The 70,490-nt window shown below is 42.4% G+C and overlaps 7 protein-coding genes and 1 non-coding gene across 42 annotated transcripts in view; 3 read left to right on the plus strand and 5 right to left on the minus strand.

The window, feature by feature from the left end:
• Positions 5,414–8,924, minus strand: LOC110431247. Of its 22 annotated transcripts, none has more exons than XR_002448652.1 (6): positions 7,376–8,924; positions 7,086–7,164; positions 6,245–6,412; positions 6,122–6,154; positions 5,810–5,893; positions 5,414–5,705 (listed from the first exon to the last, which is right to left on the minus strand). XR_002448652.1 is itself a non-coding variant. In XM_021450118.1 (5 exons), exons 2-5 carry the CDS (start codon positions 7,523–7,525, stop codon positions 5,791–5,793), a joined length of 363 nt encoding a protein of 120 aa, XP_021305793.1. In that variant the 5' UTR covers positions 8,368–8,924; the 3' UTR covers positions 5,414–5,790. The 22 variants fall into 22 exon arrangements, 4 of the variants coding, with proteins under 4 accessions (XP_021305793.1, XP_021305792.1, XP_021305791.1 ...); XR_002448654.1 differs by having other exon boundaries at positions 5,810–5,896; XR_002448656.1 differs by lacking the exon at positions 6,245–6,412 and having other exon boundaries at positions 5,810–5,896.
• Positions 13,887–20,238, minus strand: LOC110431229. Of its 13 annotated transcripts, none has more exons than XM_021450027.1 (5): positions 20,081–20,238; positions 19,677–19,837; positions 16,168–16,239; positions 15,298–15,384; positions 13,887–14,626 (listed from the first exon to the last, which is right to left on the minus strand). In XM_021450027.1, the coding sequence occupies exons 1-4, from the start codon at positions 20,217–20,219 to the stop codon at positions 15,376–15,378; spliced, it is 381 nt and encodes a 126-aa protein (XP_021305702.1). In that variant the 5' UTR covers positions 20,220–20,238; the 3' UTR covers positions 13,887–14,626; positions 15,298–15,375. The 13 variants fall into 13 exon arrangements, 8 of the variants coding, with proteins under 8 accessions (XP_021305702.1, XP_021305699.1, XP_021305700.1 ...); XM_021450024.1 differs by having other exon boundaries at positions 13,887–14,786; XM_021450025.1 differs by having other exon boundaries at positions 15,294–15,384.
• Positions 21,187–26,300, minus strand: LOC8061947 (ras-related protein RIC2). Its single transcript, XM_002438501.2, has 2 exons — positions 25,854–26,300; positions 21,187–21,893 (listed from the first exon to the last, which is right to left on the minus strand). The coding sequence occupies exons 1-2, from the start codon at positions 26,075–26,077 to the stop codon at positions 21,464–21,466; spliced, it is 654 nt and encodes a 217-aa protein (XP_002438546.1). The 5' UTR covers positions 26,078–26,300; the 3' UTR covers positions 21,187–21,463.
• On the plus strand, positions 35,590–36,791 carry LOC8061948. Its single transcript, XM_021450490.1, has one exon. It carries the CDS (start codon positions 35,891–35,893, stop codon positions 36,431–36,433), a length of 543 nt encoding a protein of 180 aa, XP_021306165.1. The 5' UTR covers positions 35,590–35,890; the 3' UTR covers positions 36,434–36,791.
• On the minus strand, positions 41,765–41,836 carry TRNAQ-CUG. The gene has a single exon. It is a non-coding gene; the product is annotated as a tRNA-Gln (tRNA).
• LOC8072696 (G-type lectin S-receptor-like serine/threonine-protein kinase SD2-5) lies at positions 41,912–49,543 on the plus strand. 2 transcript variants are annotated; one of them, XR_002448120.1, is made up of 2 exons: positions 41,912–42,235; positions 49,152–49,543. XR_002448120.1 is itself a non-coding variant. In XM_021448687.1 (2 exons), the coding sequence occupies exon 1, from the start codon at positions 44,263–44,265 to the stop codon at positions 46,783–46,785; it is 2,523 nt and encodes an 840-aa protein (XP_021304362.1). In that variant the 5' UTR covers positions 43,140–44,262; the 3' UTR covers positions 46,786–49,047; positions 49,152–49,543. The 2 variants fall into 2 exon arrangements, 1 of the variants encoding a protein (XP_021304362.1); XM_021448687.1 differs by lacking the exon at positions 41,912–42,235 and adding an exon at positions 43,140–49,047.
• LOC8073072 (protein BZR1 homolog 3) lies at positions 63,848–67,478 on the plus strand. Its single transcript, XM_002437087.2, has 2 exons — positions 63,848–64,425; positions 66,029–67,478. The coding sequence occupies exons 1-2, from the start codon at positions 64,180–64,182 to the stop codon at positions 66,851–66,853; spliced, it is 1,071 nt and encodes a 356-aa protein (XP_002437132.1). The 5' UTR covers positions 63,848–64,179; the 3' UTR covers positions 66,854–67,478.
• The window catches only part of LOC8076695, a 4,886-nt gene continuing 4,497 nt past the window's right edge, over positions 70,102–70,490 (minus strand). The window contains exon 5 of the mRNA XM_002438502.2: positions 70,102–70,490. This exon is cut by the window's right edge and continues 23 nt beyond it. Within this exon, the coding sequence (XP_002438547.1) occupies positions 70,332–70,490 (159 nt within the window). The 3' untranslated portion in view covers positions 70,102–70,331.

Genomic DNA, 70,490 nt, shown 5'->3' on the forward strand with positions numbered 1-70,490 from the left:
CATATGGCACAACAAAGATATGATGAAAAAATGCAAAATAAATGACAAAAAAATAATTTATAGTTATAATATCTATAGGGGATAAAAAATGAAAAAACAAAAACAAAGAAACATGTGAGGTCTTGTGGGACAAATCAAGAGGGGATGAAAATAGAAAACTAAAGGATGAAGTACATTATATATAGTTATTTTTAAATGAGACAAAATTAAATAGAAATTAAATTTAAAAATGATATTGTACATAGCTTTAAACTAAGGTTTCATGAGACACAAGAAGATGGGATGAAAATAGAAAGACTTAAAGAATTATATAATCTATAGTTAATTTTTAAAAGGGGCACAAAATAGGAAATAAAAACAAAAATGAGGCTGCAAGGGTTATTGTGTTGCAAATTATATTATATAAAAAATACAATTTTATTGTGTTGTAAATTATATTATATAATAGATACAATTTTAAGTACAAGACTGCCTCATAGGATATGTCGTGGCCCACCTAACATACCTTGTGGATCCGCCCCTATGTACAAGCACATATTAATATGACCAAATATAGTATACTAGCTAATGTAGTATTATATATATTTTAAACATTCTATAATAAGTTATTAAGTTTATATAAGGGTCTATACAAACAACCAAACACATCTAATTTTACTGCATAAATCTAAATACAAACTAATACGGACAACCAAATATATCCATATATACTTTTGTAACTAGGCCGGAGCAAACTGCAAATATTAAAGACAGTGGCATTAATGTGTGCCGGGGTGCCGGTGCCGGCGTGGCAAGTGTTGCATGCAGCATGCTCCCTCATGCGGTTCGTTGACAAATTGCAGGACTCGTATGCAGTTAAATTTGTGAATCATGAATCACACGTATTCTGAATACTGAACAAGTCAACTACTCATATGCTTACTCCGTTCTAAATTATAAATTATTTTAATTTTTTTATATTTATTTTTTATGTATTTAGATATAACAATATGTCTAAATACATATTAAAATACTTTAGCTTTGTTTGTTTGAGTTTATTTGCTGAATTTGTCAGTCATTCAGTAATATTTTTCTCTCACAATAAATCAGTGAACAGTACTTTCAGCTATGGCTTATCAGCCAAACAAGCTACACTTTAAAACAGATGAAATGGAGCACTGGTAGATCAGTGCATTGCGATTGAGGGGCCGAGCATCCTAGGCGACGACATCGACAGTGATTCGATTGATGGTTAATTATAGGCAAACTGTGTAATAAATTTTTATTTTGTCTATATTTAATACTCTATATATGCATCCAAACATTCAACGTGATGATAAATCTTGAAAATTTTTGGTTTTTGAAAGGAAGTAAACAAGATCCAAAATGGCTGCAGCCTTGGTTCTTCCACAGCCCAATTGCCATTGCCATGCACTGTTCCTGCCGCTGAAAACATGGAAGCTTGAACGAGATGCATACGCGGTAGATTCAGAGGACAACAACGATGACACTGCCTGCAGCCTGCGGGAACGGGAGAGTACGACTCATCCTGTTTATCGAGATTCTCAGCACGGCGAGTACGGAGTACCTGTGCTCCTTAATGCAATCATCTTATCCCATACTGATGGTTTGGGGTCTGCACACGTGTATAGGCCTCGTTTACTTCCACCCAAAATCTAAATTTTTCAATATTCTCTGTCACATCGAATCTTTAGACACATATATAGATTATTAAATAAAAATAAAAATAAAACTAATTACATAATTTAGTCGGAATTTACGAGACGAATCTTTTAATCCTAGTTAGTCCATAGTTGCACAATAATTACCACAAACAAACGAAAGTGCTACAGTGTCGCGAAATTTTACCCTTTAATACTTCCACCCAAAATCAAAAAACTTTTTAAGATTTCTCATCACATCGAATCTTTAGACGCATGCATGGAGTATTAAATATAAATGAAAATAAAAACTAATTGCACAGTTTGGTCGAAATTTACGAGATAAATCTTTTGAGACTAGTTAGTCTATGTTTGGACAATAATTACCATAAACAAACGAAAGTGCTACAGTGTCGCGAAAAAAAACTAAACAAGGCCTAAACACGGCCATAATCACTGAGGAAACCAGGGTGGTTACAGGGTCTGACTTCCGTATGGAAATACCAACGTACGCACAGCAAAATAAATTGGAAGGAACTCATATGCCACGTCAAAAAAAAATATGACCAAAATATTTTCACCAATAATTAATTAACATCCATGTGCTAGAGCAAGTTTAATAATACAGCTTACTTGTTAGCTATAAGGTTCCTTGCAGCATTCTTTCAGCCCACCCATACAATAGTTAGTTATTCACTATTAATACATGGTCTACTTATCTCTCTCATAATTCCTGTGCCTAAGCTGGCTGTAAATTTACAGTCTGCTTCTCCTCTCTCTCCTCCCGTCTCTCCTCCACCTCAGCATTTAGCTAGCTTACAGCCCATTATAATACTTGCTCTAATTGCTTAACATTCACCTATGACCAATGATCGCTTCGCATGGTACTCGAGACTCACCCCTCGGCCTCGCAACTCGCGGAGCGCCGCCGCGGCCACCATCGTCCCCCGCCATTGGTCCTCCTTCCTTCTCCTCCGGCGCTGAAGAGAATAGAGATCCATCATTTTTATCAAACTTTCAGTAGATCAAGTCTTTAGGATTAATATCTCTCTATGTCAAGTTTCTTGTTACCGAAGATTTATCTCCTTCTCCTCCTCCTCTTATGTGGTATTGGTGCAAGGACAGGATAATATCATTTTTTCTATGGCGGTGCTGTTGAAGATGAGGGCAACAACTTCAGCATCAACAACTTGAAGACTTTTCTTTCCAGACGGCGACATCAAGGCAAACATGATGTCGCCACTGTAGAATAATTTTCTCTGGTCTTTTCTACGTTTTGTTATGGTTAGATCTGGCCACAGCGAAGGGGTAGAGAGAATAAGTTTTAGATCAATCTTCCTCATTCTTTGGTGGCAGAAAGAAGAAGAAAGAAGACACAAGAAAGAAGAAATTTCTCAACTCCACCTGCAAAAATGTTGGCCGTCATTCGTTGGGTATTTGTTCTCAGAGCATTTAAACGAAACATCATATAAGTTTGGGTTTGAGATCTGGAGCTATTCATAACGTGGGTATAAATTAGATAAAAATCAATTTATGAGTGCTTGTGATGTGTTAACGTGCCCAGCTTTTATTATCTAATATACGATTCTTCTTTCGTCTTAAAAAAAAGGACCAACGATCGCTTCTCACAGGAGGGATCGGAGGATTCTTCGTTTATCTATCTTTTGTGCCCAGTTGATATATGTACTTTTTGTTTCTTCTCTGTACTCGACCATTAATGATCTGGGAGCACTCCAGCCTTATTAAAAAAACGAGACTGCGAGTCTCCGCTGCCCGCCCGGTCGCGAGGATGATGTGGATGTAGTATAATCTACTTGCCGTTTTCGTGAGTATATATATGTTTGAGAATGCAAATTATTGCGCCAACGAATCTTCGGTTCAGTTAGCCAGACGTATAACTTAGTCATCAATTTATTTAGCTTTATTCTTATTAAATCTATGTTTTATTTATAACTAAGTTATACGTGATCCAATGAGTATAAAATTTTTACCATAGTTCAAGCATACAATAATGAACCCACCATAAAACTTTTATCACAATTGGACCACAGGAACTGCATATATGAATTATTCAAATTAATTATAGAAAAACATAGATTTAAAGCTACAACAAAAATTTTGTACTAAAGTATATCATATTATATATTCACTGTGTAGATCAACTTATCAGGAGTCCAAAAAAATTAAAATTATCATTTTATAATTTTTTATAAATTTTTATGATTTTTCAAAGATTCAGCAAAAATAAATAAAAAAGAAAAAGACAAAACCACCCTCCAAAACCACTCGAGAGGGTTATTTGACCGGTTTTAAAAGTTTAGGGGGTAGAATATCCGGTTTCATAGTTCGGGGGGTGAAGTAGTCCACCCTAGATAGTTTACGGGGTTACGTAGACTTTTTCCTATTTCTTTACTCCAATTGGAGGCACCTTGAGAGCAAAATATTTTCCCTCAAAGTTTTAAATTTGTATATAAAGGGGCAAACAAAGGAGAACACAGCATTAGTTCAGTCACAGTTGCATCGTACTCCAGTTTTACCGTAAGAGCAACTCCAACAGTTTGCTAAAACTCACTTGGCAAATCTATAGTTTTGCCAAGTCTCAAAACCAAATGCCAAGTGAAAAAAGAAGCCTTCTTCAACAGTTTGCTATTTGGGTTTGGCAAAAGAATTTGGTATCCTAGGATTTTTGTCAAAATCACAAAATTGAGTCTCCAACAAGTTGGCAAAACTAGTTGGCAAATTGGGATACACGTGATGCCAAGTGACGGAGGACTTGCATATTTGCCAAGTGAAGGGGAAATTTTGTCAAGCTCACAAAATTGCCAAGTAGTTTTGTCAACTTGTTGGAGGCTGTTTTTTGTGGTTTTGGCAAAAATCTTAGGATGCCAAGTACTTTTAGCAAACAGTTGGAGTTGGTCTAAGGTTATATATGGATTATGAATTGTTGTGTTAATATGTTTTCTCTGAAGTCTCTAAATCCTACTAATTCTCTTATTATTCTTAGCAATTGCAAGCATGGTGATGTGTGCTGTATACCGTGCCGGGATGTAATCATCATCGTAATCCAACCCTTGTAGTATATATTGGAGACAAGGAGCAATCGCTAACGTAAGCAGTCACCATTATAAGATCTGGATTTTATTTATTTAGAAATGACCACTGTGCAGACTCTGAGTTAGATATGGATGTGTTGGAAACACTCCAAGATTAAACAAAACAGAGAATTATTAGTTGCCGGAATGAACGATGTGACTTATCACCTAACCTACTCGATCGCGTATCAATCTTGTAGTGTTTCCAAGCAAATCAACTAGTAATTCTTAGGTCACTTCACGTGTGACGTGCAAGAGAACTGTTTTAATCATCAAGACCATCTTCTATTCTCAGTTTTGTTTTAAAAATAATAAGGCTAGTTTGTCAAAAGGCCGTTTTGGTACACTGCAATCAAGAGACGGGGGCAAATTTGTTTCCAGAGGCCCATTTGCTAAAACCACCAGGAGGCCCAGATTATCCCCTGCTTCGGGGATGATGTTTTTTTGAACAGTAACTGGACTGGAAGAGACGATTTCGTTGAGCCATTGAAGAAAAGCCTAAGGCTCCGTGTGGAAAAAAAGATATCTTCATACAATTCCAACCTTTCCATCACATTTGTTTTTTTTTTTAGAATCGTTGCAAAGTCCACGCGCTCCAACTTGACGCTTGAGAAACCCAAGTTAGTACTGAATACTAGTAGCTGGCGCGCGCCCTCGCGCGCATGTTCGACTAACTTATGCTGGATAAAAGGTGAAGTTTTATTTAGTACATAGATTGTTATATGGGTAAAATCCATGGAAGGTTACATTTATATGGCATATATCGTAGATGGTATAGCGATAACGATGGGTAGTAATATTATACAATACAAGGAGGTTCTTAACTCGGTAGTCCACTAAATAAAGTAGAGACAAGGATGTCGTAACAGCTTGCTAAAATTGTGGAAGAGCGATTAGTAGTTGATGCTGCGGTCGGATTTACAGCCAGGTTCGTATTCAGTTGAGTTGCTTCTTGCCCAGTACCTGGTATCATCTGATAAGACATGATGATGTTATATGGATGTTAGTATGGGGTCGATTCAATCTCTGAAGCTCAGGAACTCATCTACATTTTTAAATTATGACCTTGAGAAGTACCTCTGAGATGGAAATTTTGTGACAACAGCTAGATCCTGCCAACTTTCACATAGCTTCTTTTGAGTTGTGCACAAAACTGGAACTCTTCTTATGTTTGCACCGGAGAAATAATCATATCAAGCTTTGGTAAATTTAAGCAGATAAAAAATGAAGTTATGCAGACAGTTGACTTCACTATCAGTAGTTGAATTACGTATGAACTATCAAATTCTAAACCAACAATTTCACGAGAAGCAAACAGGTAGAGGTGCACACGAAGGTTTTCTTAAATTTCTATTAGCACCAAGTTCATCATTGACGATTGAAACCTACCTGAGGTTGTCAAACCTGGTGGCCCTTTGAAACCTACAGTAATATAAAGTGAACCATGACCATTGATCCTCCAATGTTGAAACTATGAAATGAATAATTCATGTGATTATGCAAAGTAAATACCACCGGAGGTCTAAAACTACCATAATAGCTTCATGAGGCTTTTGGTGCTATAAAAAAGGTTCCTTTGTGGATGGTTAAAAAAATATATGAATTGCCGATGCACCCACACGGTCTTCTTTTCTTTAGAGGAGGTCCAGTATTGGTGCATATTCAAAATGGTTTATCAACCTGTCCCATATACATTATTTTGTTAGCTGAAAATGGTTCATAACCAGGTTCAGTCAGTAATATTAAAGTATTGGAACCAATCACTGAGCCAGTTTTCTCAAAATAACTGCTATATTCAAAACCCTTTGCCTTTGGCAGTTAGATGTTGCTAAATTAAGAAAAGTTACGGAATCCCAAACCGTACAACAACTAAAATGGAGTTTTTTTACAATATATGTAGAATGAATGACAAAAGCTTTCTGACTGTAACATATCTGGTGTTTCTTTTGCTAGGTCTGTCACCCCTGCATTCAGGCATGCATGCACTATGGTTTGGAATTTAGTACAACATTAAGTTTAAGAAATACTAAGGTATTACAGTCAGATATATGCCTGAATCTAAAAAAACTACAATGCCTCTGATTTTACGCAACAGCAAACAACTTGTAAAGAACATTCAAATAAAAGGTCAAACAACGTGATCCTGTGGCTCACTACACCTTAGGTCAGCTGTTAATAAATATAGCCCTGCACTCATACTCAATCCATGATACAGGCGTACATCTATATGCACCAGCAATGTACAATGTATTATTTCATTAAGCTAAAACAACTGTAAACATGTATGACTATGAAAAAAGGAATTTTCATAAGAAGGTTATGGTAGAGCGCACCCAAAAATAGTGTACTATACCAATTTTGACAGTTGTTGTGATTGGAAAAACCCTAAGGCGGTACCTCTGGATCTCCAGCTTGAACAAGGAAGGCATCAGCTGCATAAGAACCCACACGGTTCAGCAAAGGTTCACTGACCCCGTAAGCACAATAGGCCATTTAAAATAGTGAACATTGCAATGGTTAGATGGAGTGTAATGTCTTAGAAGAGGTGTAAATCAAATTGACGACTCTTGGAATGGAATGGTAGCTCCTTTCAGTAATCAAATGTAGCCTGCATCATGTGATGAACTCTGCATCATGACTTACTCTTTCGACTGAATTGAAGGCTCCAACACCAGCGACCTCGAGGCTATCGGTGATATCCTCTGATGGCTTTTGAGCTTCATGAATAGCTTGATTATGTATTGGTAATTCACCCAGACATACTGGGAAGTTCAGAGAGCAGAACAGAGACATCTGAAAGAACAGGTGCAACAGAAAAATCATAGGCCGATTAACCAAATGTTGTGGCAGCAGTGATTAATCCAACTAACAATGTAAGAGAAGGTGCACACTCTTTCTAGGTAAAGGAGTTTCTTTCCTGCAAGGTAGTAAGCAAAATTTGAGAGATGAGACAGATTAATCCAAAAATGGCATTGCCAAATTAGTAATTGTTTTGGGCTCTATCTTTCTAGAGGGTTGGGTAAATAATTATGGAGCAATAATTTATTTGAGACCAAAAATTTGAGCAGAAAGCATCTAATTGCATAACTCAAATTTAAACAATTAGTTTGACCGTTTGAGGAGGTTTGATGAACTAAATATGGATAACAATTAATTACCTAAGAAGCAAAGTATTGTGGTGTCAAAAATTCAACATATATGCAGGACAACACTCTAGGAGACAACATGTGGCATGCGCGGACTAAAAAACTACTTTCTTAGTCACATGATATCTAAAATTTCTCATCCAGGATGACCCCAATGCAGTGCAGATATTTATGTATTAATATAGATAGCCGCTTTGAGAAAAAAAAAACTTAGCCATATAGAGAAGCTGTAAGTGAAGAAAAATGTGGAAGCCACCAAGATTGTAGCATCACAGCAAATTAGGATGCTATTGAGCGCATGTGAACCCAATCTCGCTTATTGAGCTCATAGTTAGGTCTCTAGCACTATTCTTATGTTTCCCTAAATTAGTGCGAATATTTAAGGATAGAGGACACAAAAAAATGAATAAAAAGAGAGGCTATAGTATAGCTGGTTTACCTGAGGAACAAGGCAAATAGAGAGTCCTAGATAAAAAGATGAGAGGAAACCTGAGCGTAGGGTACATGGCCCACGCCGCTGTTCCAAAATCGAAGGTGACAACCACGGCCATCGCTAGTACGGCGGTGGCGGAGGCCTGCTCATGCTGGAGCTCTCGTGGTCATCGATGAGACTACCGCGCCCGAGCCCGGCACTGGACAGCGGTGTCCGCGAGCACGTAAACCTAGGGTTTCGAGGAGCCTGCCTCGGAGAACACCCGCGCCGCCAGCCACCGAAGGGCCCTGCTCGGAAAGCCCTGTTGATGCCCTGCCGTGGCCGGGGATGAGCGTCGACAGGTCACACAGGCGGTGCTCCGTCGTAGCCTGAGGACATCGTCGCGCCGCAAAGACGCCCCGCGGTCAGGTGGTGCCGCTGGGGCCCGGACTCCATGCCGCCACATCGGGGGAGAGGGAGAGGAAGGAAGGGGCGGCGGGAGCACAGATCGCCGGGGGAGGCGCGCCGTCGTGGCCGCCGCGTTGGGAGAGGCCGGCATGGGGAGACGGAGTGAGCGAGGGGTCGAGAGGAGGCCGTGGGTTGTCTTTTTTTTTTTTTGTCGAGATGAGGGGGAGGGGCTGGGACCAGATCAGGAGACAAAGACGAGCGTTTTTTTTCGTAAACAGTAACCGGGATGACGTGGCTATCGTGAGGCACCGGAGAATTCCCGAGCTATTATGTGTAGAAAATGACACGGTTTCTCAATTTGTCTATTTATTTATTTTAAGTCATATTATTAATATTTATAAATTCATGATAATTGAACAGTACTTCTGTTATAGAAAAAATCAAAACAACTTATAACTTTGAACGGATTGTCACACCCAAATTTAAGGATAAATTGAAGTACAATAAATCTCATGTGCGCCCCAGGAATACTCGCGCACACAAATCGACAACTTACAAGAGTATCATCACAAGTGTCTTACATAGCGAATAATACATCCACGAACATCAAAGTCTGGTAACAAGCGGAAATAAACTCATATCTAACTATAACTTGGTAGCTCCAATACAGGGACGACCAACTGGTGGATCGCCAACCTAGAAGTCCTCCGGGAATTTCTCATAGAAGCTGTCATCTATTACCCATCCGGGATTTTCATCAAAAAGAAATATAGAGACAAGCGTGAGTACATCTCGTACTCCGCAAGCATAACATAGGATTTTATGCGGCTCAAAAAGGTCAGACACTGGCTACTGCTGTTAGCATTTTAATTGGTCAATATTTTAATCCTATTTAATCATAAATTATGCTTAGATTCCAATTAACCCACATGTGTACATGATAATAACACTGTTAACCTTCACGGCTAACACCATCACCATCACGGTTAAACCACATTAATCATCACGATCAATGCGTCATATTTTCACAAGTCATTCCCAATACCATTCACACCCAACTATTCCGTAAGGGTCCAAGGCCGCTCATGTCCGAGAGCACGGCTAGTATACCAGTTTGATCAAACTCTGCGCAGAGATGTGCACTTTTCCCATAAGTCATGTTACCCATATGCCCGGAGTTTGCAAAACCCACTAACACTACCAAGGTGAGCGGATAGGAAACACTATGAAGCCTTCCATAGGCCTCGTCTAACCGGTTAGGGCTGCGAGGTTCCCTCAGCAGGCAGATATAGAGAAACCCTTTTCTATGGCACATTTCCATCACGGCTATACACATAGAAACAGAAATAGAAATAGAAGCAGTTCTATACCCAAAGTGGCAAGCTCCTCTTGCGCCCTTTCGGGTAACCTCTAACCAGCTAGATGAGATCCTACTACTGAACTAAAGTTAGAGCCATATAACAATCACGGTTGCACTGTATGTCCCGGATAGTCGCTTACAGAGAAGTCCTTACGGAGGGTCTAGGTCAACCTGACCGAAGTCAATTGCACCATAGCCCTTTTCCCATCATTTGTCATCATATTTAATAAAGTCAGAAGGACAGTGAAGTCTCAATTAATTAGATCACTAGCAAAGCTACTCATATGTAATCCACCCATAGGTGTCATAATTATATAGTCAGGTAGCTATGATGTCCTTAGGTTATCATAATTAGACATATGCAGATGCGTAATTAATTAGGTGAATAGGTGTACAAGGGAAACCCATGTTATACTTGCCTTCGGTGAAGGGAAGCTGTTGCTGGTCCTGCTGCTCCTTGGAGTAAAACGGATCACTCACGGTCACGTCACCGTCTACGTTCGATCGACATCACACAACAACACACATCCATGTTCCAAACATACAAGAAAACAATCCTTTAATTAGAACAGTACACCAGCAGATCAAAACAAAATAAAATGTTTAAAAACAGAACCTACGTTTTGCTATGATCACATAGATACGAAGATCACGAAAATCGGAACTAAAATGACCAAGTTACGAATTTACGGCGATTTCCTATAGCCATTTAATTAATTAAACCTAAACCTAAAAACAGAAAGTTGCAAACTGCAGTAACAGTGGTACTAACATGTAGAGAATTCAATTATGAATCTAACGCAATTCGAACGGGTCAAATCGGAGCTAAAACGAATATTTTATGGCCAAAACAATGCAGTGGCAAATCTATAATTAATTGGAAATCGAAAATGGAATTTAAATCATTTTTTAATCTGAATTTTGAGTTGACCGAGGACGGCGGGCAGAATTTGGAAAAAGGACGGGGTCTCTTTAGCAAATGTGACCCCGAAGGGGTATGGATCATCCAGGGTCGTTGATCTCGCGATGGACGGCCAGGATTAGAAGAAGGAAATAAGAGAGGGAAAAGGGAGGGCGCGGCCGCCGGAGAGGAGGAAGAGGGCGGCGGCGAGCAAGGTCGCCAAAGTAAGCCGTTCGGGCGCTACGGTGCACCATTTCACAAACCGATTGCCCCGGGAGAGAGAGGAGGGCGAGGGGAGTCTAGCACAGGGTAAAACGCGGCCGGGGGAAGTGGCTTGCACGGCGGCCGACGGTGGCGCCATGGCCGGCCCCGTCGGTGCTCATGGGAAGGCCACTAGAGGGCGCTAAAATCCATGGGAAAGGGTCGGGGAAGAAGAGGAAGGTGCAGCGCGCTCACCACGACGAGAAACGGGGGCAGAGGCGGCTCGAAACGCCCGGCGATGCGCGGTCGACGGCGGCGCTCCGGCGGCGGTTTCTTTGAGCGCTCAAGGACGAGAGCAGAGGCCAGGTGAGGGGGAAATGGGGAAGGGAGAGGGCAGCTCACGCGCGGGGCTCTTCAAAACGTCCGAGGCGTGGGGGAAAGAGGGGGAGCGGGGGGCTTACGGTTTCCAGCATTGGGAGAGAGGGAGGTGGCGGGGGCGGTTGAAGGAGAGGGATGACAGGCGGGCCCGGCCTGTCAGCGGGTGAGAGAGAGAGAGAGGGGAAGGGGAAGGAGGTGGCCGGCTGGGCCACGGCCCAGGAAGGAGAAAAGAGGGCGCGGGGGGAGCTGGGCCGAAACAGGCCGAAAGAAGAAGGGGGAGGGCAAAAGAAAGGTTTTTCTTTTTTTATTTTTCCAAAACAATTTTCAAACTCATTTTTAAAATGTAATTTGAATTCAAACTCTTTTGTTCAAAACCACACATCACAAAAAGAAAATGCACCAGCATGAATGCAACACAAAATGTTACTCTAAACTTATATTTAATTTTAATTTCTCCAAAAATTATTTACTTTTCCCATATTTTGGTGCTCACAAAAATTAAATAATTTAAACTCAATTCATCTATTTTAAAGGAATAAAATTTTGGGTGTTACACGGATGGAGTATGTTTGTATCAATCTTGTATATAATTATTAAAATTTATTAGTTCAATTATTGATCAAAGATTTTAAAGTTTAATGTGTCTTATAGAAAAATATAGACTGATGAAAGGTATATCCAGCAGGACATGCTTCTTTGTTCAACTAGTCCTTAGGCATCAACAGATCTATCCACGGAGGCCAGCAAAAAGGGTCGCAAAAGCAAACACGCAGAGCACATATGTCAACTTTATTCCAATCGACGAGCCCACCTTCAAAGGCCCAATTTGGAAGGGAGAATCCATGCAACCAAAATTACTAACACCTGTTTGAAGATTTTTTTTTAGAATTACACAATACAACGCATTCGCCTAAACACGCACGTATATTTACCCTTATAAACACACATACACCCTACCCCTATAAGCACTTCCGAAGGACTAAGCCGACAAATCTCGAACAAGTTTACCCTTAGGGAGATCACTAAAAGACCTCTATACAGATACCTTTAATGTTTCTAAAATTCATATAATGGCCTGTTTGGATACTTCCATTTAGTTGAATTGAAATATATTCTTTGTGGACCTAGCTATTTGGCTTGGAATACGATATTCTAGCACTTTGCAAAAGTTTAGATATTGGCCTGTGTAGATCCTATTGACCTCCACCTCTATTTGTGTTCTGCACCCACAAATACACAACGCCAACCTGTTGGATTTGTGCCTAGATTCAAATTTTTGGAATGGATCTCATTTCTAAGGATCTAAACGGGTTCTTAAGTACATTTTGGCAGGAAAATGGGGAAGCGAATTTCGGAACCGTAAAATGCCAAGTATTTTAGAACCAGTAAAGTAGACAAGAGTGTCAAGTATTTGGAAATGGATGTTATTAGGAACCAAAAAAAAAGTTGCATTGCCCATTGATAGTTCAGTAGTTCACTAATGCTTTTGCAAATATCCAGAGACTAGAACCTGTAGGAAAAGGCTTTCAGTCCAAGTATCCATTCAATCACAAAGATGCGCATCAAAGAAGCTAAAGGAGCCGTACCTTTTCAAGATTGAGATCTTATATTCTGTCCGACATGTGACGCGGCCATTCCGTAACCCAATGGCGCCTCTTCAGTCTTCATTCGGACATGATGATCAGAATATTGAAGATCTGCCATGCAACACACTTCGTGTCGACGAACTCTTTCATTTCGGACATGATGATCAGAATATTGAAGATCTGCCATTCTACGCTTTTATAAGCCATTTGACTTTGACAAGTTAAGCTTCTCTAAATTTCACCAAATTTATAAAATATACATTGACACCTACAATACTAAATACCAAATAAGTACACTCTCAGCACATACTGCATGTTGAATTGGATAAAACTAACTTGATGATGTAAATGCTCGTTAAAGTTAGAGAAGTTTCACTTAGACCAAAGCCAAAGCAATTTACAATTTGGAACTAACAGAGTAGAAGCGTAGCATAAAAAATTGTTATCAACAAAATTAATATAATTTAAGTAATTTGTTAGTATCCTTTACATGAGCCATTAATGGAATAATTTTTTAAAACACAAAATATAAATTTATTACTCATGTATGCATGTGTACTTAATAATCTATAGGAGAAAGTAAGACAAGATTTCAAGTTAAGCTTTTGCATACATGAGTAATAAGAATGAGTAAAATCTAGAATCTTTTGCATGTATTGTCTGAAAAGGAGAAAAACTATGCTAATAGTTTACTTCTTTTTAAAGCTTGCAGAAATCCTTATTTTTTCTCATAAAAAAAACTATGACTAATTCAAGACTAGATGGAATAGCAATTGAATATTAGGATTTTCATAAAAGCGCAAGTGTACGAACCCAAACAGGCACACATGCATTGGACAAAGCACACATAAGCAATACATTCTACCAACAATGATAACCGTGTTACTAAAATATTACAAATGTGGATTGCTGGGCAAATCTCCTTTGGCAGAGCAAACCGGATCCAGCAAAGTAAAATTCAATTACTCTGCCCAAGGAGAAATGGCCCGGTAATCCTCGACTCGCATATGCTTGCACACGGGAGACGGCAGTGCACTACGGCACTCTGCTTATTTGGCTTCCCTGATGACTGCCTTGTTGCATCCGAAGTTAGATCAATGCAGTATTTATATGCATAGAACTGTTGCTAGATTTGACAGCATGGCATGGAAGCTGGTATCAGCATATCCGCGTGATCTTCTCTTCTCTCTTTGCTTGTCAGCTGTGGTACTTGGCATATTTTTCAGATCAAAAGAAGCATATTTTTCCAGGCACCACTGGCATCTCCCTCATGCCGGAAGTATGCATTTGCAATAGTGAACATAGTGAGTGACTTACAATTGCTGTAATATGTCACACCAGTTTGTAGTACTTGCCATCTTCAGACGCTCAATGTATACAAAGGGTGGATGTTTCCCTCTTCTCCTTCTGTACTCGAACAACAAAAGCTCCTGTCATGCGCTCTTCATATGGTGGGATGCTATTGTGCCATTTTCTTGTCTATCTTGCTGATTTTCACTTCCCTGAAATTAATCGAATTTCAATCTATTCTCCTCACCATGGGATCTCTTTACAATTTGTAGCTGGTCTCCCGCATTCACCCTTGACTTATTATAGGTGAGATGGACATGTCATAATAATGATTCCCGCTGTATGCCATTTTCTTTTTACTCTGTGCAATTTCTAGTAAATACAGAAAATATGAATTTACAAATTATTAGTCAATAGTAGGTACTTCTTGACACAAAAAACTGAAAAAAGTAGTCAGCGATAACTGCTGGTTAACTTATAATAAACAAGAAAAAATTCAGCAAAAACAAATGGCAATTTAGGAACCAACGATTTAATAAAACATAAACTTGCTTTCTATATTTTTTAATAGATACAGAAATATGTATTACAAATTATTCAATGATATTTCTTGAGAGAGAAAAAAACTTAAAGAATGTAGTCAGCCATAACTGTTGGTTAGAACTTATAATTAACAAGACAGCAGAAACAGATGGCATATTTAGGGACCAGAGATTTAATTAGACATTAAGATTCAAGAAGTATATAAACGATTATCTCAGGATAGAATCCAAGATTTTATATATTTAAGTGTTACGCGGCCTTTCGACTCCCGCAGCAGCTCAAGTTGCAAGAGGTGCATCCTATCTAAAAACTTAAAAAGCTCATGGAATCAAATACCTACTGGATTCTTCAACTTAGGCTGCTTTGAACAGCACCAAATGAGTAGATCCAAGGGAATGTTCCATGACAAAGCATAGCATCAATGGGCCTTCATTGCATAAAACAAATACAATACAATCAGATTGTGCTTATTCAATGCATGTATTGATGTATATGTAATTAGGGGAGCAGACATATGAATTGACTGAAGAAGATGGTGGATCAGTGCATATGTTTTCCCATTACAAGCATGCAATTTCCAAGCTTTTCCAGACAGAATGAGCACTAGTTCTTTGGCACGATACAAATCTTGTTTTTGCAATGGCCAAAAAGTAGTTATTACTGGTTAGTACCATAGGTCCATAGGCACTTGTGTTCAAGTTCAAGCAATATAAATATGTCTCAACACACTCATAGTAGCAAGTTTGGCATCCAACAGAATTTGTAAAAGATATAGTATTAATTACTTTATAATTTTTCAATTTTAATCCACAAATGGATATATGAAGACAATAGCTATTAGCAATGAATTGCTACAATGAGAACTTTAGGTAACTCCATCAGTAATCCAGTAACCTGATTACAAGAAAGAAACGACCTAGAAACTAAAATAAGGTAACTTGACCAATCTAATAGAGACAGTAACCAGTTTGTACAAAATAACCAGATAGAGGATTTTGATTCTGGTAGTAATAGTCTAATAGATTATGGTTGGTCCCTAATGCAAAATGTATCATCTGTAGAAGTGGCTTATTTGGCATCAATCTTCTTTTCCAACAACAGTGACAGAGAATAAAATGGCTAAAAGAGCCCTATGCCTTTCAGGTGAGATGGCAAGAGGCCAAGAGAACAAGGGAGAGTAAAATAAAAAAGGTAGGGGGTAGAAGAATACCTCCTGAAAGGATTGTCCTGATTTGGAAGTATATCCAGAAGCATATCCAGATATTGCTTGCCTGTCTCGGCCCTATATATTTGCAATGGCAACATACAGAGCAAGGCAAGAAACAGAGTGAGCACAAAAAAGAATGAGGAGCAAATTAAAGAAGAGTGAAAGGACTTTCTCAAAAAACAAAACCAACAGAGATCAACGATGGCTATGCAGTGTTCAGGGTAAGAATCACAGTGCGGTTCTCCTCTGGCATGGAGGCCAACATAGCAGGCATTGGAGAATGCACAGCGCTATCGCCATCCCTGCCAAAGGAGAATTGCCCTGCCATTCGGTATAACCCTGGGTTCGTTCTCTTGCATCAGAGTGCTATTTGCAGGCAATGATGGGAATGGCTAATGCAATAAAAGGTATTGCATATGGATCCTGTTCAAGCACCTTTGTAAAAGACTATGTAGAGAATGCTTTTACCAGTATTGTGTAGTGCAAACCTAAAAGTCATAATGGGAGCAGTATTTCTTACTTAATGTTGTGCCTTAAAAAGCACATCATGCCAAACAAGTCAAGAATAAAGTGAATGAAAGGTAATTGTTCAAATAGAAGAAATAAACACCTCACTGACTAAAGAAGTTTTTTTATAGCCTACCTGTTTGATCATGTAGCCATCCATCTACTGAATAAATGAAGTTATAAACTAGTTCTCTTTTAAACAATCCTCTTTCCTTCATTGTAGGATCAGGTTATCAAGGTGCAGCAGAAGAGTATTTAGTATATACAATCATGTAATGCCATCCAATGATCCAACTAGTGAAATAATTTGGTGAGTATCTTTCATTCCTAGTTGCAAATGAGAAATGTTTATAAAGAAACAGTTGTGTAGAGTTGTTTTAGTCCTAGGTAACTCCAGGTGTGCAAGGCACCTTACAATAGTAGACAAGCTAAGAAGAGGTGAAGATAAGCAAACACATTCCTGGCATGTACCTAACTACCTATGATAGACAAACATAATCCAGCTACCGTGGCCCCATGTAAGGACCTACAAAATAAAGGGTCAATACTCTGATTGTTACAGCTATCCAGATAAGATTTGATGAATAAAATCATGAAATCAGATCATTATGTTTTCCCGATTCTTGAAAGTTTCACATAATTTGAAGCATCAAATTTTAAGCCGAATAATTAATAAACAATGAAGATCTAAACAGAATTGTTTATTTTAAGAAAAGCAGCAGCATAACAATTCAATGTGCCTTCTATAGCATGATACCTTCAACATTTTGTTAACAGTTTGACACTTTAACTAACTATGCTAGCTATGGATAATAGAATGAATAACCACTTTGCACATAGCAATCATACAAACAAAAGCGCAAATGCAATCAGGTCTATAATCAAACAGCCAATCTGCAAACTCTAAGGGTAACAAAATTCATGAACTTCAGTACAGCAGCCTGCTCCTTGTCTTCTAAGTGAGGGTAAGGTTCTTATTCTTCTTTCTCTTGCCGCTTCAATTTAGTCATGCCTGCTGACATGTTTGAGAGTTTGGAATTAGTGGAATGCACAGGTATTTCGGGCAGTTTTGCTTTGGCCACCCCAGCTAGTGGAGAAGATTAAAGAAGAGGCAAAGAGATTGTCGTTAGGCTTCTTGCTACCAGATCAAGCACGTTAGCTTAGCCCTCTGGCTTGATGTTTAGGCACCACTACCTCATGGTTACCCTCCTTGTAACCATTTGCATCAGCCTATTTCTTTCTCCTAGACCTCTCGGATGGTCTTTGTAATTGTAGTTGATAGTTTGGACTCTAGCTGTTTGTTCTCTTTGTTTAGTCGCACCTGTAAACTTTGCCTAGCGCCTCTTAGTGAAACACGTGCAATGCACATTCTTGAAAAAAGTAATAGAAAGATATGAAGCTCTCTTGGGTGTTCAAGAAAAAAATATTTATGAATTTCCTATTTGCAGAATCCGTGCACCATTTGTTTGGAGGGAACTCCATGAGGTTTGTAAGCACAGCTGAACAGCCTTGCACTCCTTTGTTTTTTTTGTTGAAAATAACACCTCACAGTAACTCATATCAACAGAAGAATAAAGTAATGACGAGATTTAATCACTCTCTCTAATGGATAATACACAAAGAAAATAATAAAAATATATATGTAGTTGGCTTAAGTTGATTGTTCACCATTAAGACAAGCATGAAACAATTGGGACTGTCAAACTGTACTTGCTCCTTCATAACTGGGAAAGGGCAAAAGGCAGAAAAAAACTCGGAGAAAAGGAAATCCTGGCTCTCCAGGAACATCAATTTTCTTTTCTGGGGCATGCAGAAGAGCTGTGTTATAGTACTAAATAAAACTGTGTATCCTGGTTCTTCAGGGACCTAAATTTCTCTAAACCCGATTTGATGTTTACTTTGGTGCTAATAGCTGGTACTCAGCATTCTTCCAGTTTTTTGAAGGCAATATTGATGTACAAATATGTTCTTAGAAAACAATATTGATGTAAAACCAAATGAACAAGTAACTTTCATGTTGACCTGTGGCCTCTCCATGTTTAAAGCTTTGAGGAAATATCTGCTTGAACTTTTTTTATCACTTCATCAACCATTTATTCTTATCTACAATTGCAGCACTAATGATAATAATAACAAGCAGTACATTATAATCTTATTTGTGTGTATCGAAGGACACCACCGATGTATTAGATTATGGAACAAATACTGGGATCAGAGGCAGGAGTTGGACACCTTAATGACTTTAGTGTAAAGACAGGAACATGCTTTGGTGATCCCATCACATCATCCTCAAATCAGCATAACCAATAACTACCAAACAGATTAAGTGTTCATTAATTTCTTATCAAAACCACGTTGCAGCCCAAATATTATAATCCTACATCTGCGGTCTGCGCACATTACCGACATACAAGGCACAAAGATAACCTGGATAGAGAAGATGTAAACATCTACAGGCGAAGTAAGATGTACTTGCATGCCACCAAATGTTGGTCGAAAATTGGCAGCCACTACCATTTCCTCCTCAATACAAACAAACACAAAGTTCATGAAAACTACTACTACTACTACTAGTAGTAGCACATTTGACCAACAGAATCTAATTGTGGTACTGTGTGTCTGTATATGCATCTGCTCAACTGCTGAAGATTGAAACATATGAACATCACAAGAACTTATATCCGGTGCACATAGCACACTATGACACTGAAAATGCTCTGGCTGGTATTGCAGAGATAATAGACCTCTTGAATGAAAAAGACACTCACAAAAAAAAAAAAAAAAAAAATTGGCAGGACCGATGTCTCCTAGCTAGGTTGGATATCTATCTCCATGAAATTTTTCTGTGCAGAATAGAAGCAAGAACGAATGGATCCTATGAGACAACTATTGCGGATTTGGGGTTGGATCTGCAATCGGGTCATAGGAGAGGACGAGAGGTCTACCGTTTCTTACCCACCCACCCGCCGAGAGGAGAGCAGAGCAGAGCGACGAATTTTGTGTACCTCCTGCGGCTCCGGAGAAGGGGAAATGCTGTCAGCCGCCAGGGCGCAAGCTGAAGGAATCACCGACTGACCGACCGAGCTTTCTACGGCGCCCTCGCCGCTCGCGCGCGGTTGGGGCCGTGTCAGTCCGAGACTGTTTCGAGTTCTTGCGCTACCTGACCCTGTCCCACACTCCGGGATTATCAGTGGTACTGGCCGGAAGACCCAATATGCACAGGCTAATGTATTACGAGACATCATCAGCTAAAAGCGTGCACTAAAAACCCCTAATAATACATGCAAGGAACTTACAGGATACACTTTGATACTAGGTCTCGAGGCGCTTGAATAATGTATGAGTAGATGTGGTTGTCTAAAGTCATACAGGAGGATAGAGATAAGCTTGTGTGATACGGTGCCCGTACCTGTGAGATAAAGGATGTCACAACATTGTGCCCAGAGACGACGGGAGAGCATGAAAGACTGACGGTCGCTGCAAGCCTGCAACCGTCTCGAAGCAGATTGCTCGCCAACCATCTCCAGGCACACTGCTACGGCGTGCATGCACTACATCACTGTAGGCTTATCAACGTCTTCCGGCATGGACTCAGATGACCATACTTGCTCATACATTATTCAAGCGTCTCGGGATCTGATGTCATAGTGTATGCCGTAGGCTCCTCATATGCATGATTAGGAGAGGCTCCTAATAGAATGCTTTGAGCTTATGTCTCATAATATATCTCTTTTTATGTATGTTAGGATATTTTTATTCTCCGTGTGGTCAGAAGGTCTTCCCGCCTGCCCATGTGTGTCCCCAGCCAGGTCCCCTAAGGCCCCGTTTAGATTAGAGATGAAAATTTTTTTTAGATGTCACACCGGATGTGTCGGAAGGATGTCGGGATGGATTTTTAGAAACTAATAAAAAAACAAATTACATAACTCGCCAGAAAACTACAATACAAATCTATTAAGCATAATTAATATATCATTAGTACATGTGGGTTACTGTAGCACTTAAGGCTAATCATGGAGTAACTAGGCTTAAAAGATTTATCTCGTAATTTTCAACCAAACTGTGTAATTAGTTTATTTTTTATGTACATTTAATGTTCCATACATGTGTCCAAAGATTCGATGGGATGGATGAAAAAATTTTGGATGGAGAACTAAACAGAGCCTAAAAACAGCGTAGTTTAGTGCTTGTCTGATCCGTGATCCCTGGACAACTGTTTGATCCTAGAACTAGAGTTAGAGCATGTTCGCTTATCTGCCAATGGTTCACCAGTGTTTTTCTTTAACAATAAATCAGCAAACAATACTTTCAATCATGGCTTTTCAGCCAAACAAACAAACAAGTTCAAAAATTTAGATAACAAATTAGTTGGCTAAAGTTTAGCCAATTAAAGTTTAGTGACTTTAGTCTGTTCCGCTTCGATATAAAGAGAGAGCCTTGGATTTCCCGAGAATTTTCAACACATGTACAGAAGTGAAATTACAAATCCACTCTACCTAGTATTGAATCTTCGAGAATTTAGAACTTGGTAAGCATGAAGCACCTTTCTATTTTGACCATTTCATAAGTTTGAGCATGGTAGCAGTGGATTCACAGCAAAGCCAATACCATGCCTCGGATACACAATACAATAATAGAAAGATCTAAACTGATCTAACCTTCAGTTTTTTCAGTTTGACAATAAACTCTCTAGGTAACATAGAAGCTGCTAATGCCACTACCAATTCTCAGTCGCTGGAATGCCATAACATAAGCTACATCACACAACTCCCAAAAAATACAGCAGAGCAGCTCAGCTAGAGCAGCAGCCACCCTTCTTCACTGCCGAAACATCATCCTTTATGTTGATCTTCTCACCCTTGCCAGGCCCAGATGCTGCATCTTCGCCCGCTTCAACTGCTCTCTTACTCACAATGCGGTAGATCTGGGTTAAGACCTCTGCAAATGCATTCTCGACGTTGGTGGACTCAAGTGCAGAGGTCTCCATGAAATACAATGATTCTCTCTCTGCGAATGCCTTTCCCTCGTCAGTTTGAACTGCTACAAGATGGCGGAGATCAGATTTGTTGCCAACCAGCATAACAACTATATTGGGATCTGTGTGGTCCCTCAACTCCTTCAGCCAACGCTCGACGTTCTCAAAAGTTGAGTGACGAGTGACATCATATACAAGCAACGCTCCAACAGCACCTCTGTAATATGCACTAGTAATAGCACGATATCTGCAGTAATATTGAATCAGAAATGCAGTGAGATAAGTAAATCAAAAGGATAGCAGATTCTGAATTGCAAGAAAATTCAGTTAGCTGAACACCAAATAGAATAACATTAATAGAACTGACCAAGTAAGTCAACAAACAAATGTGCAATCTTTCAGATTATCCAAAACTTTGCTCATCTGCAACATTCTTGTTTCTCCCACAGTGATGATTCAACTAAACTTTAGTCAGGTTTTGTCTGTTCAAAGAGGGTGTTGGTGTGTTGCTTATCTACAGGTCTGGGCAACATAATTGCAATTATAGGACTCCAAACATGTGTCTTCGCTGTTATATGATTTCTAACATCGACTTCGCTAAAGTAGGACTCAAAACATTGACACTTCGCTATATATGACATTTTGTGTTTTTAATCATATTTCTTATCTTAAATACTTGTATTTTGACATGACTTGACCTTTTTGCCCTCAAGACTTCAAAACACGTGTGCAGGCCTACTGCCCTGCTCTCATTTCTCTCCACCCCCAGTTCTCTGACCAGGGCGGCGCTCTCCGCCTGCGCCGTCGGGCGTCGGCCACCGTTGACCGCCGCACACCGACTGCCGCCCTCTGCTCTCCGCCGCGCCGACCCTCAAAATGTGCTAGTACTACTGCAAAACAAGGCGCTTGGAATATGTGCATTTCAAAAGGGCCCCTCTTTGGGCATGGTCCCAACCATCAATTCATTAGAGCAAGTACTGGCTCGATGAGTTGTACTTTGATCTGCTGCCGTTGCCGTCCACCCATTTTATTCCACGCCATTCTTCAACTCCCCACAAGCTTCTCTGTTTTTTGAACATCACAATCACATCAAGCGAGCGGGTTTGAAGGCATGCGAGCAGGAATTAAAGCAAGGAATTCCAATCCCAGTTCCCTGCAGGGCAGCAGCGACAAGCACCAGGTGCGGAACACAGCACCACAGCTGTCTCGCAGTCGCAGGCTCTCCCCCTCTCAGTCCTTCCCGAAGCACGCAGCGCGCTCCCTCTCTACAGAATCCCACTCCACGCATGCCGCCCAGCAGCAGGCGAGGCGGCGGTGCTGCTGCATGCTCGGCCAGCCAGGCCACAGGCAGTCAGGCTGCAGCCGGCCAGCAGCCCCTGCACACGTGTTTTGAAGTCTTGAGGGCAAAAGAATCAAGTCATATCAAAATACAAGCATTTGAGATAAGAAATATGATTAAAAGCACAAAATGTCATATATAACAAAGTGTCAATGTTTTGAGTCCTATTTTAGCGAAGTCGATGTTAGGAATCCTATAATAGCAAAGCCACATGTTTGGAGTCCTATAATAGCAAATATCTCGGCAACAAGATTGCCTTTATTTTGGTCACATGGTGGACAGGAAATCCAAGCCCTGTGTGTAGATCATATGCTGACAAAATAATTGAAAAGGCTTAAGATAATTTGCTAAACAATATATTAGAATAATCAAGCACCAATAAGACAATGACAATTACTCCACTTGAGATGGAAAGTATAAAATTCACTCCTAACAGAAACAACAGTGCTACTGCCAGAAAAAGTAATAACAAACTCCAGTTGAAGCACAAGGATACCCTTAGATCATTGTCAATTTTTATACAGAATGCTAATGAAAAACCGACAAGGACTTTTTTTTAACAAATACTAATACTGATAGATGTAGCACTAAACAAAAATCATTAGTAGCTCATTGACCACCCACTAGGCCATCATATTGTTAAATGGAATCCATCGCATCAAATTGCTTGTGTTTTAGTGGGATATTGATGGAAGGAACGTCGTAAGAGTTAGGTCAGTAGAGTATTACATGCAGGTTATTTCAGTTTATAAGCTCTTGTCTCATAAAATTGAAGTACCAACAATCGTTAAATAAGACATAATTGTTGACTCAGACTGGTCACTGTTGTTTTGTTTGAATAGACCTCCCTTGTTTCGATTGCTACATGCAAAGCTGCAGACTTTCTGTGTGCACCTGTTAAATCCTGTAGATTCAGCTCAGACTTTAGTGCTTGTGAACAAGTCACATGCAGCCGTGCAAAAAGTTAACAAGAGCTTCTGACAAACCCATGTCATCCCCACCCTTTAACATTCCCCTTATAATTTCCAATAGAAAATTTTTCTTCCTCACAGAAAGAAACAGCAGTACACACTCCTGTGTTATCATGGCTAATTTCTATGCTTATAAGTATCAAATCTCTTCGATGTACTTTGTGTGGATTCCTCATTTGTCCTAATTAATTTTTGTTGCATTAATAAATGCCACCAAATTGCTCTACAAAGTTGTCTAGACTTCTTATCAGCAGTACAGATTGCAAACAACACACGATCTATCTGCCCCCATAGAATCCACAACACACCCAAAACCAAAGAATTTAGTTCCACGGCACATAAATAGGATAAAAACCTAGAAAGGTGCTCAGAGATTACTGTACAATTCATTAGTTTAATATATTGGATATATCTTCATTTTGCCTTAATCAATTCAGTCATTTTTCGAAGATTAGGTGTTATTTTGGCAGCCTTTTCTATTGAAGTTTTGTCTTAACTAATTCTATGTCACTAATAAGCGCTAGTCAATACAATCTGTGGCGGATCATTTCCTTGTGTCACTAATAAGCGTTAAGCAATACAAACTGTGGCAGATCATTTCCTTAACACTCTTGAAGAAGAAAATTTATCTATAATACAAGGTGAATTACATCTTTATTATGTAAACAGTTGAGACAATAATATAAATGACATGGAAACATGATCAGCATATACAACAAAGACTTACTGCAAGTATGTAAGCAAATGACGAAAATTGCCAATCACAAGGATTAATCCCAATCATAGACATGTCTATTTAAATAACTGGCAGAAAAAACTAACAAGAAGTTTACAAAATGGTGGAATGAATAAAAGAAAAATGAAGCCAAAATTCTTCACTCTTCATTAATGTTGTGCGGTATGGAACAAGACGAATAGCCAAACTTTGGGCTTAGCGTAAGAAGGCAAATTATTTTGATGGGCAATAATAAAATGGAATGGGAATTTTAAGCTATGCTGTTCCAAAAGTAAGCATCAGTTCTAATTAGAGGTGACCATGTTCACAACTTGCTTATGACATATAAACCTATTTATAGCAGAGCCACGACTGAATTTTAGAAATAGAACAGTGTACAGAATATGGCCTTGTTTACTTCCCAAAAAATTTTGCAAAATTTTTCAGATTCCCTGTCACATCGAATCTTTAGACGTGTGCATGGAGTATTAAATATAGACGAAAATAAAAACTAATTGCATAGTTTGGTCGAAATTGACGAGGCGAATCTTTTGAGTCTAGTTAGTGTATGATTAGACAATATTTGTCAAATACAAACGAAAGTGCTACAGTACCTGTTTTGTAAAATTTTTTGGAACTAAACAAGGCCTATACCTATTTATAGCATCGTGTGTGTTTTACTGATTTGATGACTAAATTAACTGAACTGGCCAGGCGTGCTGCATGCATATAACAGAAAGGAAAATTAGCCGATCTGTCCGCCCAGGTCAAATCATTCATCTCCAGTCCACGCCACCTGCTGCGTACGAGAACCAGACTGCAGACGGTCTCATAAATTCGTTTGGGGGCAATAAAAGAATATCCTACCATCCTACAACTCTAGTCTACAATCGGATGCCTGCCTGCCTGCGTGCTGATTCGTCGCGTGTAATTCCATTCCAGGATCGGATCCAGAAATGGAACAGCACCAAACCCTACACTTCAAATGGTCATCAACAGCAGCACGCGACGCAATTCGGCAGCGAGATCCAAAGCGCAGAGCCCCACGCTTGCACGGCTGAAACGAGGATAAGCACGCTAACAGCAGCCGAGCCGAGACGGAGATCAGATCTACCACCAGTTTGCTTCCCGCGTCGGCGGCGGAGAGAGAAAGGAGCTGGAACGAGCTGGAACGAAACGTACCGTTCCTGGCCGGCTGTGTCCCAAATCTGGGCCTTGACGACCTTGCCGTCGACCTGGAGGGAGCGGGTGGCGAACTCGACGCCGATGGTGGACTTGGACTCGAGGCTGAACTCGTTGCGCGTGAAGCGGGAGAGCAGGTTGGACTTGCCGACGCCGGAGTCGCCGATCAGGACCACCTTGAAGAGGTAGTCGTAGTCGTCCTCCGCCCGGTAGCCCGCCGCCATTGCTAGTTGCTCCGCGCCGCTCCGAGTCCGGGGCCCTCTCTGCTCCTGCTCTCGTCGTGCCGATCTGGTTTTGGGGCGAGAGAGAGAAGAGTGGTGGTGGGGTGGGGGCGTGGGGAAAGGAAGGAAGAGGGAGGGGGGGAAACGGGAATGGAAAGGAAGGGGGCACGGGCACGGCAGCGAGCGCGCGGCGGGCGGTGCGGGGCGGTGCGGTGCGGTGCCGGTGCGGGCGCGTGCGCTGCGGCGGGTGGGGGATTTTGGTCGGGTGGGTTTCCGCTTTCTCACGCCACTGATAGCGGTAACCGAGCCGACGCCACGGCTAAAAAAAATGGAAAACGCGTCCTTGCTAGGTGAAAACGCGTCCTTGCCCCCAAAGTAAACTTCGATTTTTCTGAATTCAGACGCCAGTCAGGGCCGTGTTTAGTTTTTTATTATGGAAAAAATTTCAGGATATTATAGCACTTTTTCTTATTTGTAGTAATTATTGTCCAACCATAAATTAACTAGACTAAAAAGATTTATCTTGTAAATTCCGATCAAACTGTGCAATTAGTTTTTATGTTCGTTTATATTTAATATTTCATGTATGCCTCTAAAAATTCGATGTGACGGAGAATCTTAAAAAATTTTAAGTTTTTAGGTGAAGTAAACAAGGCCCCAGGTTGTCCAAATTTAGATGTTTGGTTTGGGTCGTTAAAATTTAACAGGTGTGGTAGTATTTTTGTTTTATTTTATAATTAGTATCTAATCATATTGTACCAATTATGCTCAAAAGATTTATCTTGTAGATTACTCTATAGCTATGTTTTTAATTTCGTAAATAGTCTATATTTAATATTTTATATATATGTTCAAACATTCGAACGGACAATAAACTTTAACTCGTGCAAGCAAAGTCATTTCTCTGAGGTCGAACGCATGAATTTCACACAAATCGCATATTTGATACGATTGGTTTGTACGAGTATCTTCAAAAAAGCGTAGCATAAAAAAACACCACGTTCTAATAAAAGAAATTAAAATATGTCGACACAATAGCAACATCTTCACTCCAACTACAAGCAATTTTAAAGTTTCCTAACAAAATTATAAATATACAAAGAAAACAAAGTGCTATTATAATAAGTCCTTTTCACTCCGTTTAATGTTTCCTTTAGAAAAGCTTTAGCAGGTACTCTCTGGTCTCTGCGTTGTAGACTAGGGTGGGCTAAGGCTTGACCACCTCAGAGCAACTCCAATAGATACGATATCCATGTTATCTAGTCTATTTTTATATTTTTAAAGTGAAAATTAAGGTCCAACACGTGTGCTATCTGGTTTGCTAAAATAGCAAGTTTGCTATTCCTAAACTTTCGCTTGTCATATATAGCATATCGTCCTCACTAGCTATCCTATACAAAGGCTGTTGTGGAACTCTATGCTTTGAGTGAGTTTTTTATTTTACACAATGGCTAAATCTTGTAGTTTAGAATATAATTTTACCTAGTCTCTTGGAGATGCTCTTAGGTAGCTGAACGGGCTCCTTGCTACTTACTTCTTCCGTCCCAAAAAGAGTGACGTTTTTTACTTTCAGACATCGTGTTTGACCGTTCGTCTTATTCAAATATTTGTGTAAATTAAAAATAAATAAATCATTAGTAAAGTATATCTAATGATAAAATAAGTCTTAACAAAAATATATAATATTTATATAAATTTTTCTAATAAGACAGATGGTCAAACAAGATGTCTGAAATTCTAAAACGATACTCTTTTTGGGACAGAGGGAGTACGCTTTATGCCCAAAGGCTCAGCACAAGGATACATATCCAATAGATAGGGCGTTGTCAAAGCTTCCATTGTTATACATGGGAAATCAAGAAGAGGCCGAGAGGAAAGTGCTCAAGGGGATTGCGCCGCGGTGTTGAGAAGAGATGAGAAGACTGAGGAGACGCCATTACTCCATGGTGGGGAGGTCGAAGCCACGCTCTGTGCACCAACATCACCCCCGATCGCATCCTAGGTCAGCCCCAACTCTCCTTCATTATACCTGTCCTGCCTCTTTTCCAAGCTAATGGATTTTGTCCTCCCTGAGCTGTAGGTGGTCGGTGTCCAACAAGGCAGAGCCAGCGACGAGCAGCACTAACATAAAGTTCCCAACCCAATACACAAAGTGTCGCCTGTTGTCATTGAACATCGCCTACAACTAATGTTGGCATTTGGGTGTTGCTTCTGATAATCTTAGTTTGCAATTTGAGAAAAAAATTAGAAATGGTATAGAGGTAGGAGATTGAGCCAACCAGGTATATTAACTGAATTGGTAAACAATCAGAAGAATTACGCCAACCTCGTTTAACTTTTACTCTACATTGTTCAAGATATCTCTTAAAGTAAGTCCTAGCTTTTCGCAAGATGATATCTTCTTCCTCTTTGAACAAAGGCAATCTTCTAGAGTTGATAGGTTTTCTAAAAGACAACAATGAAGAAGTCAGGAATACCTATGATCGAGTGGCTTAAATTCTAAGATGACTTTCCATGATATCCAAAAGGATCTTGCAAAGTGTTGTGCAAAAGAAATAACTAAAGCAATTTATGGAAGATATTAGTAGCCATTCTCTGTTCTCATTGATGAATCACGTAACATATCGGTAAAAGAGCAAATGGTTGTTGTTTTAAGGTTAGCAAGTAGCTAGTATATTGTGTTAGTTGTATCATAGTTGTGTAATTCTATTACAATATTCAGTTTTAATAATGTTTTGTTTAACTGGTGCACTGTTGCAGGTATGTGAATTCTAAAGGGAATGTGCATAGTTGAATGATTTCTTGCTCTTGTACAAAGACACTACAAACGAGTGCATCAAAGGAAGCATTGTTGGCGGTCCTTGATAGGCACAATTTATCAATTTCTCGGATATGATAGAGCTTCAACTATGAAAGATGAATTTAATAGGCAAAAAAAAGATTCTAGATGAAAATCATATGTGTTCAGCGTCCATTGTTTTACCATTACAGCTAGTTGTTGTTTCTATTGAAAATTGTTGCTCTTTTGTCAAAGATTATTTTTTAGTATATATCTTTGATTGTGACCACAAGAAGTATATCTTGCAAGAGAAGGGACAAACTAGTTGAAAATCAGCGCCAAATACTCTGCCATGTACTGAAACTGGTGAGGTACCTAAGGAATAGGCTTGAATTAAGAAATGTTGATGCTGACGTTGATGTTCAAATATTGTGAAAGAAAAACACTGAAAAGTACTATTAAAGTAGTGCAACAGAATAGGGCTAATTATCCTTGCTAGGCCTAGGGATACTAGATGAGGTTGACATCATGTTACTTTGGTTTGAGGCTTGAATCAAGAAACTGTCAAACCTTGTCATGTATGCTACTCATTTGATGTACTATATGTGCGACATGTTGATTACTACTCTGTCCATTCCAAGTAGAATATTTTAGAATGTCTGAGAGTAATAAATTAGTGGAGAAAAACATAGCAGCAGATGATGATGCTTCGACTTATTGTTCTGATGTTGATATTTTAGACCTAGAAAGCTTAAATTTAATCTGCTCTGAAATCTCGGAAGGGCTAGGTGATGGGGGTTGTGACCCTAAGTGTTTACAAACCCCTGTATCTAGGGATGAAAACGGATCGGATACGGACGGATATCATCGATATCATATTTGTTTTCGTATTTCTGGTCGAATTCGGATTCGAATACGGATAATGTCAACTATGTCAGATAAGATACGATTGGATGTCGACATCATAAATATACGATTTAAGTACTCGGATACGGATACGGTATCGGATGTTGAACATTCGGACTCGGATACGGACTGATCTGAATCCCTCTAAACGAATTCGGTCTCGAATACGGTCGGAAAATATCCGTATCGTTTTCATCCCTACCTGTATCACAAAAGAAAGGTGCTCGAAGAGGTCTCCGTCATAAACATAAGAAAAATAACAAGATTTTTTCTAGATGAAAGGCATTTTCTGGAATTGCAACGGGTTTGCTGATTCTAAAAAATACAGATTCTTGTCGGATCTAACGAAAGAAAAAAAACTTAGATTTCATTGCCTTATCAGAAACTGGTAGAGCCAATTTCCCGCAATCCACTTTGAATAATATTTGCGCAGGCAGAGATTTTCTTTGGCATTGCATGGCTCCGCGAGGTAGGTCTGGTGGCATGATTCTAGGTATACATTTATTATCTTTTGATATTGGGGAAATCGAGGAAGGGGATTTTTTTATACGGTTCAAGGTTAGACATAGGGAAGCTGATTTTAAATTCAACCTGATTTCGGTTTATGGACCAGCGCAGTTGGATCAAAAGTCACATTTCTTATCTAAAATTGTACATGTATGTTCAAACGAAACTTTACCCATTGTCATAGGTGGTGACTTTAACATTATTCGAAGACCAGATGAGAAAAACAATGACATTTATAATGATAGGTGGCCTTTTTTTTTTAATGCGGTGATTGATTCTTTAAATCTTAGAGAAATAGAAATGTCAGGTAGAAAATTCACGTGGGCTAATCATTTACAGAATCAAACTTTTGAAAAATTAGACAAGGTCTTAGTTTGCACAGATTTTGAAACTAAGTACCCGCTTACCACTGTAATTGCTTTGACTAGGGAGATCTCTGACCACACACCTCTCCTTTTCTCCACAAATAATTCGTCCTCATCTTATCAATATCAATTCAAGTTTGAATTGGGTTGGTTGCTGAGGGATGGATTTTGTGAAATGGTTAGTGATGTGTGGCAAAGTACATTAGTTGATGGCTCACCTATAGAGAGGTGGCAAGCTAAGATAAGAATGCTTCGTCAATACCTCAGAGGATGGGCAAAAAATGTAAGTGGTGCTTACAAGAAAGAAAAGACAACCATTCTAAATAAACTAGATGAACTGGATAAGAAAGCATAATCTGCCACCCTTAATGGATTAGAACTAGATCTAAAACATGTGCTAAATGAAAGACTGGCAGAGCTTCTTCGAGAGGAAGAACTTAAATGGTACCAGAGGGCTAAAGTCAAACATCTTTTGGAAGGCGATGCAAATACAAAATACTATCACCTGCTAGCTAATGGTAGACATCGGAAAACTCATATTTTCCAGTTGGAAGATGGGAATAACATAATAAGTGGTGATGCTCAACTCAAAGGGCATATCACCAAATATTATAAGAACTTGTTTGGTCCATCAGAGAACTCTAATGTTACACTGGATGAGTCACAAACAGTTGATATTCCCCAGGTCTCTACTCTAGAAAATGAGTATTTAACAAATACCTTCTCACAAGAGGAGGTGAGGGTTGCGATTTTCCAAATGGAGCATAATAAGGCACCTGGTCCAGATGGTTTCCCTCCAGAATTTTATCAGGTCTTCTGGAATTTAATCAAAGATGATCTGATGGCTCTGTTCATGGATTTCCATCAGGGAACACTTCCACTAAATCGTCTCAATTTTGGAACCATAATTCTTTTACCTAAAAAGAAGGATGCGAAAGTAATTCAACAATATAGGCCTATTTGTTTGTTGAATGTTTCTTTCAAAATCTTTACCAAAGTTGCAACCAATAGACTATCTACCATAGCACAGAAAATAATTAGACCGACTCAAACAGCTTTCCTACCAGGAAGAAATATCATGGAGGGTGCAGTTATACTTCATGAAATGATACACGAACTTCACTCCAAAAAAAAAGATGGTGTCATCTTCAAAATAGACTTTGAAAAGGCATATGATAAGGTTAAATGGAGTTTTCTACAACAAACACTAAGGATGAAAGGCTTCTCACAAAAATGGTGTGAATGGGTGGAAAGTTTCACTCAAGGGGTAATGTCAATATTAAGGTTAATGATCAATTAGGTTCCTACTTCCAGACAAGAAAAGGCTTACGACAAGGTGATCCCATGTCCCCTATATTATTTAATATAGTGGTTGATATGTTGGCCATACTGATCACTAGAGCAAAGGAGGCGGGGCAGGTCGAAGGGGTTATTCCTAATCTAATCCATGATGGTTTGTCTATCCTTCAGTATGCGGATGACACAGTAATTTTCATGAGCCACGATGCTGAAAAAGTTGTGAATATGAAACTTTTGCTTAGCACCTTTGAACAACTATCGGGGCTTAAAATAAATTTTCACAAAAGTGAAATCTTTTGCTTTGGCAAAGCAAAAGAACATGAGATGTTTTATTCGCAAACTTTCGGATGCGTGATTGGTAATTACCCCTTTAGATACCTTGGTGTACCTATGAATACTAGGAAACTAAACAATAAAGATTGGAAAACAATTGAGGATAGGATCAAAAAGAGACTTAGTGGATGGAAAGGCAAAATGCTTTCTGTGGGGGGACGACTTGTTTTGTTAAACCCGGTGCTCTCAAGTTTACCGATGTTTATGATGTCTTTTTTTGAAATGCCGAAAGGTGTTTTAGAAAAGATAGACTACTTTAGGTCACACTTTTATTGGCAAAGTGACCAACATAAATGGAAATATAGACTAGCCAAATGGGAAGTTTTATGTCAACCCAAAGAACAGGGGGGTTTAGGCATAAAAAACTTGGAAATACAAAACAAATGCTTGCTCAGTAAATGGCTATTTAAGTTGTTGAATGAAGAAGGTATGTGGCAGGAACTTTTAAGGAATAAATATATCAAAGATAAGACTTTAGGAAGCTGTGTTCAAAAACCAACAGACTCTCATTTTTGGAAAAGTTTAATGAATGTTAAAGACTCTTTCATGGACTTTGGCTCGTTTAAAGTGAGAGATGGGTCTCAAACTAGGTTCTCGATAGACACTTGTTTAGGAAATAAACCCCTTAAGGATAAATTTCCTGCGTTGTTTAATATAGTAAGGAGAAAACAAGATTCTGTGGCACAAGTGATTAGCTCTTCACCACTAAATATTTCTTTTCGACGAAATTTAGTGGGGGCAAACCTAACAAACTGGTACAAAATTGTTGCCTCTTTACAGAATATTAACTTACTAGAGGAAAAAGATGTCTTTGTGTGGAGCTTGAATGTATCTGGAAGCTTTACGGTCAAGTCTATGTATGCTGTGTTAATTAACAATGGGGTTAGAGTGTCACAAGACTTATGAGAAATTAAAATACCTCTGAAAATAAAAATTTTCATGTGGTATCTAAAGAAAGGTGTGATCTTAACTAAGGATAACTTAGTTAGGCGAAACTGGAATGGGGATAGAAAATGTTGCTTCTGTCACTCTCCAGAATCCATACAATATCTTTTTTTAGACTGTGTTTATTCCAAATTCTTATGGCGTGCTGTACATATACTTTTTGGAATTTCACCCCCTAGGGACATAAATGACCTTTTTATTAGGTGGTCAAAAGTAGCAACCAAAAAGTATAATACATTGTTATTAACTGCAGCATCTGCACTCTGTTGGGCAATTTGGATAACCAGGAACGAGGTGGTTTTTGACAAATGCGGACCAAAATCTTTTTTGCAGGTTCTTTTCAGGGGAACGCATTGGCTTCGGCAATGGGCAAAATTGCAGCGGCATGATGATCTGCGGGATCAACTGATTACCGCAGGACAACACTTAGAGACATCAGCTCTACAATTTTTTAGTTCCAATGGATGGTTATCAACAAGACATATTGGTCATGCTTAGTCTGAACCTTATTTTGTTTCGGTTACCCGTTTGGTTGGTTGTAAACCTTGCTTGCAGCATGTGAGTTTGCCCTCGGGTAAAACTTTGTAATAATTGGTCTGATTCTATCTGCGGATAGATGAAGCCGGATACGAACTATCCATTATCTAAAAAAAAACTTAGATATACACTTGTCTACATAGATAATAGAAGTAATGTATCTAAAAAACAAAATATCTTATATTTTGAAACAAAAAACATCACTGATCAACTACTTACCAAAGTTTTTTTTTGTGATGTGGATGTGTAATTCAAATAGAGTTATGTGCACAAGAGGAAGAGAGATGGAAGAAAAAGAAATTTAAGGTGATGGGTTTCAGTAATCCATTGGAGGAGGCAACAAAAAATACATTACTACTAATATTAGGAGACTATCTTTTATGCAGTTCGAGGAATGGACTATTGATAATCTGTCGGAGAGGCTCTAAGCAACCAAGAGTTCGGATGAGCATCACGCGTACCTTCAGGTACGGCAAAGTTTTTTGTCGCTGTTTAAGATCTGGTTGTATCATATAGCGGTGACTATACCTGCCATGTAGGGTTCGTATAACCTCCTCGTGAAGATTAATTGCACTCACGCTGATTTGCACACTTCAATTTTGAGTAGCTTTATTTACTTGACAACTACAACTTGTTAACGCATATGTACTAATGTACTCAAAGGCAGGCATCAATTTTGAGTACACTAGTACATAGTTGTCAAGTAAATAAAGCTACTCAAAATTGAATAGTAGGAAGATGGATCCAAACGAAGAACTAGCTTGGACGTACGACAAGGCATCCCCCGGGCCCCTTTTTAAGGTGGCATTTAATTTTCTGCATTCATGATTTTTAACTGAAAAAAGCGAACAAACCCAACGTGATTTCTCACGAGCCACGCCAGCTGTGCCTGTGTTCACAAGCTATCAGCACAGCTATCACAGTAGCTTGAACCGTAAGAACAGTTTTACACCGCGCGTACCAACGATTTTTTTTTCGTAAACCCTGTTCATCCGATTGAATCTCGGATCTAACAAGTCACATCACATCAGTCCATGCATTATTCTCCATCCCGGGTGCAGAGCGATGGACCCGGAAAAGGATGTGAGATCATCGTCGATTAGCCTGTATACGCTCCAAATGCCAGGCGCGGTGGGCTCGGGCTCACGATCATGTCGTTACCGGCCGGCTTGTCGCCAGCAGCCCGGGCCACACTAGAGTAGTTGGTTGATACCACACCAATGCAAAAAGGATCGGCTTGACTGTTGCTGAGGTGAACACCTAGCTTACGTCCCGGATCGAGATCCGCTCCGAAAGGCATGCAGCTCATAATTGCCAAGGAAGGAATTTCATTCAGTGCAAGAACATGGCGAGACGTGTAGGAGTCCGTAGTTTGGCCAGCTAGTGAATAGTGATCGGATGAGAGGAGGACTGAAAACTGCTCGTATTGATCATTCCTTGTAATGCATTAACGTGGCTGCCATTAAGCGTGCAGTGCCCATGCTATTGCTATATCTATATATCCATCGGAGGGGAGAGCAGCATCATCACGCACGGTTGTCCTTGAATCAATGCACGTACGTACGTACTCGATCGATCTCCTGCTAGCTAAGCTAGTAGATGCGATGGAGGCTTCATCATCGCCTGCCCTCCCTCTATCGCCATCAGCGGCAGTCTTTTAGAGGCCTCACATGTCGCGGAGGTGGCTGGTTGGTCGATGGAGTGGCCGCCGCACCGCACGAGGTGAGAGACGACGACGAGGACACTGGAACGTGAGACAGCAATAAAGAAAGCAAGAGGTGGCCCCGCCCCATGAGCGACACAGATCAATCATGCAACACACAGATGCAGGCAGCAGCAGGCTCTCCCCCCACAGCTGCTTCCTTGGAGGCCAGCCCGGCCGGAGGGGGGATCCGGGATCGATCGAATGGAGCCTCAGCCTGCCGGTCCTTTTCCCTTCAACCACCGCGCGATCTGCCGCAAATCCTCCATGCTTTCGCTTCGTCCCCCGCGGAAAACGAGAGACAGACATATATTACCCTGCTGCTAACTACTATACCGCAACCGCAACAGCCCACCCGCCCGCCCGCCCGCCGGTGCAAGTGCAAGTTCGTCTCGTGATTCCATTTCCTCGCTGATCGATCGTCATCAGCGCAGTAGTTACCAATGCCGGCGTCGTCGTCGTCGGCGGCGACGTCGCCGCTGCCCGAGATCGTGAGCTGCTCCGCTCTGCAGGAGGATCCGTATCCGTGGTCGTCGTCGTCGCCGCCGATGATGATGATCGCCGGCGCCGGCGACGACGACTTCTTCCTGCAGGTGCAGCTGGTGCCGAGGGACGTCTCGGACGGGCTCCTCGGCAAGTTCGCGGACACCAGCGCGTTCGACTTCGACTACGACCGCAGCGGGCTCTGGTCGCCGCTGGTGCCGCTGCGCCCCGAGGTCATGCTGCTCGCGCAGTCCCCGGCGGCCGGGCGCCGCGGCCGGCGACCGCGGCGGCGGTGGCGCCGGAAGCGGAGGAAGGTGCGTACGTACCCCGCTCAGTTTCTAGCTCGCTCGGCATGCCATGCGTTGCACTGCAACAACAGGGCAGCTAGCAGGGCTTTTGTTCGCCGCCATTGCAACTCGTGGTCTTGTGCTTTGCAGGTGCTCTGCGGCTGCTGGCGATGGTGGGGACGTGCAATGCTGCCTACGGACGAAACATCTGAATAATCCTGCAAATGTTCTTCTGCTGCTGCTGCTGCTGCTGCTGAATCTTGGATTTCTTCGTTCTTCTAGTACATACAAAGTGCCAATACTGTATACTAGTACTATGTAACATGTATATGTATGCACATGCAGCAATGCAAGGTCCAAATGCAAGACAACATGATTGTATAATGTATAGTCACAATATACGTAGTACATTGCTTTTGGATATGCCAATTGGACACGAATCATTGTATCGTGATTCTTGGAGGCATCTCCAATATGGATGAATCCTGTAATTACGCTTGCTTTTTTTTTCTTTCTAGAAAGTACTTTTTGGTCCACGTAGTATTAACCCTTGTTTTTTTTAGAAAGTACTTTTTGGTCCGCATGTTATTATTGACTAATGGAAGCTTAGAATATTTCCAAGAGTTTCTTTAAAAAATGCCAAATCATTAATTATATCAAGTTCCACAAAATGAGTGGCAAGCTAAGTTTTCATTATTTTTTAGTAGTTTGCAACTTTAGTTTTTTGTTGCTAAAATATTAAACAACATTTCCTCACATGCCAACCTAAACCAGTCCTTAATTAGTCTCGGGCCACAACTGGCCCAAAAGAAACAAATATTTCCTCATGCATCGTCAGACTCGTGAAAACACTAGTTTAGTTTTGGCTAATTGAGACAATGAAGTGGAGTAACCTTCTACTAAGTGCTTTGATTTTAGATAGGTTGGTTCACATCCATGATGGAGAAAAAGGCACTGAAGGCGATGAAGACAGCCACAAGTGATGATCAAGTGATCCACGTTAGGAAAATATTTAAGAGAAAAATAAAATGCACGGGCTCAAGGCAAATTTATATGCTAGGGCATTTTTGTTTTTATGATGAATACGCAATAGAGTGCGTGATCGGGTTTTATGATAGATAACCATACTATTAAGAGGGAATATCTTAAGGCTATTGCGATTATCTAAGTGTTACTCACTACTACACAAATAATTTTATAAGATGATGCCCTTTTATTAACGGAGGCAGTCACAAAACTCAATCGTCTCAGTTATTGCCTACGATTAACGAATGTGAGCATTTTTTATTTAAATTGATTTATGAAGGTGTTTGTCTTAAAGAAACCGCCTCTAAAAATAATATATTTTCAGAAGCAGTTGTCTTAAAATACTCGCCTCTATAAATCTAATCTTGGAGACAGGCACACTATAAAGCTTGCCTTAAAAAATGCAGGCCCAGCTCCGAGCCCAGAAAGCTCATATCAACGCTTTTGCGTGACTTGTATATAACTCAGACTTAGGGTTAGCAAACTCTCCCAACCCATTCCCGTCCCCAGCAGCCTCTCCCTGCTCTACACCAAGCTCCTAGAGGCAACCCAGCGGCACCCTCTCCCCTCCCTCCCCTCACCTCGCGCCGACTCCCTCCACTCCTCTCACCTCGCGCCAGCTCCCTCCCCTCCTGAGCATGTAGTGGCAGCGTCGGTGCCCCTCATCCACCCGAGCAGGCCGCACTCCTCCCCCTAATCGAGTAGGTCGCGGGTGCAGCGCCCCTGCCCTAACCAAATAGGCCCCAAGGAGGTCCCTATGGCGCACAACCCTACAGTGGATCTGGCACGGCAGCATGGTCCACGATGGCAGATCAGATCACCACTACCACGCATGGGCGCCCTGGATCTCCTGCAAGGCTTGGGGCTCCCACAACAGTAGCGTGGTCTCCATGGCGGCGGCACGGGCTCCACCACAGTGGCCTCCATCGCTCAACCTCCACCATGGTGGGCGGTCCTGGATCTCCTACATAACTTGGGGCTCCCATAGCAATGGCGTCAGGGGCGGACCCACAGGGTATGCCAGGTGGGCCACGACATACCCTGTGGGTCAGCCTTCTACTTAATTAATAGTGCATTGTTAACATATAAATATTTACAACAAATATTATTAGTATGCCTTGCTAGTCCAATGGTATGTCTTTTGGTTCTTAATCAAGAGTTCACCAGTTCAAACCTTTGCAGCTGCAATTTTCGTCTTCATTTTCTGTTTCCCATTTCTTTATTCTCCTTTTTTTGCCCCTTTAAAAATTACCTATATCTAATATGTTTTTATATTTATTCCATCTTGCTATGTCATGTAAAACCTCAAATGTGAATAGTTTTTAATTTGTGGTCTTTTATCCCCTCTCAATATTAATAACTAGTATAATATATTTTGTCCTTTACTTTCTAATTTTATTCATCCTAAGTTGTTGTTTCCTATGAGACACATCATGAAATAAAATAATAAATAAAAAAAATATAACCTCGACTTCGTTTTATTATCACTTATCAATAGCTATATGCAATGACATTTTAATTTTCTATTTTCTTTTGTAACTTTTAAAATTAAGTATGGATTAGTTTTTATATTATTTTTATCCCATCATGTTGTATCCCATGACACCTATGTGTCTTTATTTTTATTTTTTATCCCCTCTAGATATTATAACTATAAACAATATATTTCATCCTTTCTTTTGCTATCTTTTCATCCCATCTTGTTGTATGTCTCTTTTATGGCTACTATTTCAAATTATTTGTATTTCTTTTCTTTATATCATAATTTGTTATAATTTTTAGCTAATCTTTAAATTTAAGACTTATCATATTATTTAATGCACATTGTTTTTACCAAATTGGAAGTGGTTTTATCGAATTGCGTAAGATTTTTTTTATGCGGCATACCCTGTGATAAAATCCTGGGTCCGCCACTGAATAGCGTGGTCTCCACAGCGACGGTTCGGGCTCCACCATTGCGGCCTCCCTCCCTCAACCTCCACTATGTCGGTGTGTGTAGGTTCGCTAGTTCCAGCGCAAACCTGGTTCGGTGGGCTCTTTGATGGCCATGCCGAGATCCAATAAGGAGAGGGCCACCCAGATCTGGCGGACATGATGACAGCGGGCTCGATTGAGCCTAGCGACGGGCTCGACGGCTTGCTAGTTTTCTTTTATTTTTTTTTAAATCGATTAACGGAGGCGGGTGTAAGCAACCTCCTCCAACAGGTCTAGCTTAATCATGATCTTTGATTAGAGACGGTTGCACATATGTCCGCCTCCATGAACCAAAAATGAATGCCTCCAAAAATAATTATGTAGCAGTGACCGGGTGAATTGACTCCATATGCATGTGCATTAGGACTTAGTGAGTGCTAACATCTCTTGGAAATTGGTTCGAAAAATATAACTCGCATACACAAGTATTTAACATACTTTGAAGCTAGCAATTTTGCACAAGCGATGAAGTAAAGAAGAAGAGGAGCTCTCTGCAGTGTATCGGACAAGAAGGCCTGTGCATCAGAAAAATTGATTTTGCGTCCCATGGCTTTAAGACAGCAGAGGCTCAGGCTGCTTGCTCAGTTGCATGGGACGATGGCGGGACGGCATCGGACAAACAAGTTTGCGTTCGATGTGAATTCGTGCGATCTCCAGATTGCATCGGACGTTGGTGCACGGATCAAATGCTAGCACTGTTTACCAGGAGACAGTAGTAGTCAACAGGGCATCAGAAGATGAAGGTTTGTCCGATGTGGACCATCGAAGATCGAACATGCTCGATGCAGTTTTGTGCTCTCTGGACCCTCTTTGTACTGCATTGGACGACACGTGGAGTTTTATCTGATGGAGCATCGGACGGCAGCGTGCAGAGACGAACGTTGGGCATGCAATGGCTAGTGACACATTTCACATGCCTATGGCATCGAACGATGGTGTTTGTCCGATGGCTATAGTTTAGCGTCCAATGCCCCCGCAGCAGACCCATTTGGGCAACGGCTAGTGCTTGGCTCTCTGAAGATTGATACACCTCTTGAGCATAACCAAGCTTCTCCCACTCATTTCTTTCATGTATTGATCATATAAGTGAGTTTTTTGCGAGACCGGCCAGTTACAAACGCAAACGCTTGCATACACAAGCGCACACTCATCTCTATGAATGCACGTACGCACACTCTACTCCTATAAACATCTTCGAAGAACTGATTTAGACTAGCAAATCTCGAGATTGATGAAGTTACCACAGACGTCTCGCTGTCGATGAAGACTTCACCTACCACTGAAAACATAGCACCATTAAATTCTAGAATAAATCCAGAAAAATACGAGCACCGTGTCAAGCTGTAGACTTAAACCTGGGTAGTCAGGTTCCACTACAAGGAATCCAAAGTGCATTTGCTTATAGTTGAGGTATTTAGTGGCACTAGTGATCATTTTGTTGTAGGATTTGTTGTTACTTTGGTGGTTGTCATCACTTAGATGGCTTAGAGCAGTAGTGGATCGTCGAGTAGCTTTGGTGATTGTTGTCAGTTTCAATCAATGATTGTGAAGATTTCTTGTGCCTATTCCCTACGGGAGGTTCACTAAAGGAAACTCTAGTGGAATCGTGGCTCATGGAGTGTCTCTTTTGTGGTTCTTACGACACCCAAGTGGTAGGCTAAGCATGTCATACCTATTAGCGTGTGAGCCACCAAGTTAGTGTCTCACCACAACGTGGGCTAAGTTGCCGGCAAGAAACCAAAAATCTTACGTCAATTGATATTCAATTGTCTCTTGCGCGGTTTGGTTTTCGTCTCTATTACTCTCTTGTACTTACATTCATATATTGTTGAGTGATACTCCTCCATCCTAAAATAATTGTTTTTCTCGTTTTTTGATAAATAACTTTGATTAAATATATATTATAAATATTAATATTTATGATACATAATTAGTATCATCGGAAAGATCTTTGAATCTAGTTTTTTAATAAATTTATTTAGAAATATAAATATTGCACGTATTTATAAATCTAGTTAAATTTACAACACGAAAATTTAAAACGACAATTATTTTAAGACAAAGAGAGTACTTACTTGTGGAGCCTAATATAGCATCGACCTTTACAAAATCTCCAAGATTCGGTGATTCAGCTACTCGAGAAATCTGCTACACAAGGAGTGCAAAAGAAATATGAAACTAGTAAATTATAAAACATCAAATTACAGAGTAACCTTTGCAAAATCTCGCAGTCGATATGATTCCACCTATTACCTTCCAAAAAAAATATGATTCCACCTATCCAGCTACCCAGAAATCTACTGGACTCGCTAGTGTCTAGACTTTTGCCTTGCTGCCAGCACAGCACAAACGGCACGTAATTAGTTATTATTGAAGAAATTAAACCATCGCGCAACAGATAGGCTAAGAGACGGCGGATTATCACACCGTTATAGATTTTAATATTTGCAAAACGAAATATTATATATATATATAAATCTACTACACCTATACAAGGAGTATAAGTTAACGCAAAAGAGAAAAAAAATGGAAATATATGTTAAAAAAAGGTCCCACCGAGATTTGAACTCGGGTTACTAGATTCAGAGTCTAATGTCCTAACCGCTAGACCATGGGACCGTTGATGTCCACCCTCTTCTTGTTTCTATTATTAATGATTACGCATGATTCCGCTCTCCACACCAGGTCAGGTCCTCATGATAGCATCCAGAGAAAAGGACCGTGGAAGTGGAACGTTGTGCCATCTGCTCGCCGAAAGACCACGACGCGGCAGTGGAAAAAAACTCTGCAGTTGCGACGTCGCGTGCGGACTGCGGAGAGTCCAAGGTCGGGGCGCTGCCCGGATGAGAAGGCTGGGGCGCGTACGTAGCTGTACATCGGCAAAGGCACAGGCTTCCGAGTTGCCTTCTTCCAGCCGGGGCCTAGAAGCCAAATCCGCGGATGCCATCGCTGCTCGGCACCTGTTCGACGAAATGTGCCAGTGATGATGCTGTGGCCTCGTTGTTAGGCCTAATGACGGTATGCTTCGCAGCGCCTCCACCCCTCTTCCTATCCCCTTCCCCTATTATTGGTAATATTACAGATCCATAATCTGATATCCTGGTGGCATCACTGGGCTGCCACGGTTCACCCATTCATCTTGCCATGCCATTGTGCTGGTTAACGAGCACCATGGGTGATGGGCTGGTCGCGTGGTGCTTGGTGATCATATGAATGTTCTATATGCTGATTTGATGGCAGGCCGGATTTGTAGAATCAGACTAGGGGCTGCCTTCTTGCTGATATACTGAGATTAGGAGCCTAGTGATGAACAGTGGATTGAGATAACCACTTGCCCTGTTTGTACACTTAACTGATTGCAAGTAAAGGCCAGCCCATTGAAAAGGATATCATATCATATCAGAATGAGGTTTTTTCTTAGGGTTGAGCTGTACAATACACCAGGATGTGGTTGTGAGCATTGAGCTGTAGATTAGAAAAGTCCAAGGGATAGGAAAGGAGTAGTCACCTCCTTTGAACAAGCCAGACCTAAATTTCTCTCCCCGCGTTCCATTTTCCAAATAATAAAATGCATTACAGCTGTTCCATGGCATGCCATAGTTGCAAATGGCATCTGCTTGGAGTAGTCAAGTGGTGGGTGTGGTCCGTGTTGAACTGTGGAATGGTTATGCACCCTAGCCAGGAACATCGTATGTTCTTTAATAAAACAAAACCTCCATTGCGTTACTATATGCTGGCACAGTAGCAAGTTTGTCTTGATTAAAGCTGAGACCTATAAAGGGTACTCCCTCCATCCCAAATTATAAGACGTTTAACTTTTTTGACCCTATGTTTGACCACTCGTCTTATTCAAAAAATTTGTGTAAATATAGTCCAATTTAAGTCATTCTTGAAGAACCTTTATTAATAAACCAAGCCACGACAAAAGAAATGATATTTTGTACAAATTTTTGAATAAGACAAGTGGTCAAACTTGTTGTTAAAAAAGTCAAACGTCTTATAATTTGGGATGGATTGGGTACATGTGAAGCAGTGTTGTATTCATCACTATTCCCTTCATTCCTTGCCATTTGGTTGAATTAGTCAACTGTGTAGGTTATGTTGTACATATGAAATTGCTTGGTGCCACGACTCACATGCTATTATCTTCAATGCAATACAGCTACCAGCATTTACATCAGTCAACAGCTTGTGGTCAAACGAGATATATGCTTCTGAAGGATGATGTCGGTGCCTGGTTATGTGTGGACAAACCTAGCAGTAGTCTATAATCATTCTGAAAATCTGCAGTGCCATATATCAAAACTGACAACTTAATAGTGACATATACCTACCTTAGAAAACAGACTCGGCCCTTGACCTTAGCCATCCTATGCCACTGCATGCTCATACATACTTTGCCAAAATGAAGGATCGATGCTACAATGAAGCCAATATTAGGAGGACAGCTCCAAACTTCGTAGCACATTTTAAAATTTTATTATAAAATGCAAAAGTTCACTAACCATTTCAGCGTATTTTAATCATTTTATTTCTCAATAACTCTCTACACCGGTTTGTTGATGATAACAAATGTCTGTTCAGTTAAATGTGCTTTAACAGCAACACGAGAGAGAAAATATTGAGAATTATAAAAATTAAGTAAATGTGGCAAGCCAATGAAGAATAATGACTGATTCCATGTTGGCCCTTTGACTAAACAACCAACTGTAGTTTGATGGACAGTTGGATGGAAATGAAGAAGAATCCAGAGCCCTTGGCATCCTTCTTTCATCTGCTGTGCTATTAAAATGGCACCAAGTGCCTTAGGGCTTAGGCCTCATGCCCTCAACCCAATGCCCTTCACTAAGAGACTAGCACAGCTGAAATAACATGCACGATCATCCTACCATACGAAATACAAAGGTGGATTACCATGTCTTCTGATCATTCCACCTTTCTTCCAATCCATACTTACACACTTTCTGAAACTACAATCCTTTCAGCTGTTCTTCTTTGATACCAAAAAAACAGCTGACATTTCATGTTTCATATATTCTGTAGCCATGTGTCATTCAAAGCTCTTATTGCTCCTCTTTTCCCTCCTTATTACTATCTGCTCCAAACTCGCTAACCCTGCCATGACCAAATCCTTTCTAGCTAATGCTGAGCTTGGCACCATATGGAAAAACAACCCATCTGTTCTCCACAATGGGTTTCCAGATGATAATTTTTCTGTGCGTCTCATCTTACCTAGTCCTTATGGCACCGCCAGGATTAGTGTCGGGTCATCTGTGGACAGTGTTCCTTTATTTGCCTGCGGCTTCTTTTGTGCAGGACTTGCAGCCACTTGCGATGCCTACATCTTTTCCATATTCATTGTCAATGCCTTCAGTATAGGTGATGTTTTGTACTTGGAATCACCCCAGGTAGTCTGGTCTGCCAACCATGACCGGCCAGTCAAAGAGAATGCAACTGTTCAACTTACTGAACTGGGTGACTTGGTGCTGTATGATGCAGATGGTACACTGGTTTGGTCCACCAATACCACTGGCAAGTCAGTGGTTGGCATGAATCTCACTGGGTCAGGCAATCTGGTGCTCTTAGATCATAGAAATATGGAAGTATGGAGGTCCTTCGATCACCCAACTAACACCCTTGTCACTGGGCAGGTGCTACATTTGGGGCAAAAACTCATAGCAAGTACCTCAGCTACAAATTGGGCCAAAGGAAAGTTCTATCTGACAGTACTTTCCAACGGCATGTATGCATTTGCAGGAGTTGACACTCCTCTAGCATACTATCGAAGTCCCACTGGTGGAAATATCATAGCAAACACTTCAGCATACATAGCACTCAAGAATGGAAGCCTGGAGGTTTTCACGTCATTCAGGGGAACAGAAGGACCAGATTATCTCATTCAATTTCCCATGAATGCCTATGGACTGGAGTTTGTGAGGCTAGATTGGGATGGACACTTAAGGCTATACCAGGGGGGAAACGGTAGTTGGGTGAGCTCAGATCTTCTTGATATAGCTGATCCTTGTTCTTACCCTCTAGCTTGTGGGGAATATGGTGTCTGTTCAAATGGACAGTGCAGCTGCCCAGATGCCGGCCTCAGGCAATCCGGATTATTCAAACTGATTAATCCCAGGGAGATTAATCGTGGCTGCGTCTTGACAGATTCACTATCCTGTGGGTCAGCCCATAAGACAAGGTTTCTTGCCGTTGCCAACACCACTCGCTTCAAAATTATCTACAATTGGACAACAAACGAAGAGCACTGTAAAGTATCGTGCTTGAATGATTGTTCTTGCAAGGTTGCATTTTTCCTTCACTCGAACAGTTCTTCCGGTTTCTGTTTTCTTGCATCTGACATCTTTTCAATGATAAGCATCAGCGCACAGAGTTACTCTAGAAATTTTAGTTCTTATGCATTTATTAAAGTTCAAGAGCACAAACCCATGCTATCTAAAGGAAAAATTGCCATCGTGGTTGTTTGTTCTTCAACTTTTGTTGCTTCAGTTATTGTCTCCATGCTCATTGTCATAAGAAGACGGAGTGCAAAACTATTACAGGACAGAGACATTATTGATCAATTGCCAGGGCTGCCCAAAAGATTTTGTTTTGAGAGTTTGAAATCAGCAACTGGAGATTTCTCAAGAAGAATTGGGGTTGGAGGATCTGGTTCTGTTTTTGAGGGACATATTGGTGATAAGAAGGTTGCTGTGAAGAGATTGGATGGCATAAATCAGGGGGAAATGGAATTCTTAATGGAGGTTCAGACTATTGGAAGCATCAACCACATACATCTGGTGAATCTAGTTGGATTTTGCGCTGAGAAATCACATAGGCTTCTTGTCTATGAGTACATGCCTAATGGATCTTTGGATAAGTGGATTTTTGCAAAGCACCAAGTGGGCCCACTTGATTGGAAGACCAGATTGAAGATCATCACTGATGTAGCGAGAGGATTAGCTTATCTTCACAGTGATTGCCGACAAACAATAGCTCATCTGGACATCAAGCCACAAAACATCCTATTGGATGAGATGTTTGCTGCTAAGGTATCTGACTTTGGTCTTGCCAAGCTAATTGATCGTGAGCAGAGCACTGTAATGACTAGACTGAGAGGTACACCGGGTTATTTAGCCCCAGAGTGGCTAACATCTATCATCACCGAAAAAGTTGACGTCTATAGCTTTGGCATTGTCATCATGGAAATCTTGTGTGGGAGAAGAAATCTGGACTACTCACAGCCTGAAGAAAGCCAGCATCTCATCAGCATGCTGCAAGAGAGAGCCAAAGGCAACCAGCTGATGAACCTCATTGATCCACGCTCCACTGATATGGAATTCCATATAGATGAAGTGCTCCACACCATGAACCTAGCTATGTGGTGCTTGCAAGTTGACAGCAATAGAAGGCCTTCCATGTCCATGGTGGTCAAGATCCTTGAAGGTACAATGAGCGTCGAAACCGAGCTTGATTTGGACCTTGTAAATATTGACCTAATGATGGCGAATCGAACATCACGTTGGGATGATGTGACTACACAGGTTGAGTCTATTCTTACAGGGCCTAGATGAGGTTACATTATCCTATACAACAGTAGATGCATGCAAGCCAGTCTGATATTCTCACCCCCCACCCCACCCCCCTTCTCTTCCTTTTGGGATTATTTGTTGTTATGCAGTAATATCAGGAGTTTCTGTTGTGCAGTCAAAGTTTAGGTGATTATTACTTGTGGTACCAAAGATTGTAGATCCAGATTGCTCTCCCTTTTATTGAACAAACATGGAAACACGTGAACTCTGAAACTATATTTTTACGTACTTACACGGAACATCCAATGATGTAAATCAGCATGAGATTGAATTTTTTGTTTGTTTGTGACTATACCTTTTCTTTGTTGAGGGACCAAAGCTTGTTTACGCATGTTAAGGAACCTGATTTGGTGGAAAGAAACAATTATCTGAAGTGGCTTGCGATGATGCCAGCATCCTAAAGAAGTAGTAAATGTGCTCCAGGTTTAACACATTAACCAAAGAAACAATTACCTGTCCAGCTTGATTCTTATGAGGTCATAGGATACTAGGATTGCAGGCTGTTTAAATGGCACTACAATTGTGCCATTGTTAGTGAACTCAAGAATTTTCACAACTTATTTCCATATACACCTGTGCAAGTCTAATGCTGTTATATACTGATACAAAACAATGTCTGCTCTCCCATCAAGCAAATCTTGTACTCTCAGATTCAGAACGGAGCGCACACAGCACTTTGTTTGTTGAGGCACCAAAGCTCGTTTATGCATGTTAAGGACCCTGATTTATTGATTGGGTGGACGGAGATTGAGCAATGAAGCCACCATCCCATCAAGCAAATCTTGTACTCTCACTCTCTCAGATTCAGAACGGAGCGCACACAACCTTTGTTTGTTGAGGCACCAAAGCTTGTCTATGCATGTTATGGAACCTGATTTGTTGTTTGGATGGACGGAGATTGAGCAATGAAGCCACTATCCCATCAAGCAAATCTTGTACTTCAGATTCAGAACAGAGCGCACACAGCACTTTGTTAATTGAGGCACCAAAGCTTGTTTATGCATGTTAAGGAACCTGATTTGTTGATTGGGTGGACGGAGATTGAGCAATGAAGCCACCATTGCAGCTAAGGCAAGTGCTGCTGCTTCAGCCATGAGCACAGAAGTGGCGTTGGAGATTCTTCCCTGGATGTGTAAATGGATTGTGTTGGCTGTGTCTGGTTGTTTGTGATGAACACTCCAAGACCAGCTATCCTTGGTAAGTGAAGGTTTTGATATGGGTTGATTGAGGCATCCGAGTAGCATCTTGTTCCTGGTAGAAGTGCCAGTAGCATAGTCCTATATAGTGGTGGTGTCGGTGTGGTGCTATTGCTGATGAATGTCCTGTGTGGATGGGCAGTGTTGCCCCTTGTTCCCTGGGGTTTCGTCATCTGTGCTGAGTTGCAGTAGTTTTGTAGCCCAGTGTTGTTGGTACCTACATTTGATAGATTCATACCTTTGGTTTGTGGGTTGGAGATTGTGTGTCCTGTGATCATCATCTTTGGTGTGGCTGTTGTTCCATGGTTCCTTGGTCTTCTTCTTGTGCCCTGGTTAACAAGGTTGCACTGATATCTGCCCCCACTGCATTATGAACCTGCCAAACAATCCAACTTTTGTTGTTGAACCTTTTGTCATTCCTGGCCTTCCAGATCTACCACAAAGTGGTGATTATGTCCTGCATCTGTTCATCTGAGGTTTGCTTGATGTGAGGGATATGTTCCAAGTCAGCGTGTGAGATTGAATTTTTTTTTTGTTTGTGATTGTGACTATGTATTTTGTTTGTTGAGGCACCAAAGCTCGTTTACGCATGTTAAGGGACCTGATTTGGTGAAAAGAAACAGTTATCTGATGAAGTGGCTTGGTTTACTAGCATAAAGTATTTTTTGTACTCCATCCTGCTCAATTGGCAGTATGGAAGAACCCTAGTCTGTTTGCTTGGTTGATAAACTATGGCTGAAAGTACTCTTCGCTGATTTGTTGTGAGAGAAAAATACTATTGAATGACTGGTAGATTCGGCAGATAACTAAACTGCCCTGGCAAAGGTACAGTGAAGGAACAGATGTGCATCATTTTCAGTGATATTACAAGTAGTACAGTACCTACTTGTTTTGGTTGAGTATCTTCCTGCCCTTTCACCAGTTGTTATTGGACGTCTGATCAATCTACAAAGAAAAGTCTTGATACAAAGTGGCAGTGTCTTGTGTTTCCATGCCCTGTTGAGGATGTACATAGCCTGTGATGAAATGCTTCTGGATCCCTGCACTGGTAATTGAACTTAGAAATTTGAGTTTAAAAGCTTGAAGGCCTCCTTAGCAGTGCATATACCTTTTGCTGTTAGTTTCCATCTTATGACGTCCGTTTCATTGCAGGGGGACAGTTTGAAGCTAGGCGATTTCCTGCGTGGCCTCATGACTGAAGATGCTTGATGTGAGGGATATGTTCCAAGTCAGCATGTGAGATTGAAATTTTGTTGTTTGTGATTGTGACTATGTCTTTTGAAGCATCCTGAAAAGTAGTAATGTCCTCCAGGTTAACACAAATCAACCAAAGAAACAATTATCTGTCCAGCTCTGATTCTTAACAGGTCGTAGGATACGGAGTGCAGGCTGTTCAAACGGCGCTACAATTTGTGCCATTTGGGTCAGTGAACTCGAGAATTTTCACACTTTATTTCCATAATATAAACTTTGTGCCATTTGGGTCAGTGAACTCGAGAATTTTCACACTTTATTTCCATAATATAAACTTTGTGCAAGTGTAACTAATGCTGTTCTGTATTGATACAAAAAAAACGTCTGCTATCCCATGAAGGGAACCTCGTTATACGCTGAGATTCAGAACGGAGCGCACACAGCACTCTCTGGGTTTCTGGTATGTGCTCTTCATTTTCGTTCCGTGGTTGCGAAATGCGAACTGGAATCAAAAGGCGAGAGTTCCTCTGTACTTCTGCCTGTTCCTTCTTTCTACCGCACTCACAAAAGCGAAACGATCGCCATGCTAGTCACTTGCCCATACCAGCCATACTTACTACAAAGTTACCCCGTAGTACGAACGTTGAAAAAAGTTTACCGCTGCAGCACAAGTTTACCGTTCCGAGCTGCTTTGTGTAGCTAGCCATAGCCTCAGGAGTCGCGCTATAGACAAAGAGCAAAGCGCCGTGAAGTGAAGTGGTGGTTCCCAAGGAAGGAAGTCGAAGCAGAGGCAACAACAGTGGAACAGTCACAGGAGTCGCGCTAGCTAGCTGCCACTACCATTGCCCATTGCCCCTTGCACTTGCACAGTTGCGCCCTGCCGGACCGTTCCGGCCGGTCGTCCAGGAACCAAAAACGACGTTTCAGAGATGCGTGGCGCCGGCATGAAAAGACGAACCACCCAAGATGCGGCGAGAGGCGGGCGGCAGTCACAGCCTCACAGGGCGAATAAGACAGGCAGTAAACGCATCAGAGCAGAGCCCCCCGAGACAGATCCTTCCCCACCCACAAATCCCGATGCCGCCAACATGCCTTGCAGCCTGCAGACCGCGGACGCGCGTGCCTAGCCCTGTACTAGTACGCAGCCGGTAGCCGCCGCTATGCTAGCTGTGGCACAGCGACGGTACGTGCCCGCGCGCGCTGGCTGGAGAGCCTGCCCTGCTGGTGGAGGCTGTGTGTCACGCGACGAAAATGCATGCAGGTGGGCGGTGGCGTCGCCTCACGCGATCGCGCTTTTCCGGCCCCGCGGCGGGCGCCAAAGTCCGTGCCCGCGCGCGACCGCGTCCCTCCCTCCCGGCGTGACGGTGCATGCATGCGATGCGCTGGATCCAAAGATGCCCGCGCGCGGCCGGCGGCGGGCGTGCGTGCGTGGGGGCGCGGGGGCGGGGGTGCGAACCGAATCCGAGGAGGAGGGGACGGACACGGACGGGTGTTCAAAGTGCTGTGCCTAGTAGGACTAGTACGTTCCAGGAATCGATCGGGACGGACGACGGACGGAGCTCGATCGGCATATGGGGGAAAAAGGGCCGGCTGTTGTTGTTGCGCTGGTGGAGCTGGCCGGCCGCAGGGTGAGCAAAAGCGCAAAGCGCAAAAAGCGCAGGGGCCCTCCCGTGGTCGGCGTGGGCATGGGACGGAGACGGACGGACGGACGCGCGCTCACCCTCCACCTCCTCCTCCGCCTCCGGTCCTCTGCGCGGCGCCGCGCGCGCATGCATGCATGTGAGCCCTGCGCTGCCTGCCGGCTGCCGGCGCGCCGCACAGGAGCGTGTGCCCAGTGCGCCCTGCGTAGTACGGGAATGTATATATGCTGTACTGTAGTGAATATGCGATGTCGCCTTGTTTAGTTATAATTTTTTTTTTGCAAAATAGGAATAGTAGCACTTTCGTTTGTATTTTACAAATATTATTTAATCATGAACTAACTAGACTCAAAAGATTCGTCTCGTCAATTCCGACCAAACTGTGTAATTAGTTTTTATTTTCGTCTATATTTAATACTCCATGCATGCGTCTAAAGATTTGATGTGACGATGAATCTGAAAAGTTTTGCAAATTTTTTTGGAACTAAACAAGGCCTTAGTGCCTGTTTAGTTTTCCACCAAAATTTTTTTCATACATCTCATCGAATCTTTGGACACATGTATGGAACATTAAATGTATATAAAAAAATAAACTAATTACACAGTTTGGTTGAAATCGCGAGACGAATCTTTTAAGCCTAGTTACTCCATGATTAGCCTTAAGTGCTACAATAACCTACATGTGCTAATGACAGATTGATTATACTTAATAGATTTGTCTTGCAGTTTCCTGACGAGCTATGTAATTTGTTTTTTTTATTATTTTCTAAAAACCCCTCCCGACATCCTTCCGACACATCCGATGTGACATCCAAAAAAATTTCATCTCCAATCTAAACAGGGCCTTCCAAATTTTTTTTTGGGAAATCGACACTGTAGCATTTTCGTTTGTATTTGATGAAAATTGTCCAATCATAGACTAACTAGGCTTAAAAGATTCGTCTCGTCAATTCCGACCAAACTGTATAATTAGTTTTTATTTTTGTCTATATTTAATACTCCATGCATGCGTTTAAAGATTGGATGTGACGGGAAATCTGAAAAATTTTGCAAATTTTTTTGAACTAAACAAGGCCTTATTACCAGTAGTTTTTTCGCTTTTTTTTCTCCCCGTTTTTGCTGTGCCTAATAATTACTTGTTGGATTACTGTGCAGCTGCCGAGATATGGCTAGGCTTGAGCTAACACAACCTTGCCCCAGCATATAAGGCCTTGTTTTAGTTCCTCACCCAAAGACTTTTCACCCATCACATTCAAATCTTGGATACATGCATAGAACATTAAATTAGATAAAAACAAAAACTAATTGCGCAATTCAAAACCATTTTGCAACTAATTAAACAAGCCCTAAGACTATCTCCAACAATCGTCACCCAAAATACAAGACCTATTTGTCCTTTGGGTAGCGCTACAGGTAAAAGGTTCCATACCTATTTTTAGTCTTCTCTAACAACAAGACCTTAAAGACAACACTCTCTGTAAATGGGTCTCGAGGAGAGAGGATACCCAAATTTGGGTTATGTCTTTCCTGATACCCAAAATGAGTCTTCTGTGTATGAGTATTCTGTTGGAGGCTATAGGTATTGTGTTGGAAACTTATTTTGGGATTGGGTTTGTATATGGGTTTCTTATTGGAGACAACCTAAATATATCATTCTCTTGTCTTAAAGAGGAAAGAGGGAAAGCAACTGTCACCACCCCAATGGAACACTCACATGCCATGGCTTGCCACTTTTTTCTGTGTACAGCGCCCGGAGCGCGGATATGCATGGCATGCTAGCGCTGTTGTGACTTGTGAGGTGGGACTTTTTCAAGGAGCAAGCATCTCTATTCTCTACTAGTATACTGTAGCTACGACCGTCCCAGGCCGTATGCTGCAACGCCGTCGGATGTGAGGGGAACAATTGCTCCTCAAAAAATTGTTTCTGTTTGTCCAATGGCTTAAACTAGCGATCATCGACCGACCTTTTGGGCAACCAGAGGAACGCTAGATTAATACTCACCAACGGGAGTAAGCTGTTGCTGGTCTCTCCAAACAAATACTAGCTAGAGACAGGCCAGTGTGTGATCCATCGACCAAGACGCGTGCCAACCACGAAGTCTCTCCTTCAATTCCTGGCTCATCACATCACCAACGGGTGCGGCACCCGGCACCCGGCAGGGGGTAATAATCCGGCGAGTTAATTGGTGGCTGCTCGCCCGGACCAGCAATGCACACCTACTTGCAATGCATATGCAGTTATGCACTGTCATGTCGACGCATGGTGCATTTCTCCCAGCATATGCAGCTAGCCCCAAAACTCAGTACAGTAGTATATATATGGGTACGGTTTTGCAGCTTTATTATTTTTGTATATGCATATTGGCCATATGTAACTTGAGTTTCTTCAGTTCCTGGCCCGTATGTGTTTGACCGGCATCATATCTCTTGTGGCTGCCTGCCTGCCTGCCCGCCCGTGCTATCGCCCTGCATGTGCGCTCTAGGTCGCCCAACATATGGAGGCAAATGATGATGGGGCGGGCCGCTCCCATCCCCATGCCTCTCGTGGTGTACTGTGGCCTCGCTAGCTCGCCCTGCGATAGCCACCACTATTATATATCTAGGTTATGATTAATTGCGGGGACTCCATAAAAATCCATGGATGCTGCGTGGTATTGGTGATCGATCGATCGATCGATGCCGTCCGTCCGTATAATGCGAGGCATCATCATATCATGGTGCACACCCGGGAACACAAGCTGAACAAACCCGAGCGTACGTTTCGACTTTGCGCATACCACCACTTTCCGAACAATTTGACTCGATCACTCTGCTTTGTTTTTTCAAAAAAGCCTCCGTACGTACGTGAGACTACTGTGATTATTGGAATGTATAGGTTGTTATCGCTCTTTTTTGATCAAGCAACCATGCACGCCAATGCGGAATTACGAACACACAGAGATCGATCGATCGAGCAAACTAATAATAACGGTGCCGTGCATGCATTGTTTCAAGTGTGATCGATGAGCTAGCTAGCTACTAGCTACGATAAAGGGCACCGGTGACGACTACTAAACTCACGAGTGCTGCCGCTCAGGCCCAGATACCGTAGAGATCTCGAGAGGCACGCACGTACTGTTCTCCCTTTCTTCGCTCCATCCCCCTCTCTCTCGTGATCTGTTTCCGCTGCTGGCTGCTGCTGCTGCCTCTAGCTCAGGCTCAGCTAGGAGTAGGTCACTGCTGCCAGATGAAGCAGTCAGCATCAGCAACAGAAAAAAAAAGGGGAGTGGTCACGGCGGCGGCACATCCCTCGCTCAGAAGACGACCCACCCACCCAGCGCCTGGTGGTCTGGTCCCTTGAGAGAGAAACACGAACGGCATTGCTTGCATTGCATGGCGATGGTTCATTGTTCGTCTCTTGGGTTGGGTTGCTGGAGCTAGCACGTAGTAGTACTGCTGGTGCTGGACCATGGCGGTCGGCAGGCAGGCAGGCAGGAAAACGATGTTTCCATGCGCCGCAGTCAATCATATCCGCGCCGAGAGACGAGACGTCCTAATCGAGCTCGCTCGCCCGCCGGCCGCCGATCATCGCGACCCGGCCGGTGCCGTGAACATGCTCCGGCAATTATAGCTCCCGTCGTTGCTCACCAAATTCCGATCCATGCATGGCAACAAGCAGAGAAGTATATGCATGGCAACAAGCAACTTACACCACTAGCTAGCCGTGTTTGTTAATTAGTATGTGGTTGTCGTGTTTTACTTGTTTGTCCCTGCATGCAGAGAAGTGACAATAATTGGGCGTCGTATGTACGAGTACGTTGACAGTGTAGGCAACAAGCAACTGTAGCTAGCTAGCTGAGATATCCGTTAGCGACGACAGACTATGCATCAAAGTGTGGTGGTTCCTTTCGTCTTTATAGTGAGTGAGATAAAATAGCAGCATAGTACTGTCTAGTAGTAGTAGCATGTAGCTTCCAAACGAGGATAAGGAGGGCGCGGCGTTGGAAATTCACATCAACCTGCTGTCCAAGTCCGAGGCCGATCGAGCAATTAAGCCGTGAGAGTGAACTGTGTGTGTGTCTAATCCACATGCAGTGTCTGATCTTCAAAAAAACTTGGTTTGTCTGATCATATATATCCGTATATGATTGGTCAACATCACCTACACATCTGGCATTAAAACAGGTAATCTACGAATATCTCACGATTAGTGCGTGTGTTGCCGGATTGCTAGTACGTACCTGTTCCGGATTCAGAAAACTACCCGTGCTAGCTTCATCATGGGTTATACTCCTTCCGTCCAAGAATCAATTTCTAGAATGCGTGTCGCTGAAAAGAGTAATATCTGTGACATAAAATACACATCTTATGAAAATATATTCTATGATAAATCTAATGATAATAATCTGATAAATCTTAGTATTTTTTTTTTCTAAAAATTTAGTCAAAGTTTAAAAAGTTTGACGTAGGACAAATCTAGGAATTGAGTTTTTTTGGATGGAGGGAGTAGTAATCTTTTAAGGCATAAGTATTATTACTCTATTCGTTTCAAATTGTATATATAGGTTGTTTCGGTTTTATCCTTAAGTCAACTTATTGAACTTTGACTAAATTTATAGAAAATATATTAATACGTAGATGCTTGTGTATTTTCGAAAATAAATTTGGTTAAACTTAGAGAAGCTTTACTTAGGACAAAATTTAAATAACTTACAGTTTAAAATAGAGGAAGTGAAGTTTGTGAATGAATATAATACCTTCAACAAACCAAAATCGCTTAGGTTATTTTTTTCCTTCATAATAGTAGATGATACATAGATTCGAATGGATTTACTTTAAATGTTAAGTAACAAATAGAAAGATAATAACTTGGATCACTACTACACAAATGGTTTTGCAAGACGGTGCCCTTTTATTAATGGAGGTAGTCAAAATTGAACCGCTTCCTAAAATCCACACGGATTAACGAAGGTGGACATTTTGATTTAAGGATGCGATTACTTTTCCCTGCTTCGTAAAATCGATTTATGAAGATGGGTATTTTAAGACAATTGCATTCAAAAATAGCCTTTTTCGAGGTGGTAGTGTTAAAATGATCGCCTCCTTAAATTCATTTTTAGAGGCGGGCACACTATAAGGCCCGCCTCTGAAAAAGGCCATGGCCCAACAAGCCTAGGCAAGGCCTGATGGCTATCATATATATACATGAAGTTAGGGTTTAGAGCTGCCTTCTCTCTTCTGCTCTTTCTCCCTCCCTCAACCAAGTGCCCCATTCTCTGCCACTCCCATGCGCTCCTCCCCTCCTCCTCCGTGAGCCATGCTTGGCACCTCCTCCAACTCCTCTGTCGCCTATTGCACGGTGCTCCTTACGTCATCGCTCATGTGCGTTGCGTGCCTATTTGGCTCCAGGGAGGCTTTTGGGGGGGGGACATGGCGACTAGGGCCTAGATCCAGTGGCACTTGCGTCCTCATCTTCACCGGCGCTAGTGGCGAATCTGGCCTCCTCCTTTGCACCGACGGCGCATCTGGCCCCATTCTCCTCACCGACAGCGGATCTTGCCCCCTCCTCCTCACCGACAGCGAATCAGGCTCCCTCCTCCTCACTGATGGCGGATCTGGCGCTCCTCCACCTCCTCACCGGCGGTGAATCGGATTGTGGTGGCAGCAGATCTAGTCATGGAGGCGACAGATTGGGTCATGGTGGCAACAAATCGAGACACGACTGGAGCATCGGGTCACAACAACCTGGATCTAGTCACTGTAAAACTGCTTGTGTATCATGGTTGTTTAGATCACGGTTGTTTAGATAGGCTCGGTATATATTGTCTTGTAGTCCAAGATAGATAGATCTTCTTTATGTACAAGTCAATCTATTGTAAACACCACGGCGGGGGTTTTTCCCGTCCCTATAAACACGAAGCCGAGGCCCCTGATCTGGGCAACCTCGTTCAACCATTCTTTCATGGTATTCAGAGCCCGTCTCCTCACGGAAAATTTCTATTGTCATGTCGACCGATCCAATCTCCTCCGCTGCCTCTGCACTGCAGTCGCTCGTCACCTTCCTGCCGACGAACGAGAAGCTAACCCGAGCCAACTATCCCTCGTGGAAAGCTCAAGTTGTGTCCGCCCTAAAGGGCACACGTCTCCTCGGCTTCATCGACCCGGCGGCAGCGCCGCCGGCTACGCATCTTCCTTCGAAGGAGGGTGCTGAAGACAAGACGCACTACGAGACCTGGGTGGCCAAGGATGGCCAAGTGCTCAACTACCTGCAGAGTAACATGTCCAAGGAGATCCTTGGGGTGATCAACTCCGAGACTACGGCGGCCAAGGCGTGGGCAGCCATTGAGGGCTTGTTTGCTTCTCAATCTCGTGCAAGAATCATCAGCACGAGGATGGCGCTGGCTACAGCAACCAAGGGCAACTCCACTGTCAGTGAGTATCTCACCAAGATGAAAGGTTTAGCATATGAGATGGCATCTGCTGGTAGGAAACTTGAAGATGATGAACTAGTTTCCTATATTCTCACCGGATTGGATCTTGAATTCAATCCTGTTGTTTCTGCTATTGCTGCTCGTGTTGAGCCCATCACGGTGGGTGACCTCTTCACCCAGCTTACAAGCTTCGAGCAGCGCCTGGAGATCAAGGGGGGGAGCAATGGCGGCTCCTTCCAGTCTTCGGCAAATATGGCAGCCAAAGGTGGTCGCGGTGGCGGCCAGAATAACAACAACAATCGTGGTGGCCGTGGCGGCTTCGGTCGCAGTGGCCAAGGACGCGGACAGCCACGTGGAGGACGTGGCGGTGGACGTCCACAAGGCAATGGCGGTGGCTTCCAAGCTGGTATCTTCTGTCAGTTGTGTGGCAAGGAGGGCCACACCGTCATTCGCTGCTTCAGAAGGTTTGACACCAACTACACTGGGCCACCGCAGAAATCTGCTTCGTCTGCACAAACCTCGTCCTACGGCATCGACAGCAACTGGTACATGGATACCGGTGCTACTGATCACATTACTAGTGATCTAGAGAAGCTGAGCTTCCGTGAGAAGTACCACGGAGGCGATCAAGTGCACGCTGCGAACGGATCAGGTATGGAGATTGTTCATGTCGGTCAAAGCACATTGCGCACCCCAGATAGTAATCTTCATCTTAATCGCATCTTGCATATTCCTGCCACACATAAAAATCTCCTTTTCGTTCATCGGCTTACAAATGACAACAATGTTTTCGTTGAATTTCATCCAAACCACTATGCCATCAAACAGGAGCAGACGAAGAGAACTCTTCTCACAGGCAGGTGTAAAGGAGGCCTGTACCCGCTGCGATCATCCACAAATAATTCGTCCCCAAATAAGCAAGCTCTCGGCGCTGTCAAGCCGAGTTGCTCCCTATGGCATCATCGACTAGGACATGCCTCTACCTCAGTGGTCAAGCAGATTCTTAGTCGCCATAGTTTTCCTTTTGTGTTTGATTCCAATAAAGGACATGTTTGTAATGCGTGTCAACAAGGGAAGACGCATCAGCTACCTTACCCTAGGTCTACAAGTGTTTCTGATAGACCTCTAGATTTGATTTTTTCGGATGTGTGGGGACCTGCGCCAACATCAGTTGGACGCCATAGCTACTATGTTAGCTTTATTGATGATCACAGCAAATTCGTTTGGATTTACTTGTTGCGCCACAAGTCTGAAGTTTTCCAGTGTTTCCATAACTTTCAGAAATTAGTTGAATGCCAATTCTCACGCAAAATTCTAGCTGTACAAACAGATTGGGGAGGGGAGTATCGTTCCCTCAACTCTTTCTTCCAACGCATTGGGATATCCCATCACGTCTATTGCCCCCATGCTCACCAGCAAAATGGGTCAGCTGAGAGAAAGCATAGACACATAGTCGAAGTTGGTCTTTCTCTTCTTTCTCATGCGTCTATGCCCCTCAAGTTTTGGGATGAGGCGTTCCTCACTGCTGTTCATTTGATCAATCGGTTACCGTCCAAGGTCATTGACAATGATAGCCCTTATCATCGGCTGCTAGCCCAAGATCCAGATTATTCTTCGCTTCGCGTTTTTGGGTGCGCTTGCTGGCCAAATTTGTGGCCGTATAATACTAGGAAACTCCAATTTTGTTCAAAAAGGTGTGTGTTCCTAGGCTATAGCAATATCCACAAGGGTTACAAATGTCTTGATCCTTCCGAAGGGCGAGTCTATATCTCCAGAGATGTTATCTTTGATGAAGAAGTTTTTCCTTTTTCATCTATGCATCCTAATGCCGGTGCTAGACTTAAGTCGGAGATTTTATTACTCCCTGATCATCTTCGTAATCCTAATACTCCTGGGGATGTTGCATCACTAGACCGTGCATTGGACTCTCCTGTGCCTGCTGATCGTCTGCCTTTGGGTAGTACTTCATCTGTTTTTTCAGGGAGCAATTTGGAATCTTCGTCACGTTCTACAGCTGGTGGCGCACCTTCATATCGCGTGTGCCGGGCGGAAGGAAGCAGCGTCGGATCCCACGCAGATTCGCCTGTGCAGGATCCTGTCGGCGTAGACGGATCAGCCTTGGGATCGCCTCCTCGCGTAGGCGCCTTGTCTCCTCGACGCGACGCGATACAGGATAGCGGGTCGGGATCTTCTGCGGTAGCTGTTGACGGTCCTTAAGTATCAAATTTAATTATCAAATAAATAAAGAAAAGGATCCAAATGAAATCAAGATCTAGACTTAGGGTTTTATCTGACAGAATTCCACGAGTTTTGGTGTTTGTCTATTTCTGCAGGGGGTTATCAGGAAATACGGAAGAAAGCCCCACATGTCGGGATTACGTAAAGATATTAACGTGCTGTGCAATTATCTTACATCTAGAAGACTCCAGAAGCCACGAGACCGAAGCGGAGGCGAAACGGGGCCAGAGATAGGGCGCCCGCACTGTCCTACTGGGCGCCCGCCCCCTGTTGGAGTCCAAACAGGACTCTGCTTTGCGGGAAGTCTCCACCGACCTAAAGGATGAATCTAAACCATACAATCTATGTCGGTTTGATCCAAGGGCCCATATTCACTTGAAGGGACTATAAAACCAGACCCCCTGACCCCTGGAGGAGAGAGCCTCTCAACCCTAATTCATTGTTCCATCAAGGGAGAAGAAGCCTCTGATCAAGATTAGAGCCACCACATCAATTAGATATCTAGATTAGCATAGCTACATAGGATTAGAACTAGAAGGAGTCAATCTTCGATTGGTTTCCGGATCTGTCAGGAGGATTCTTGGTATTCTCTAATTGTGCTTCTAATTGCTTTCTAATTATCTTTGTTCTTCAATATTATGAATATGACTTTGTTCTACTTCAATATATTGCTTATGACTTTGCTCTACTTGCTTATATTCAAGATTATATTGTTCTTAGTTTATCATAGTTATGTACTTGGCTTAGTTAGATACGATCTATATACATGCTTAGGATCGTATAGCGTTTATCCATCGGATCCATGGGTAAATGATAGATATTGTGTAGGCGTGGTGCTTATACCGTATTTATCTGCGATTGTACCCAATATGCCAGATCGTGGGGTGGTTCGTGATAGTGACAGCTTCATTGATTCTTATATAGTCCCCCTCTCGTGTATTGGGCTGGCAGAGCAACATTATTACAGGGGAGTGATTGCTATGTTTCTCATATTCCTTGCTAATATCACTATGCATGGGCGTAGTCTTGTCTCGCAATGATTGCTAAGTATGCTTGCACTAACTATGATATGCTAGACTATATAGTTAAGAATAACTTAGGGAATATTCTTGTAGTTCGTTTTAATACCATGCTAATGACTTTCTAGAGTATCTAATTGAGGTGCTTATCATATTTATTATGTGGCTAGATCAGATTAGTTATCCTTGTCACTATTATTATTTCATATATCTTTTATGTGACACTTATCCCTGTATGAAGAGTTAGATATAATGTTCTCAATTATACATGCAATGATAGATGCTCAATCTCATATTCTATTCTGTAATCAATATTGATGATCGTTAATCCCTTCCCAGTGGTAAAAATATAAATAACGATACCTGGAATACTTTCCGGTTAAAATGCTACATCGGTATTAATCTGTGTGCTTGCAGATCCCATTCATTATTTATTTAGAAGAGCAATTGCATATTTCAATACCGCGTCTCTTATATCATGCTGGGGATGACAACTTGGCTTAAGTGGTGTGAGGGATAGGTTTGGCATTTTTGGCACCGTTGCTAGATTTAGAGAACTTAGTCTACTTTTGGTAATGATGTTAAGAATACCCAACAAGCATTTTTTGGCACCGTTGCCGGGGAAGGTTGATTACCAATCAGGAATGGAATAAAGGATTTTGAGTTATCATTCGCATCACTAATATGATTGAGCTTATCTATTCTCTCATACAGTTTTACCCCGATATTTTTCTATTTTATCTTATGCAGGGGAATGTATGAATAGAAGACATCTTCCAGGAAATTTTGTTGACAATCCCGAAGCATTATTCAAGAAGACGAGAGCCAAGAAGAAATCATTAACACTTTAGCAAGAAGCTTCATCCAATCAAGAAGATCACCGGAACTTGTCTTCAGAGTTCGAAGCCATGGCGAACAAATCAATCCGCGAGTTCTCAGCTCCCACTACGGACAACATCCGCACTGGACCTGCTGCAGAGATCGATGGCAACTTTGAGCTCAAGCCTGGACTTATCAACATGGTGCAATCCAACCAGTTCTATGGGAAGGCACACGATGATGCTAGTGCTCATTTACAACACTTCCTGGAGATTTGCAACACATTCCCCATAGCAGGAGTTTCCAAAGACGCTATACTACTTCGCCTCTTCCCATTCTCACTGTTAGGAAGAGCGAAGCAGTGGTTCTACGCTACAAAGGAGAAGAATACTACGTGGGCACTCTGCTCAACAAACTTCCTGGCTAAGTTCTTTCCCATGGGCAAGACCAATGCTCTCCGTGGGAAGATTACAAGTTTTCAGCAACAAAATGATGAATCTGTTCCAGAAGCATGGGAGCGCTTTCAAGACTACATCCTAGAATGTCCCCATCATGGAATGGAGAGTTGGCTACTGATGCAGACGTTTTATCATGGGCTCGGCAATAGTGCCCGAGAGACCATGGATGCTGCAGCTGGAGGAGCATTCTTATCACTTACTATACCACAAGCCACAGCTCTTGTGGAGAAGATGGCGTCCAACCAAAGCTGGAATGAAGAGAGGACCCAGACACGCAAGAGAGGTGGAGGTATGCATCAGCTCAAGGAGGTAGACATGCTGTCTGCAAAGCTAGACCTGCTCATGAAGAAGCTCGATGATAGAGCTGGAGACAAGAAAGAAGTTATGCACATCTACGACTCTCACATGACTTGTGAGGAGTGTGGAGACACTGGACACTCAGGCAACCACTGCCCTGAGATGCTTGAGGATGTGAACTACATCAACAATAACAACAACAACTACTACAACCGTCCTCAACAAAATCAAGGTTGGAATCAACAAAGGCCTAACTACTCAGGTAATTATCAAGGTAACAATTCTTACAACAATAATAATAATTTACCACCTTTGAGAGAGTTAGTGTCTAATCAAGAAAAGCTAATGGATAACCTATCTAAGAAATTGGCATCAAATGATAAAATGCTAGAAAATATAAATAATAGAATGGATAATTTCTCTACTGCCATCAAGAATCAAATTAGCTTTAATAAAATGATTGAATCTCAGTTAAATCAAATAGCTGCTGCTGTTCCTACTACTAACCCCGGTATACCATCACAACCGGAAGGATTAGAATCTGTAAATCTTGTAGACATGTTTGATGCAGGTAATTGGAGTAACCCCGTCACTGAATTTTCTACTGACCGTCTGCCGGTCAAGAGAGGCGATCCAGGACGCCCCGTCATCCCGATCTCCATCGGCATGGTGGATGTCACAGAAGCACTCTGCGACTTTGGCTCTAGTGTCAACATTATACCCAGGGTACTCTATGAAAAATTCTTTACATATCCTCGCGCTAGTAGCTACGGAGTAGTACTATCATCAACAAATGCCAGTGCGTGTATACGTAGTATTTTCTTTGGCAACACAAAACCGGGAAGAAAGTTTTAATTTTATACTCGTAGCAGTACCGATGCGACAAACACACTCACGTACCGATGTTGTACCACACGCATGCATCATCGAGCTGGCCGCTGGCCGCGGCCGCTGCCGCTGCGGCGCCCGGATTCACGCACGAAACGCCCGGAAACGCACCCGCGCAAAGCCGTGCGAACGGACGCGCAGACGGGACGGTGCGGTGCGCCGGTGCGAACATGCTTGCAGGCGCCCGCGACACCACCGCTGCTGCACCGGCGTCGTTTCGTGGCGAGCGTCGTGACCAGCAGCAACGTGCCGTGGCCTCCAGTCCCGGCCGCCGCGGATCCCGAGGCCGTTTCACCCGCCGCGTGGGGTCCCTCCACTGGCACGCGCCACCAAAGCCGTCCCCACCCCCGAACCGTCCCTGTCCCGAGGGACGCCCCGGCCCGGGTGCGTCTACTACCGGTCGGAGCACGCACCTCTGCGTGCGAATGGTTCGGTTCGTAGTCACGTGGGCCGTGGCCGGTGTGGCCGGCCGCTCGGCCGCGATCCGGCTCGCGCCGCCTCGTCCGCGAGACCGCGACGCGAACCCACCCACCCGGCTGGGCGGGCGTGATGATTGCGCTCTGACGAGACGGCGGCTGTCTAGGCCCCCACCACCACTCATCCCGTTTGACCACCAGGCGCCGACTGGGCCCCGCGCGTCAGGGACCGAGCCACGTCGTACTTTGCAAAAGCTGGCCCACCCCCGACCCGCTCCTTGGTGTAACCGTCTCCGTCTCCCTCCCTGCCCCGGGCCGACGAGAATACCGTCTCTGCCCCTGCCGATTACTTCCACCGGGGCCCGTTGCCAGGGCAAAACTGGAAGGCGCCGCTGGTAAAAGAGTGAGCCCGCTAACGTAAAAACTCCTGGAGTGTGGCATCACCCACCGTTACAGCTCAGCTGAGCTCCGCCACCACCCTCACTCACTCAGCCAGCCAGCGTTACAATAGGAAGGAGGAGGAGGAGGGAGGGAGCGGCGGGAGGCAGTAGCAGGCTAGCAGCAGCAGCAGTCACAGCAGAGCAGCGGCGGCTGCGTTCAGACTACCACTACCAGTTCCTCCTCCTCCGCCGGTTCCTACCCCTGCTCCTGCTCTGCTCTGCTCCTTCTCCTCCCCCCAAATTCCACACCTCAAATAATAAACAAATCAAAGCAAGCAAAGGCGAGCAAGGAACCGCGGGTGTGTGTGTGTGTGCAGCCCCGGCAGGGCAGATCCGCGAGATCCGGCGCTCGGGGGCGCCGATGACGAGCGGCGCCGGGGGAGCCGCCGCCGGGATCGGGGGCACCAGGGTGCCCACGTGGAGGGAGCGCGAGAACAACCGCCGCAGGGAGCGCCGGCGCCGCGCGATCGCCGCCAAGATCTTCGCCGGACTCAGGGCCTACGGCAACTACAACCTCCCCAAGCACTGCGACAACAACGAGGTGCTCAAGGCGCTCTGCAACGAGGCCGGCTGGACCGTCGAGCCCGACGGCACCACCTACCGCAAGGTAACTCACCACCCATCCATCCATCCCTTGCTTCGGTGCTGCTTGCTTCCTTGCTCCGCCGGCCTGCCGGCCGACCAGCCTCTCCACGGCTTCGCTTCGGTTCCGTTCCTGCTTTGCGCGTCGATGAGTAGCTTGCTTTCGCTTTTGCTTTGGTTGCTCCGTACAATTGCATGCAGTCGTGCCTGCGGCTGCTGCGATCTGAGCAGCGCTACAGCAGCGTGTTTGCTTTGGTTGTTTCGGCTAGACGAGACGAGACGAGTCTCGCCGGAGACGCTTCCTCGGTTTTGCTGAGACTTGAGGCAGGGAACGACGGCGCACTGCTCTGTTTAACAACTTCCCAAAGCAATGCAGCGATTTCGTTGGTTCGGTGGACCGATCTTGTGATGCTCCTGCTCTCGCGTGCACTCCCATATATATTGATTCCGTTGGATTTGGAGCTGTCTTTACTTGCTTTGACCTCTGTTTTTGTCCTGGTGCTATGTTAGGCTGTTTTTGTTGTCGGGCCAGGGAAACGGGAGCTGCTTGATTTACAGCCAGCGGGAAATGCAATGCGGGTGGGTTAATCTGCTGGGCAAGCTCTAGAATTAGGATTTCAAAAAATGAAGCCTTTTTTTAAAATTAGGAGAAGGGAAATGCTGCTTTCCTTTTTGGCACTCGCTCAAGGCAATTCTTTTGGGGATGCCATGCAGCATGCTTTCTTCCCGCTAGTGCTTTTGTTGTTCCTTCCTAGTATGACCAAAAGAAAAATCTAATACCTCATCTGAAGATTTTTGTCAGCTATCACATTTCTCTTGGTCCCTGAGGGAAGGAGGGTGGTTCAGTTTAGATTGGGATTCAATTCGGTAAAAATGCGTGCTACATTTCACGTCCAGGCTCTGATGCTGAAAAAAAGCAGTTATCAGAAAAGCACAAAGCATAGTTCAACATGTTTTTTTTTGCCATGTGCACATGTAGCCAGCCACTGCTCTCAGAAACCAAAAGCAATAGTTTTTCACTTTGCTTTTGAGGATTGTGCCAAAGGACTTTGGTAACGTGAGACTTTCAAATTTGGGTTCCATACCGTGGGTTGGTTCATTGGTTGCCTTTGTTCTATGCAGTATGCAACTCTTGTGTTTACTCATTATTTTGTAATCAATGCCGCCCGAGGTGTACTTTGCTGTAGTAGTGTAGTAAGTACATTAGCTTCAGCTGTAACCTACTTTGAAGTTGGTTTTACATGCTTTTCTGTTACTTCTGTCAATTGATTGCAGTCAATTGAACAATTTGAGGAGTTTTATTTGATTTATCACATATAGAGGAAAGTAAATGTATCTGTAAGTTGGCATCTGAGAAATTTGAACTGCAGAGCATTCCAATTGATTAATCCAAATCTTCTGTATAATTTTTGAACTTCCTTGGGTGTAGCATTTCGTTTACAAAAAGGTGAACAGGAAAGTAACTGATTTCATTGGCAGTTATTGTGGTTCATTAAACTTGGCATTGCTTTCTGTTCAGTGCCTGCACTAGTTTTCTGCTTTACAACAATTCTCAGTGTGCTTAATGTTTTTTTGGATAGCAAAAATTGCATAGTTGATTGTAAGTAATGAATTTCTTCTTGATTCAGGGATGTAAACCTCTGGCAACAGAACGGCCTGATCCAATTGGAAGGTCGGCATCACCAAGCCCTTGCTCTTCATATCAACCCAGTCCACGAGCTTCATACAATCCAAGCCCTGCATCCTCTTCGTTTCCAAGCTCTGGATCCTCCTCTCACATTACTCTTGGTGGGAACAACTTCATGGGTGGTGTCGAGGGCAACTCTCTTATCCCATGGCTAAAGAACCTTTCCTCGAGTTCCTCATTTGCCTCCTCCTCCAAGTTCCCACAGCTTCACCATCTCTACTTCAACGGTGGTTCCATCAGTGCACCGGTAACACCTCCATCCAGCTCTCCAACTCGCACACCTCGCATCAAGACTGACTGGGAGAATCCAAGTGTTCAGCCACCATGGGCTGGGGCAAATTATGCTTCTCTTCCCAACTCCCAACCGCCGAGCCCTGGGCATCACCAGGTTGCTCCAGACCCAGCATGGCTAGCTGGGTTTCAGATATCATCTGCTGGTCCTTCATCTCCAACATACAGCCTTGTGGCACCGAATCCTTTTGGCATTTTCAAGGAGACCATCGCCAGCACCTCAAGAATGTGTACCCCTGGACAGAGTGGAACATGTTCTCCTGTAATGGGTGGTGTGCCAATCCATCACGATGTCCAGATGGTTGATGGTGCCCCAGATGATTTCGCCTTTGGGAGCAGCAGCAACGGCAACAACGAATCACCTGGTCTTGTGAAGGCATGGGAGGGGGAACGGATACACGAGGAGTGCGCCTCGGACGAGCATGAGCTGGAGCTCACCCTTGGGAGCTCGAAGACTCGTGCAGATCCCTCCTGATCATGCTACAAGAGTCAAGTCTTCACCTGGGTTTTTACTTTCATCTTTATTCGGACGGCACTCTTCTATTTTATGAGTTCAGTGTTTGTAGAAAGAGAGAAGGGATTCAGAGATCTTATCACAGTCCTCTGGAGATGATATCCATCCTCTTTCAAGGATCTGAACTTATTCTAGCCTAAGCAAATTGTTAACTTATTTATTTCATTTTTTCTTCATTTCTTTTTTGTCTCCCTCAAGAAATGAAAAGGAAAAAAAATGCAAGGGAAAAGAGTGCTTGCAGGGGACCTTAGACAGGTCGGAGAACTGGTCATCCGTCAGCAGTAGCTGAGATCCCTGTGGCATTCATGTGCCCTTGTAAATTAGCTCCAGTTGTCCTTGATATGACTATTATCGTTGTACTTGTGTCGAAAGTGTGTACATTGTATGGATCATTCATTGGTTCTGTCGTGCCTTTGCTGATTAAACTGTTTAGTTCAGGTGGTTCCAATTTGTAGGGGATAAGGGTTTTGCTACCATATTCTACCATGCTTTTCTTGTCATATCAAAATTCCAGGGAAGATACGCCGCATGTAGTCTAAACCTGTGTAATTGCTTCTGTGGTAGGTTGGATTCACATTTTGATGCAGATTAACTGAATCACTCATGATACTTCACCTGGACTTTCTTGCAGAAGTGTTGTTGCAGTTGCAGCAGTGACCTCAATTAACGCAGCCATCTTTTATATACAATAATAGAAGGGACATGACAATTCTTGTCAAAGAGAAAAGCAAGAAATTCTAAAAAGTAAAAAAGATATTGAGTCATTATCTTAGTTTTTTTCCTATGATTTATTACATTTCTATTTTTCTACAAGGTATATTGTCTCCTTATGCTCATATAAACTCGCAGCACATGTTGCCGGGCATATTCCTTACCAAAGCAGTGTTGCATCAGGCAGGCTGCTTAGTGCCTGCTTGATTGTATGCAAGTATTATTTTTTATTTTTTTAAAAGAAACATGCCAGGCACAAAAAAAAAGACTGTCTAGAACAATGGTTATCCTCGTATGAATTTATTTCACATTGCCCAGTTGCTCCTGATCAATTTTTTTCCTGACAAAAATTCCCTCTCTCTCTTTCTGCTGTCAATTGGTGTATTTTTTTTCCTTGTTGACAGTCTTTTTTTAGATCAAAGGTCTTAGACCCTGCCTATATTGAAAGCAACAGAGTAGTTACTGGGGTTACCAGTTTACAACACTGCCTAGTGTGCTCTCAGAGTCTCAGGAACCATCAATTTAACAAACAGAAAACTAAACAAAGCACGCCCAAGTGCAGACTTCATCCGATTCAAAAAAAAAGGTGCAGACTTCATCACCCTCCCTTCCGTGCTTCAAGTGCATTTCATCAACTTGAGAGCCTCCGCCTTCATCATCTTCAGAAGTGTTGGAATATAAGTGAAATGCTGACCTCTCCCCATCAGCTGAAGCTTTTGGGTTGAACTGATTGGTGCATGCAACTCAATATGGTATCAAAGCCAAAGGTCTCGAGTTCGAATCCTAATTAGCGGAATTAAATAAAATAATTGCTGCTCGCTCATATTCCACGTCTGAGGCCTGAGGGAGCCTCCACGTGAGGGAGAGTGTTGGAATATAAGTGAATTGCCCACCTCTCCCCATCAGCTTAAGCTTTAGGTTGAACTGGTTGGTGCATGTAACTCAATAAGAAGTAACACCTCCGCTACGCTCTTGTCCTCCTCCTTTGTAACTACCTGCCACTGGTTCAAAAAACCATATGCTTTATAAGCTAGGTGGTTTCTGGATTATTTTAGAGAACACAAGTTCATCTCTTTTTTCCATAAAGCCCAACTTATGGCTGCTAAAATCAATCATCTAGTTGTGAGGTGGTTAGCTGTTTCCTCCTTTCCACAGAATTTGCAGAATGTCAAACCATACCAATTTCTTTTGCAGAGTTGATCTGTCTGTATTCTATCATTGCAGGCCATCCATAGAAAAAATTGTACCTTGAGTGGTATCTTTACTGTCCACATCTCCATCATCCTTGCATCCAGGACTCCACCAAAGTAATTAATCTGTAGATGCTTCTAATTGTGAATTTACCTGTCTTCTCTAATTTTCAAGTCACCTGGTCGTCCCCCTCAGTAAAGTTATTCTCCTGAAGTCTCACAACATATTTCTCCATTCCTTGTTGTCTTTCCCTAAAATTCCTTCTATATGATAAGTTCCACTCTCTATTTGCAGCCACCTCCACTGTGTTTTTCTGATCTAGACAGATTCTATATAAATGTGGGAACACTCACCCAAATGTCATTCCAAAATCTTGTTTGTTTCCCACATTTTACTAAGTTAACCTTGCCTCTTTCATACTAATCCTTAACTGCATGAAGGACTTACCAAAACTGGGAACCCCCTCTACTATTGCTTTGGCTGAAACCTTTACCTCTTGAGTAGTACTGTATTTCTTTCTAAACAGGCCATGCACATATTCTCTTCTCAACTCTCCAACTTGTATGTTAAAAAAAAACTCTCTCCAATTTGTAGATTCACTTGCATAATAAGGCTGTATTCATATCCATTGTATCACATTTATTCAGTGATGAAGGGCTTGCTTTCAGCATGCCAAATCAGGATCTGAATTGCACGGTATCAATGAAGAAAAAGCAGCGTTCTTGCAGGCTGTCCAACACGAATTCACGATGGGTTATTGGCGTGCAGATGAACTTGCAAGAATGGCTGTCATGTGCAATGTACACAAAAAATAAAGTTTTGCTACGGCCATAAAATCGCGTGTCACTAGACATTAATGCCATTGTCATGCAGGAAAGATTCATGCTCTTGTACGTTACTGCCAGATTCAATCAAGCTTTCAGATCCTTGCTACATCCATCTTGTTCCCCATCCCCTCTCTGCAGACGGACACTTCGGGCACAAAGTACTTCGAGGAAGATTTATGCATTAGCAACATCTCATCTCCAGAAATGGGGATGGTACAACTGGATTCGGAGTTACTCCATCCATCCCAAATTATAAATCATTCTTAGAATCTTGAAAAGTCAAAATATTTCAAGTTTGACTAAAATTATAAAAATAAGTACAAAGATTTATGACACTAAATAGATAAAGAACCTAATGATACTTAGTTGTTATCATAAATGTTATTGTCTTATGATATAAATTTGATCAAACTTGAGGTGGTTTGACTATCCAAGGTTCTTTAAATGACTTATAATTTGGGATGGAGGGAGTAAATTTGATAACACTTGAACAAATGGATTTCTTTTCATTTCTCACGAGAATTGTAACCATATTTACAGCATTTACAGAGTGGTTTGCGGTTCCAAATACATCTGTTTGATGTAAAACAATGGATGGTCAGGTGACACTTGCATCATCACCAATAAAGAAGGCAAATCAATCACCCAGAAATAATTCAATTCACCAGGCTATACTGCATGTCAGAAACTAAAGAGAGGACTCAGGAGGTTCACTTGTTGATCTTATCAAATAATACAGATAAAGCTTTGTATAGAGTTGCGGCAGCAGGCGGTTTTGGCAGCGAGCCAAGAAGGATTTCTGAGGCCTTGATTGGACCACCATAAAACCGGGCATTTACCGAGTCTCGAGTGGATACCACACTTCCATT

Source organism: Sorghum bicolor, chromosome 10 (genome assembly GCF_000003195.3).
Source record: "Sorghum bicolor cultivar BTx623 chromosome 10, Sorghum_bicolor_NCBIv3, whole genome shotgun sequence".
In the NCBI taxonomy this organism is placed as follows: Eukaryota; Viridiplantae; Streptophyta; class Magnoliopsida; order Poales; family Poaceae; genus Sorghum; species Sorghum bicolor.

What these genes read in the sequence shown, in the direction of transcription:
- LOC110431247 (XM_021450116.1), bottom strand. Translation starts at nt 7,555, where the DNA reads ATGATTTTTCTGTTGCACCTGTTCTTTCAGATGTCTCTGTTCTGCTCT. An exon ending in CACAACAACTGTCAAAATTG is followed by an intron (nt 6,155 to 7,085) that starts GTATAGTACACT and finishes ATATTACTGTAG; the next exon opens with GTTTCAAAGGGCCACCAGGT. An exon ending in ACCAGGTTTGACAACCTCAG is followed by an intron (nt 5,892 to 6,121) that starts GTAGGTTTCAAT and finishes ACATAAGAAGAG; the next exon opens with TTCCAGTTTTGTGCACAACT.
- LOC110431229 (XM_021450022.1), bottom strand. Translation starts at nt 20,219, where the DNA reads ATGCACGCCGTAGCAGTGTGCCTGGAGATGGTTGGCGAGCAATCTGCT. An exon ending in TGACATCCTTTATCTCACAG is followed by an intron (nt 19,838 to 20,080) that starts GTACGGGCACCG and finishes AGTGTGGGACAG; the next exon opens with GGTCAGGTAGCGCAAGAACT. An exon ending in TCCTCTCGGCGGGTGGGTGG is followed by an intron (nt 16,240 to 19,626) that starts GTAAGAAACGGT and finishes GCAAATATATAG; the next exon opens with GGCCGAGACAGGCAAGCAAT.
- LOC8061947 (XM_002438501.2), bottom strand. Translation starts at nt 26,077, where the DNA reads ATGGCGGCGGGCTACCGGGCGGAGGACGACTACGACTACCTCTTCAAG. An exon ending in GACACAGCCGGCCAGGAACG is followed by an intron (nt 21,894 to 25,853) that starts GTACGTTTCGTT and finishes ATATTACTGCAG; the next exon opens with ATATCGTGCTATTACTAGTG.
- LOC8061948 (XM_021450490.1), top strand. Translation starts at nt 35,891, where the DNA reads ATGCCGGCGTCGTCGTCGTCGGCGGCGACGTCGCCGCTGCCCGAGATC.
- LOC8072696 (XM_021448687.1), top strand. Translation starts at nt 44,263, where the DNA reads ATGTGTCATTCAAAGCTCTTATTGCTCCTCTTTTCCCTCCTTATTACT.
- LOC8073072 (XM_002437087.2), top strand. Translation starts at nt 64,180, where the DNA reads ATGACGAGCGGCGCCGGGGGAGCCGCCGCCGGGATCGGGGGCACCAGG. An exon ending in ACGGCACCACCTACCGCAAG is followed by an intron (nt 64,426 to 66,028) that starts GTAACTCACCAC and finishes TTCTTGATTCAG; the next exon opens with GGATGTAAACCTCTGGCAAC.